Source organism: Pelecanus crispus, chromosome 10 (assembly GCF_030463565.1).
Source record: "Pelecanus crispus isolate bPelCri1 chromosome 10, bPelCri1.pri, whole genome shotgun sequence".
NCBI lineage: Eukaryota > Metazoa > Chordata > Aves > Pelecaniformes > Pelecanidae > Pelecanus > Pelecanus crispus.
In genome coordinates this window covers 21,193,886-21,265,713 of record NC_134652.1, presented here as the reverse complement: position 1 = coordinate 21,265,713, position 71,828 = coordinate 21,193,886, and the positions used below count along the sequence as shown (strand labels likewise).

Below are 71,828 nucleotides of genomic sequence, written 5' to 3'. Positions count from 1 at the left end.
AGGCAGTGACCTGCCTTGCTGCGTCTGTGACCTACAGCATCTTCGTGAGTGGATCCGATGACAGAACCTGCATCATTTGGGACCTGAACAAGCTGACGTACATAAACCAGCTTCCTGCCCACGAGGCAACCCTCTGTTCCGTTGCCATCAACAATTCAACAGTAAGATCTTCATTTATCATCTTTCTTCTGATGTATCCATGAACATTTCATGATAATTTAATGGGTGCTCTTCCTAACATAAAAACATCCTGAGAGTCTGATACATTGATTTTTTTTTTTTTTTTTTCTTTCTACAGAGATTGCTAATAGTGTTCTTAATGATGAGAGGCAAGCACTAAAAGCAACATCTTAGACCAAGTAGCTGAGTAGAAGCATCTTTGGATGGGTAGATAGCAGGACTAAACAACTTTCAGTTTATGGAGGATGAAGTATTACCCTAGTAGCTCCTGGATTTGGCTCACCCATAACCTTATTGCCTCCATTATTTCATTAATTTCTCCTGACATTCAGGCAGCAGAGCCATGTGAGCTGAGACATGTTAGACCTCAGTCTGCCGCCTCGGCTGACAACTTCCTTACACCTTTGTGGTGACAATGTTGGCTTTACTTTCCCTTCTACTCTCAGGTGTGGGGGTGGGGGGCTCTTGATAACAGTGGGTATAAGTCTGTTGTGGTCTGTGCCGGGCCAGAATTGCATGCATGTTGATAGGAAAACATTCTGTATTGGTTTTTACAGTAAACGCTCTGGATAAGATTTTTTCCAACCTTCTACCTCCCAAAAATGTTGCTTGCACATTTGTATTTTCTGTCTCTGTTAATATGCTAGAGCAGGATTCCAGCTGCTCAGACAATGTCAAGATTGGATCCAGTACCAGAGCTTGTACCGAGAGGCAAAACTGAGTTCGTAGCAGTAAGAAACCAGGCAGACATTCTCTACTTAGTCTGTGCAAGAATAGTCATCTCGGAGCTTTACTAACCATGCTGTCTGATGGTTAGTAATTGAGGATGGTAACTAAGTAGCCTGTTCAGTGTCAGCCCAGCTCCCAGCCCCAGGGGTCCTGGTTAGTACAAAACAGACAGTGGCTTCAGCAGGCCAGTTCAGAATACCCTGGTGGTCCTTTATGAAGTCAGCTGAAGCAGTGCCATGCTTTCAGAAATGAGTGGGTCGGCGGGCTGGCACAGACCATGGGCTTGAGACCCCAGGAAGATGGAGTCCTCTCTTTTCTATGTACCAGCCCACCATTGACAGTAGCCTCTTTGGTTGGTAGCTCCTCTTCTGGAGCTGTCCAAAACCAAGATGGTCTATGCCAGGAACAGTCTGGTGACTGATCCAAGAGCAGTTCTCCAGCTCATTGGAGTGCAAATGGTTAAACTGATCAGACAATAGTCTGCAGAAAGGTTCATTTAGAAGAGGAAAAACCTTAGGAAAGTATGACTAAAACTTCAAGGAGAAAAAGATGAAGGTGTCCATATGTTGTGGATGAAAAAACTGGTTTTGACATTAGCAGAACAGGATGTTTAATTCTGATATGTGTTTTTGTTTAAATTTTATATATATATTTATATATTATAACATGAAGATAGAAACAAAATGTTTCCATTGTGCTGAATTAAATATTTTGATTGACACAAAAGTATATGTTTGGTAACAAGTTTCTTCCTGGAAAATTCAGAACTTTCTGAAGCAAAGTTTTGAAGGAAACAAATTTCTGAACAACATACTTTTCTGTGAAATAAGAACGCTATGCAGCTCTTTGTTATGTGATTGCTGGTTTTTCTATTTGCTTGAGCATCTAGAAGCTCCATTTATAGATCCAAACCTCATAGTGTTTGTATCACGTAGACACAAAATAAGAAGGCTGTCCAAAAAAGTCTATAAGCTACGGAGGATTGTAAAAGCTTGCTGTAGCTAATGATTTCACTTAGTTTTAAACCCCTGGTCTAGACCCAAAAAACACTGTAGATCATTACCAAATGCCTGGACATTACATACTCTCATGCAGATAAGGCAGCTGAAATTTAATCTCTTTAATTATTGGCAACTCTGTTTCGAATGCACTATCCTTGTTTTATCTTCAGAATTCTGCCCTGCAGTGTGTAGAGCCCTGGCCCCAAATCAGGCAGGGGTGAAGCACTGTGTTAGTTGATTTAAACCAGATGCATGCTGCTAATTTAAGGGCACACTGGCCTTTGCCAGAATCAGATGACTTTGCTGATGGTGTTCTATTTAGCTGGTTCGTAGTAGGCATCAAGGGTGGAAAGGTTATGTGGAATTTCAATTAGTAACTTGATCAAAATGCGCTTTTGATAAGATCATTTATAATTGCAGCATTGGCTCTTGGTTCTGTGTGTTTCTTGCCCCTAAAGGGATTACTTGTGTGTCTGCTCCTCACATGCAGTCTGTGGTAAGACTACACACCTGCATGGAAGGGAGAGGAGAGGTTCAGTTGCAAAGGGTGTTCTCTGCATCAGAAGTGCAGCTCGCTGAATGCTGAGCTGGTCATTGGTCAAACAGAAAACGCAGTCTAAAAATGCGATGACATTAAGCTCCCTGTGAGGGGCAGAGGAGGATTGTGAAATCACCAAAGGCTTCACAGCTAAGCAGGTGAACGCCATGTCCTTCTTTAAGAGAACGCTTGCTTGTAAAACTTAAAAGAGCCCTAGTCCTGGCCCAGAACCTGTGCTATGCCTTGCCTGTGTACAGTCCCTGTGCCTGACAGTAGCTAGGTCAGTCTGTCAGTCTGATTTTTTACTAAAAGCCTAGATTTTCTGGAAAATAGAAAGGGAACATTTAAAGAAATGTTTTCATTTAAAAAATGCAAAATCCCCTTTGTTTCTGCATTATCTTGTGTCGTGGTTTAACCCCAGCCAGCAACTAAGCACCACACAGCCACTCTCTCAGCCCTCCCCGCCTGCCGCGGTGGAATGAGGGAGAGAATCGGGGGGAAAAAAGTAAAACCCATGGGTTGAGATAAAGACAGTTTAATAGGACAGCAGAGAAAGAGAAAATAATAATAATGACGATAAAAGAATATACAAAACAAGTAATGCACAATGCAATTGCTCACCACCTGCTGATGATACCCAGACAGTTCCCGAGCAGCGATCGCAGCCCCCCAGCCAATCCCCCCCCCCCCCCCCCCCCCCCAGTTTATATACTGAGCATGATGTCACATGGTATGGAATAGCCCTTTGGGCAGTTTGGGTCAGCTGTCCTGGCTGTGCCCCCTCCCAGTTTCTTGTGCACCTGGCAGAGCATGGGAAGCTGAAAAGTCCTTGACTGGTATAAGCAGTACTTAGCAACAACTGAAACATCAGTGTGTTACCAGCATTCTTCTCCTACTAAATCCAAAACACAGCACTATGCCAGCTACTAGGAAGAAAATTAACTCTATCCCAGCTGAAACCAGGACATCTTGCTAAATCTGAGACAGTTGTTTTGGGTTTCTATGATGTAAAAATGTCAGAATTTTTCATGAGAAAAAAATGTCTTTTTGTTTTTTACTCTCTCTGGTTTAAATCATCTGCCCAGAAGCAAAACAAAGGTCAGAATTTAAGTCAAAGCAGCTCTGTAATTTATAATCAGTACTTAAGAGCTGTGAGGAGGATGAGTGTAGGATCTTGAAACATTGCCTCTTGCTTTGTTACAGGGTGCTATTATCTCTTGTGCTGGATCTTACCTATATCTGTGGACAGTCAATGGCCAGCTTCTTGCAAGCATTAACACCACCTGCAGCCCTGAAAGCCGTATTGTTTGCTGCTGCTTTGCTGAAGTAATGGACTGGGACACACGCAGCATCATCATCACAGGAAGCACAGATGGAGTGGTGAGGGTAGGTAGATGGGGGAGAGGAAAGGGAATCCTGATTCATTGTAGACCAGAGGCAAAATTTTACATCCTAAATGGACAGACAGAGCTACTAAAAGCCCATGCCACTTTCTTAACAGGGCAGCACAAGGCAGAAGCTGAAAATCAGAGTAAAATGTTTGCTTCCTATCAACTTTTATCCTGCCAAGTGGAGGAGTCTTTACCATTGAGGAAGAGTTTTGAAAATGTGCTTTTCATTCTGGTGTGGTTTTGAAAGCAAAAATTATATTGCCTATTGGAAATATGTTTGAGTGTCGTTTCTGAGAGTTGGTTCATAGCTCAGTTTAAGTCATAGTTTCTAAGGAGCAGGAATTCACTGCTGGTTCCTCCTCCAGTCTGGTGGGAGAACTTCCTGCATTACTGGGATCCTCATTAGTGTGTCAGACCCACAACCCCATGAGCTCTCTGTATACATTTCTCCAGCGTGACGCCCTGCAGCACAGTGGCAGAGGGAAAGACGACTGCGAAATCCTATTTTGATGTTAGAAGTCCAATTTCCACCCCTTGCTGAGAAGCAGACAGCCACATCTCTCTTGTTGCATTGTTACAATCCATGCTTTTTCCATTTTTACCTCCTTACTGGCACAGCTGTGGAAGACCGAATACTCCAATACCCCAGGCCAAGCTGCTGGACTGAGACTGCAGAGAGGCACAATGGAAGAGCCAGGTGACACAGGTATGACCACAGGGTGGGCTGTGAACCGCAGTGTGACTGTGTGCTGCAGACCTTGTTTGGTTGTGAGGAAGAAGAGGGTGTGTGAGCACCGTGGTGTGAAGGGGAGCTGGTGCAGGTAACTGGTGCAGTGTTACTGTAACCAGTGGCAGAAGTAGTGGGTAGCCACTGCCCTACCTTAGAGACAGAGAGCAGCCCTGAGCCACCAGTCTCAAGGGTACATCCTGCCTGGAGGAAGCCAAAAGCTTCTTCATAGGCTCTGTCAAGCTTGGTAGACTGCCTTTCTGCATAAACCTGTGAAACTAATGAACTATCCTGGCTCCAGAAAGCCCATTCCCTTGGCACCTCTGCTTATGGCCTGTACTAAAGTATCCTGGCATAATGTCAGATCGGGCAGTGCCAGCTCCTGCCCTAGGATGGAACGGGGAAGTTTGTTGCCTTTGCCACCTTAAATGGGGTCAGAGGCCCTTCAAGCTGGGAGGAGGCCAGCAGCAGCCCCTAGTGCATGGAGCTGTTTGTTCAAGGCTGTCTCAGAGCCGAGGTTAATAAGATGATGGGGCTGCGGTGCTGACTGGTATTAAAACCAACTGAAGCTCACTTCTCTGTTCTAACAAATACAGGCTGAAGCCTGCCAGGGAGCTTTAAAGGCACATCCTAAATAGCACAGCTTTGCTTCTCTTTGCAGCACATTTTATAAGAGACAGGAATTGTGGTGTTGGTATGTATAATTTACACCACTTATTTGCTGTGATCCTCATTACAGACATTCTCTATTACTTCAATTTTAGGCACACAATTTGCATAAATCTAGAGCTATAGATGTAACATCTGCATAAAAAGATATTATACAGTAGTAATTGGGCATTACCGCTGAGACTTTCAGAAGTGCTGTTCATGTAACTTGGCATCTACATTACTTAGATTGCTATGTGAAAATATTTATACATACAGAGGTATATTGCAAATGTCAAACCAGATGCCCATCCAACCTTTTGTCATGTCTCTGAGAGTACCTAGAGCCAGATGCTTCTAGGGAAGGTGCAAGAACACCAGAGATGCCAGATGTGAAATAGTCTGGCTGTGGTAGCTGCACATTTTGTTTCATTGTGGTCTCCAGTCAGATTGCTGTAAATCAAAGCAAAAGACTTCACATTCCTTCCAAAATCCTTGTAGTACTATGTAGTCATTTTGCAGATTCTTTTTACATGTACAAACATCCAATTTGTTTTAAGGATTTCTTAAATTCTACCCGTAACTTCCTGTGGCATTCATTTCCATGTCTGATTTACTCGGGTATAATTGCATAGGAATGTCTCTGGGCAAACTGAGATTTTAGCTGGTTTTAAAATGTATATCTTAAGCAGCTCTCCAAACTAGGACTTAAAAGCTGCCCATGGGAGTGCAGCAGAATACTCCTGTTTGTGCCTTTTTCAGAGAGGATCATAAAAGAAGACAAGCATTGACCAGGCATCTGGTGATGTGCATGCACACACCTGTTCACACGTGAACATAAGGATGCATGTTCCTAGATGCATACAGCAACGGTGCTCTTTTTAATAAAGAGTTGAGAGGTGTAATCAAAGCAGCGACGTGCTCCCTTAAACTATTCAGATGACTTTAGAATTATTTTAAATGGCCAAGTATTCCCACATCTCATTCTACGAATTAAAGAAAATAAAATTAATACAAAACACAGTCATTAAAAAGACCAAAGTAACTGTGATTGAGTTACGTTGTTAGGTGAGTGCATATGTATGTGTGTGTATGTGAAATGTTCTCAGCATTTAATTATTGGTTCTGTTATGAGCAGATTTAGATAAGTTGATAATACCAGGGCTTTATGTAATTTCTTTTTACTAGGCAATTATGGGCTGTATTATATCCTGGCAGCAAGGTATTGTGGGGCATCTTATTAAGCATAGAGCCAGTGAAAACTGATGAACAATTTTGCTGAACTAGGCATGCAATTTAGAAAGCAATAATACACAAATCCAATTTAGCACACAATTGATACAGCCGCACGTCAGCACATGTAACTATCATAGCCACAAATTAAATTGGGATGGGCCTATTTTGCAACAGCACAGGCTGAGATTAAATATATTTGTTCTCAACTTAACAACTTGCTGACCGTAAATAATAACAATCCCATCCACGCCGCCCCCCAGACGCTTTCTAAATATTTATGTTTAAACCACGCAACAGGTAACAAGTGTGGAAAGCGTCTTGTTCTCTGTCGGGAACTGAATCCCAGCCTTGCCTCGACTGGAAAACCGAGCAAGCCCAGCCCGGCGGTGACAGCGCTGGCCGTGCCCAGGTACCGCCCCCGCGGCTGCGGGCCGGCCTCCGCCAGGGGGCGCCGCGCCCGTGCCCGCCTCCGCGCTGCCGCGGGCTCTGCGCTTTTCTCTTTCCTTCTTGGTGTTTTTCCCAAAATCTCAGTCGAACCGCTCTGTCTTAGCCAAATGCAGTCACTCTGGGGGCCTGCCTGGCTGCTTCCATTAAGTGAAAGGGTGTGGGGACAGTCAGCGGTCAGGTAGGAGACAACCCAGGAGAAACGGCAGCTTTCGGCCAGAATAGTTGTAGAGATCAGCAGCTGCTACGCTCTCTCTGCAGCACAGAAAAAACCGCTATCCTAGGAGCTGCCGGAGCTGCTATCCCCTTAAAAGGTAACCAGGAAGTTTTTGGCCAAAGGACAACTTTGTTGTTAAACTTGACTTAGTTTGCACAGACAGCAATACTTTAGTTTACTCAATCCCCCGCCTGCAGTTTCATCTGGCTGTAATACTTGTAGTTATCTCCTACCCCAGGATGTTACAACGTACTGTTAAAACAGTTGCTGTCTTTCTCTCCAAAAGTGTTGGCATTTTGATAGTTGCTAAAATGCTTCCTGTATTCTGCATGCTTAGATTTAGAGCACTTTGAGTGTGATGCTTATAGGCATTGAAAGTGGGAAAGTTTGGCAGGGAGGCTTAGTTTCATTAGTGTTGATGGCACTGCATGCAGCAGAGATTTCAGTGGCCGAACCCATGACATTATGTGCTAACAAGTCCAAATTCTGAACCTAGCCAGCAGATTTAATTAATGTTTGTGAATTCTCAGGATCAATAAAGCGTAAGAGCTCCTGATCTGGCTAGATTGTCCACAGATAACCTGCTGAACTCCAGAAAAGTTTGGATCTGATTCTAAGTTCAGTCTTTGAAGTATGAATCTTTGTCTACTCTGTATCATTGTTCTTCAAATTTAACATTAAAGATAACCTGTCCCCTGAATGTTGCATCCTCCTAATTGCTAGACATACAGGAAAATGATCCTTTTTGCATCTTGTTCTTAAATGTTTTTCTCTTCTTTTTCTTTCTTTCTCAAGAAATTCCTCCAAGCTCCTAGTCGGTGATGACTGGGGAAGAGTCTGCTGCTGGTCTGTGGATGGGTAGGAAGAAATAGCCAGCAACTCTTGTTTTTTCAGTCTTTTGGATGGAGAGAAAATTACCCTTCAGAGCATGAAAGAGTCAGAGAAACTGGAAGCCTACGATGGGGGACTGAATCTCAAACAAGTTGTTGGACTGACCCTGCAGTCAACTCTGACTGAATTAGAGAATGGACTCCAAAGTTGAGAGAGACACTGACAGACATGCACATAGGCGATGAGATTTTGCAGTATTTGTCCTGGGAAAACTTTTGTGTTTTAAATGTTATTTTAGATATTGAACTTGGCATAATACATTGCATTTCACAAATAATAGCTAGCAAATAAAACTGCCTTGATTATGCCAAAGAGCAATGTAGCTTAATAAAATTAGCATATTCTAATTTTAATACCATGAGATCAGAAAATACTAAGGCTTCAAACAGATGTTGAGTTTGTTGCAGTATCTTTGTTCTTATTAACATACAAGTATGTTAATATCTCTGTTCCTACTCGTCCTCCTTCCCTGAATCTGCATGAAAATGTATGCATGCCTTCTGCAAAGCTATTTTGTTTGCAAAGTGAAGGTAGGAGTTCCCAGGTTGACAGTGGTGCCTTTATCCAGCCCCACTGTGAACGTGTGTTATGGTGCAATCTTTAGTTTCCTAATTTCTGACTTGTCTTTTTTCATAGCAAGCAAGGCAGGTAAAATGCATGGAATGGGTGAGGATGAAGATCTGACACAGCTGGTCTACATACTTTTTTAAAAATTCTCCTCCTTCACTGCCTTCTTTCCTGGCCTTGTCCCGATGTTCTCTGGATTATCAGTATATGAGACATACTTCAGGATTTACCTTCACAATCATCCTGCAGGGTAGAAGTGGGTATTTGTGGTATAAGAAGGCTGAGGCCATAGTGTAATAAATTTAAGTGCCATTAGTGTCCCTACTGAGATAGAGAAAAGTGTGAAAAACAAGCTCCTTAACATTTTATGAGAATTTGAAAGAGCTAAACTGATAACTTAACTCCCCCTCTCCTCTGCCCCTCCTTGACCTGGTAAAGAAATTGAGTATCTTATCTTACACACAGAAGGGCTGAGTAGCCAGTTAGGCAGAGCAGCTTCCCAAACACCACAGGCAAGAGCCAGGATGAACACAAAGGACGTTGTGGCTGTGAAGGCCCCTGTGTTCATACCACCAAACAAGCCTCTGGACAGAACCAGGAGAGTTCCCTGATTTGTACTGCACTGGGACTGGTTAGCACTGCAGGAGCGAAGCCCTGCGTGTGCTGCACTGGACAGCCAGAGATTGAGGAACATGAAGAACTGCATGCCAAAATCTTGGTGCTAGAGACTTGCCAGCATCATTAGGAAGAATCTAGAGTAGAAGACAGGTTTTTACCAGTCTTCCTCTAACTACACCATCAACTTTCTTCTTCCTGTAGGGCACTGCTTTGTTTGTGACTCTTCTTTTGAATTACATTGCTGAATGAGCAAGGCTTCCTATGGCAAACAGCTTCCTTCCTTACAGAGTGCTGAGACATGTCCCTCCCCCCCGCCACCAACCCACCCTGCAGCTCAGTCTTAACCTCCACAGTGAGTGAGGTAATTGCCTGTGGAAAATGTAGTAATTAGAGGCTAGCTCATGATGCTAGCTCATGATGCAGACATACAAGAAAAGCTGCATTATGTCTACACAGATGACCTGGCTGGTTATCCTTTCTAACCTCCAAGTGTGTGACTTGATGACTCAAATACTATCCTTTCTGTGCTCGGTGAAACATAGACTGAAAACAGGCAAAAATGCACCAGTGTTTTTGCAATGAAAGTAACCCTGTGGAACAAAGGTTGACCATGCCCATCTTTCCTTTTCCTGAGGACTGCAGAAAGGTCATAATAACATTCAAAAAATTAAGTATGCTACTTCTTTTCTCTTCCCTCTCTGCACATTCCTTAAAAATAAGCTGTGATTTGGATAAATGGACAGCAAGACTTGGACTCTGATCAACTGTGAATACAGCTTTACTGAACCATGATAAAGGTGATTAAGAGCCATGAAAGAAGCTCCCTACCTTCTCCTGTAGCCTTTTCATGCATCCTGTCTTTGCCAATAGCAGATACTTGCTTTCCTAGAGCTGGCACTGGCACCTACTTTGCAGCCTGGACAGCAGCACTAATGGTTCCTAGACATGAACCTGACTTTGGTATTAGAAGAGGCCAGCTGTAGGCTAGCCATGCATGGATCTGACAGGCTCATCTCCCTGTGCCTTAACGTCAGTTCTCTTACATCTTCAAGAGAAGGATGAGGTGTGTCAGCTGTTGTTTTGGATCACAGAGAACAAATCCAGAGTGTACATGTGTGAATGGAAGTCAGCAGCTTAAGAAAGAATGTCTTCCTGAGTCAAGCTTATTCTAATGTTCAGGGAGTTGTAATTTGGGGGAATATAAATAGAAATGGGTTGCAATTTACTCCTGGTGAAAATTCTGATTAGGAATGATTTGCTGTACAACAGTGGTTGAGAAAGTTTTGGTTTCTTCTCTAGCTCTAGAGGATTTTTCCCCAGAGTCGTAAGTCATCAGAAGAAATGTATACTGTGAGTACCAAAAGCACCACTCCTTGCTTGCAGAGTTGAGGCACAAATGTAAGCATGTTGCAGTCATCAAATTTCCTAGGTCTGATACAGCCGGTGTGTACGACAGCAGTAGAACGCTACCTGGTCATTTTTCTGCAGGCAAGTCTCTGTGGCATGAAGTTTTTGCTGGAGACTTGTAATATATGGTTAACAATTATCTGAAACAAAACCTCTTACAAGCACCTACTTTTATATCTGTGTTGCTCTCCTGTGTATGTGGTAAACTATGAATGTCCACGAAATTCCGTCAGCTCTAGATGTGGAGGTAGCTTTCACTGACACATAGACAAGGTTGGTGCCAGCTCAGGGCAGTAGTGGTGCCTACTTGTTGGGTATCCTGATGTGATCCTGCATCTCTAATGGCCACATGGGATGTAGAGGTAGCAGATCTAGAATATGCTTGAAAAATTAAGCAAGTAGAGCAATTCCACAGCAAATACTTTCAGCATAACTCCATTGTTACTGTAAGTGGCACAGTGCAAACGTCACCAGAATGTTGTAATTATCTCAGAACCAACCTTTGCAAGGGGTAGGTAGCTCAGGATGAGAATTACCTTTAAAAGAGATCCAATCCCATTAGGGTAAGAAATGCAGAAATAAGGCACAGTCTTAACTCTGCCCTGTAGGGAAACCAAGAAGAGAAATGTGGAACAGCACAACCTTTATGTGACTTTAAAAATCAGTTTAATCTAATCAAGGACCATGAACCCTAAAATGCCTTAATCACGCTTATTTGGTTAGTGTGCAGACCATCTTGCTTGCTTTTTCAGCAATAGAAATCTTACAAATGTTACAGTGATTATTAAATGCTGTCTGACTTCTGTAACTTTCTGTTGGCTAATAAACACTAGCGAAGCAGTATTTGCAGTGCTGCCGGTGCACTGCAGGGCCTTTGCATACTCATAAAAAAGAATTTACTCAAACCTTTTTTGAGAAATCCATGCAAACTGATCTAAAACTCCTACAGGAAAGTTTCCCTGTGATTGTCACCATATGCTACTGTTCCCAAGTCCTTTTCATACAGGGATCTCAAAGCTTGTTACAAGAGGGTGTTGGTAAGATCATCTCATTCAGGATCACCTATGGCTGTCACAATGGAAGCTACCTAAGAGCCATATGAGCTAAAATAATTTGCAAGAATATGTTCACTTCTGCATGAAAATGCAGCCTGTCATGTTTGTGTCTCATCTTTTGTGAGGGACATCCCAAGGAAGTTGAAAAAGAAGCCCAGAAAAGCTCTGGACCTGATTTCAGCTCTTTTCTCTCCTCCTGCTTTGTACTAAGCACCTCTGAGCCAGGTAGCTGGAGTGATTTGTTTGCTTAATGTCACACACATCAGTTAGGGATCAGACTAGTTATTGCATTACTGGTGTCACTCTTCAGACATGTGCATAGCAATTACTGTCATTGAAGTCAGCCAGGCTGATGGGGAGGTGTGAAAGGACTGGTGGAGGAATGCCAACCTTCCCTGTGCTTTTTGCCTTGCAGACAGGTTGTCATCGGAGCTCTTCCCAAGTGTCAGGAGGCACCTGGATATTTGTTGCATGAAGTTTTTAAAAGGGAACCTCCTCGCTCCCTGTGCTGGAGTTAAATGTCTTATGGAAACCTGGTATCCAGAACCAGGCAGCCTTCAGCAGTATGTTGGCATCTTGGTGACCATGAGTAATATTTGCTGTAATGAGTACTGAGTAAATTTTGGCCTTGTGATAGGGACAGCTGTGCCTGTTGTTCAGCGATCACTTGATGTGTTTTGTACTCAAGTATTGCAACCATATGCGTGTGGAGGGTCAGTGGGGTACGGTAGTCACTGAGGGAGCAACGGTGAGTGTGCTGGCTGGGTGGCTGGAGCTGAGGATGTCAGGTAAGTCTCTGTGGTGAAAAGAACATTTTGAGCTCTTACTGATGGTGGAGAAGCTGTTTCTGTGTGGGTGACTGCAACAGCAGCAGGGGAACTTCCCCTGTTTGAGGTCAGAAATTGTCTCCTTGTTCTGTTTGGGCAAGAGGCTCTAAGGATTTTGCTTCTCCCTCATACATCTGTTCCCTGGCCAGGAGGGACAACAAAGAGTCATGCTCCCATGGCTACTCCAGTTTTGGTGGGACGCCTGGCTCCCATGGGGGACTGTCACATGGGACTGTCACACTTGCAGAGCACCAGATCTGGTAAGCAAGCAAAAGACCTATCTTTATTGTGACAGTGGGACCATGCATGTTGTAAACAAGGGATTCCAGCACTGTTATTGAAATAACCAGAGTTACTGCTAGACTATGAGGTAATTTGGTTGGGAAGGTGAGATTCTGATTTGTTGCAAAGCCTTTGTCTGCCTGGCAGGCTGGCTCCTGCCTGTAACCTGGCATTTGTTGACTTTGGTTGTGTAAGGACTCAGCTGCCACCTTGCTGGGTGTAGCAGTGTGTGGTGTTCATGGTGGGTGTCTGCTTGAAGCTCTGGGCAGCTCTTGGCTCTTCAGAGCCCGATTATGAGCTGAATATATACTCCGTATTTGGGCTGTATATTTACAGGCCCTTCCCTGTGGCAGTGCTGGGACTGTGATAAGTGGGAGGAGGCCCACTAGAAATCTACTCAAGCAGGTCTAATTGTACCAAATAGAACGGCTCAGTAGAGTGGAAAATAGTCCTCATATATCTACCCAAAGATAATGACCTTTTAAATAACAGAAGCAATTTTATTTCAATACTCCAATTACTCCGAACTCTCAAATGTCAAAGTGCCGAGCACTTTCAAAATAACTTAATTTAGACATTTTATAGCACTTAGACACTGCTAGTTTCTTATCTAACCTAATTATGTGTTGTACAAGAAATTGCAAAGCATCCCAATTAATGTTATTTTTTATAGTGATACATAGGAATGGCCTTTGCCATTTGCCGTCATCATGTGCACAGTGATTTACTAATTTTGGCTTTTGAGTTAGTTCCCTGGCAGGACAGAGCTCTTCTATCCTCTGGTTGCTCTTTGAGAGCAAGCAAGGAGGAAGTAGAGGTAGAAGTGACCATAGCTGTGTTTGCGTGAGGGATTTGAAGGACACATGTTCCCGTGAGGGCAGAGTGCCATTGCAAGGCAGGAACATTTAAGGCATAGAGGTGCCATATAGAATAATAATGGCTGGCTGTCAATCTTGTTCATCCTCTCTGGTCTGAGTACTTAGGCCAGGATTCTCCACTTGTCTCCCACAGGACTAGTGCAAGGGAATGAGATTTGTAAAGCTGCTTAACTGGGTGCCTGAAAAATCCCTTTGCAGACGGTGCTAAACAGTTTCCCTTCTAGTTCCTACGCACAGCGGGCAGAATTGGAGGTGGAGGAAGTGGGGGTAGCACCACTGAGTAGTATCCAGAGTCTCCTTGTTTGCTTTTATGGTAAGGGGGAGATGCATGCCTAGTTACCATGTTTGAAAGTGATAACTGTTGCCCAACCCCATGTGGGTTTTTGCCCTGTATATTTTACCTGATGTCCTGGTTCTGTGCTGTGCTCCCCCCTGGTGTCAGGAAAGAACTGTTAGCAGTCAGAGAAGTTCCTGGGGGCCTCCTCTTTCCTGAGGATAATCCAAAAGGATCAGCAGCTAATTTCTCAAAGAAAGATGTGGGCCTGTGGGTAGCTACATACTGTAGCTGCTGTCAACTCTGCCCAAGACCATGCCAGCCCAGAACAGGAAGGCAAGAGCCCCCAGAGGTGATCTTGTCTTGTGCAGCTCTATGTACAGAGCCCTAATGCACCATTGTGTTCTTATTTGCTTCCTTATGGTAAAATATTGCTGCAAACAAGATAGATAGGATTTTAACATGGTGTAACAACAAAAGTTAAATCCAAGAGGGAAAGTTTGAATTCGACTCAATAGGCTTGTGTTCAAGAGGGGCACAGGGAACAGGCATGCAGGGAGGTAAGAAGTCCCTTTCCTAAAGTTTTTCCCTACCCAGGACCAGAACCCAAGTGAGCTTGCCAGGGGACTCTGTGCACATAACCCTCATGACCTCATCCTTCCCTGGTGTGAGATGCGGGAGAGTCCCAGGTCCTGCACAGCAGAGAAAAATTCAATTGAAGTGGCTACCTGTGTTATGTACTAAAATGAAAACCGGAGCAGGTCTCAGCTGGAGGATCGAAAAGGGCTGCCAGAAGATTTCTGACTGGGGTGGTCAAAGACCGAAAAGCCTCTTGTGGGGTTTGCAAACAACCCAGCAATGCTGGTGAGGAACAAGAGAGACTTAACACAATATGGTGCCAAGACAGGTAAGATTCTTGCCTTACCTATTGCTATGCAGTCAGTAGAGCACATTGCTTCAGCATTTAGCCTCTGAGTGGAAATGCTGGAATATGAAACTGCTGTGAAGTTTGCTGAAAGAGCTGGGGCAGCCAGGGAGAGGGGTTGTTTGAGATCCACATGTTGAAGCTATGGTGTGTTTTGCGCAAGTGTTTTTCCTCTGTGGGCTGTGCTCAGAATGGGATCTGGGAAGCCAGCTCAGAACCCAACCTAACCATTCCCTGAATTTCCATGGCTGTTTTCTCTGGAATAATTTGTTAATCTTTTCCAGAGAAGCAGTATTGGGAATCACTTGTTCTTTACAAGAGGAAAGCCTAACAAAATTGAGGTTGTTAATTCTCTTTTCAAACTTCCCTTCAATAGTCTTCAAATATGGAGAAGGCTGCTACGAGGAAAGGGGGATGTTCTGTATGTCTGCTGGGGAAAAGGCAAGAAGATATAGCCTGTATGCTAGGAAAAATTTTGAATTATTAGGGCTGTGGAGATGGATGGTGAGGAGAGTATGGAACCTTATCGCTGTAAGTTTCTAAGAAGTTAGACCAACCTCTACCAGGTTAAGTCAGGCTGAGTTGGTCCAACCTTGAGATCAAGCGATAGACTAGCTGACATCGCAAAATCTGTTCCATCTCCATTTTCTCTTTTTTTTCCTAAGAGGAATAATACAAACTTGGAGTCTTCTATTGACATGCAGTCTTCCAATCTACCCTGCCTCCCAAACAAGGTTGGAGTCAAACCAGGTGGTAAAGCAAAGCACACCAAATGAGTATATTTCAGATTAGTGCAGGAAACTCAGAAGAGCAATTGCTATGCAGTGAAATTTAGGTATTTTATGTTTTACCCTGGCAGGTTAGACTGAAGCCAAAAAGGATCTTTGCACCTTGATGTCACTCACCAGAGGTGTTTTTGAGAAGCCATCAAAAAGCAGAATTTGACCTACAAATCAAATATCAAATGAGACCTCATCTGGTCTGAGTCCTGCTATGCCAGCAACACCTGCCCAAACTCTGGCTAAGGACACAAGTTTATTGAACTTCTTAATGAAGAGAACCCCACAATTATGTTACAGTTATTCTAAAACAAATAATTTGCTTGTAATTACAGAGATAATTATATTCTGACCACACCTACCAATTAGAAAGTTGTAATAAAGAGTAATAAAACACCTTTTCCTTGGGCTGCAGAATCAACCCCCACACAGCCCGCGACACTAATATGATTTACTCCTATTTGCTGATGGAGGATTCTAGTAATAAAATTTAATGTGGAGGAACAAGGTGCATTTAACCAAAGCTGTAAACATCTCTAATTCTATTTAAAGCTATAGGGTGCAGTACATTAACATTTAACAATCTGATACTAAATTGGTGTGAAGCTAATAGAGCTGTATTTATTAAAATTTCAGCACTAGGCCATGTTTTACCAATGACAACAGAAGGAGTAACCGGAATAGTATGACTCAGCAGACTCCAACTGCTGCTTAATAAGGTATTAAGAGTCTTCATGGGAGCTCCTGTCATAAAAGAGCAGTGTACCACATTCAGCTCTGCTGCTGTTCTGCTGAAGCCAGAGGGTGTTAGGCCAGAGATTAATTCGGCCTTCTGGTTGCTGTTAGAAAGAGCTAAATCCAACTTATTCTGCATTTCTCCCGCTAAAGCACGTTATACTCAGTGAAATTTTCTTCTCTCTAGTCTTTTGAGTGAGTTGCTTTGATACTTAAAGATGTACAATTAATTGCAAGGTAAAGGATGATGTTTTTCTTTCTCCAATGATATGATCTGACATTATTAAATCTGGAAGGACACTGCATAAGAAAAGGTGTAGGAAACGTTTGCTCAGGAAGATGGGTGTTCTCCTAAGTAGTATTTCTGGCCTCCTTTCACTCAGCTGGTCTGTTGCCTTTCTGGATTCTGCTGTCATCTGAAGTCAGTCACATATGGAAAATATTTTAAAATCGTGGAATTTTCTGCAGAATGAAAAATTCAATTCCCACCTATTGGGATTGTCTAAATGCTAAGTACAAGATAAACATGTATCCTCCAATCATTCTCTAGCAAGCAATAAATCCTACACAGACTGAGAGAACTTATCTCACCAAAAAAGGTAATTTATTTAGCTCAATTAACTACTATTTTGGGGAATTAGATATCAAACATAAACAAGAAGATATAGAATATTAATACAGAAAGAATGGTATTCATTAAAATACTGGGCATAAACATACAGTAGAGGATTTTTCTGAACAATGGGCACAATGGCCAGTTGAATGTAAAAAGAATGTTTACATACCAAACTTTAGAAGGTTTTCACAACTAAGTGGTCAACTCATTAATGTGTTAGGGTTTTATTTTAAATTCCAAAGGAATCACTAATAAGTTCTATACTTTTCTAAGGCCTTCCTTACAGCTGTCTGCATAAGAGACATCCTCTCTGAATAGTCAGTCAAACTCAGGCTGTTCCAAAATTGATCCCTGAATGTTTGATCACTCTTTAGCACCAATTTCTTTTTGGTCAATAAATTGATTGCTGTTGTCATTGAAAGTCCATCACCGAATCAGAGAACAAGGAAAGATACCATGCCATTTTGGTGGGTGATTAAACTCCTGGGATAATGAAAAGGTGAAACAAACATTTTCTTGACAGCTCGCAAATGCAAACATTAAAAATGCAAATAATTACTAGCAAACCTATTGATAAAAGCTGGCCTTAGTTTGGAAAAAGCCATTTTGATAAAGGACTAGATTTGGAATTAGTACTGTACATAATGGCCAGCCTGACAAGCTTTTCTTAAATACTTTTTTTATACAAGAGGTTTTTATCTAACATGGAAGCAGGTGACTGCATTTTACATTTACACATCCCGGCTACACAGTTACAGATTATGTATGCTGCCTAATCTCTATCCCTGTTCAAAAAAGTTAAAAAGAACTTTATACAGACTCCCTGATTCTGGTGAAACCCTCCAAAAGGCAGTGATGTGCTCTCTCTCTCTTTGTCATGTGTCCTCATCCCTGCATTGTCACCCCTGCCCTCCTCTCCTGCGCTCCCATGCAGTGACAGGAATAAGGGCATGAGTATTGCTGCGATGGTTCACAGCTGTTGTCTGAGCCCTGGTGAGAAGTGGCTGTATCACTGAAAAGGCCTGACCGGTAAAGGAGGAAGCAACTTGGATCACCTTGGTTAGGATTTCAAAACCCAAGGTCTGCAAGTGCTACTCCAGAATCAACACTAAATCCTGCTGAATGAGTGGCCTGTCAAGGGGCTTCCTCCCAGTCCTGGAGAGGACCTGGCACATGCCAAGTATCAGATCTCCATGGCCTGATGGTAGGCTGAAGAGCTTATGCTTTTACGTCTCCATTAACTGTGAGGTTACTCAAGGGCTAAAGCTTCCCAAGGGCTGAAAGATGAAGCTCTCCCAGAGCTTTGGTGGAATTTGGGCATTCGAGATTTAGGAGCTTGAAAACATCAGTCCAGCTATCCTTCATGACTGAAATGCCCAGGATGCCACAGAATAGCACATTTTCCATGAATGTGTATCAAAGGAAAAGGAAGAATCCCCTCTCAGGTATCAAGAGTTGAAGAAAGAGGAAGAGTATTTTGTGCTCTCACATTAGGCTCATTTCCCTATCTCCAGAGCCCCGGTCTTTCCAAAGTAAGTGAGCAGGGCGTTAATGGAGTCTGCTCCATACTAAAGGAGAAGCTGTGTGATTTGTCCTCTAGATCAGCAGCTCAGTAAAGCAGGCTACAGGAGGAAACTTTTGCAGGTTTGGGAGCATCAAGCCAGATCAAAGCCAAAAGCAGTGTCCTGGTTCTGTTGAAGTCTTTTACTCACTATCAAGTTTTTCCCATTCCCAATCATAATTAAAAAAAGATCAAATACTGGAAAATGTTCCCAAGCTATAAATATTGTTCTTCAAATCCTTGGGGTTTAACTGTGAATGATTCCTTTGGATTATTTTGAAATGTTTGATTTCAAGCACTTAAGAACTTCACTAAAAGTAACATAAGTTTTTAAAGACAATGTCATTTAGAGAGGGAATTTGAAAATATATAAACCAAACCTCTTTATTTCTGGAGGGGGAAAAAAAGCAGAAAAAAAGGTAATTTTAGCTTTACTTTGCTGTAGAACTCAGCTTTACTGAGTTAATATTTTTCTGATGGGAAAAATTGCATTAAATTGACAAATTTCCTGGTCAGTGGTCTTTGTCTTCAGAAGCAGGCTGATGTGCACAGATCCTGCCACTAGTCCTTCTGAGGCTTGCTAAGATGTTAATGTTTGCAGCTGGACTCATCACACTAGCATCAAAGAAGGAATAATATTTAGTATTGAAAATGCCCCAGGTGGAACTCCAGTCCATTTAAAAAAGAGGGGCCAAACACTACGAAGGATGTCTCTGGGATGTCACTTGTAGACCAGCTGCTTTTTCTATGATTACTTTCAACTACATTTTGTTTAAAAGTCTCATAGAAAAATAGAAGTGCATGAATGGAAATAAAAAAATAAGGACATTTGTATGATTTTTATAAATAAGCAGCACAGCAAGAATTAAATAGAACACAGACAAAGGGCATTTATACAGGCATGAACTATTACAGCTTGTTCTCCTCAAAGAGTATCTGTGCATAGACTGTCGTACTGGGAATGCCTTTGGCTTCCTGAATCGGCTTCATAAGTTCAAGTTCAGCGTATGTTAAATTCTCCTCTGCGATTTTCGGCTAGGAAACAGAACCAACAAATTACAGTTATAATGTCATTACCACTGAATGTAAGATGCCTTAAATATTCTAGAGAACGGGCTATATTTCTTCTCTCACACATGCTAATTTTATTATGCTGTTAATCAGTTTAGTCTGCACTGGTTAGTTCATAGAAGGTAAAATAAAAATAATATTAAAAATAAGAAACAGGAAATAGTAGGATTTTCAGGTTCAATTCCAATTTCTCCTTGTTTCTTAACCACTGAACATTTTAATTTGACAATTCAAATATTGCAAATTTGAAAGATGTGTGTTAGCAAATGTTAGCCTCTTTAATCCTAAACTTCCCAATTTAATTTTAGTTATTGAAGATTTCACATTTTGAAATATATATGCCAGATACGCTTCCCAGCTGTAAACCTTGGACTGGTTACATCTCTAATCACAGCCACTTGCAGTACCTCTCATTATGTTTCTTAACAGAACCAAAAAACATGTTAAAATATGCAGAAGGCAGCAAAAATGGGTAGAATTGAGTTAGTCATTCCAATGGGATTTCACCACTTTTGCCATGCTATAGATGAGTTCAGAGTTTAGAACGAGGGCCATACCACCAAAGCTATCTGAGGTATTGCACTGGTTGAGGTTTATACTTAACATCTCTCTTAGCTAAGTTTTATAGTTTTATCGAGGAAAATTTACTGAACAAATTTCATGTGACAGAAGAGCTGCCTACTGCTATTGGGGACTTTGTCCAGACTCACAGTGGTGGCTTAGAGGAGGAAAGTCTTGTCTTGTGTTCCTTTGTGTGTGTTGGCTTATCAGTTGGGATTGGGTTGTTCATATCAAATTCACCTCAGAAAATGTAGCAACAAACAAAAGAGTTGCTGTGGAATTGTACGTGGGCCCCTAGTACTTGGAATGGATTTCAGTTCATCTCTAGAAGATTATAGTCTGTGCTCCCTGAAGAAGGGTGAAGCGCCAAGGCCCGGTGCAAGTGAAGAACTGGAGAATTTATTCTTTTATCTTCTTGGGTACTGTGTTCTGCCTGAATATAACCAGTGTCCTCAAGTTTAAGCCTAAAAAGGACAACTACAACAAAACAAAAACATTTCAGCCATGCGAATTTTTGCAGTCACAAGACTATACCTTACAGAAAAGGTTGCATCTCGGAGACCAAGAAAGGCTTTGCCAGTTGTAAACTGAAAACTGACTCAAAGTTCATAAACCAACATTTTCCATACAGTACTTTGTTACAATGAAGAAGTTGACAGTATTTTCCAATGCCGAGAGTTTCCTTTATGTTTTATTTAGTGCTATTTATTTCTTTCTGATTTAACATAAATGATTCCTGTTTCCTTGAAATGTATTTGAATAATTATTATATTGTCTTCCGGCTAAAAAGATAAACATCTAATATCCTCTGAAATCAGTCCTTGTGCTCCCCTGCTTCCTGTCTTTTGCACTGCTCTGGAATCCTCTCATTTTGCCTTGACAGTTGCTCACACACTGCATTTCAGATTGTTTCCCTCTGGGTGGATCAGCTTACACTTTTCCATCATTAATTTAATCTTATTTCTTCTCTGCAGATCTGATCCTGAAATACTTTGTGCAGCTGCTGCTACAAGTGGTGTCACTGAAGTCAGTTGATCTGTGCATGTGAGTAAAGGCTCTCTGCAGGGCTAACTGTCTGCAGGACTGTAATCTTTGCATCTGAGCTTTCACATGGTCTTCCCTCCCTCCCCCTCTTGCATGGGTAGTCCTACTGGTTCTCAGCTTCTGGTCCTCGTTCACTATCAAATACTCCACTGTTAACTACACAGAAAATTTCCTGCTTTCGTTGAATTCTCTGGTGTAATGATGTAAATTCCTGTGGATCCCAGCCTGATCTTGTATGTAACAGAAATAAAATCACACATTTCTTTGTTCATGTATCGGGACTGAACTGAACCGCAATGTTTAGAAAGATGTCTGTCCTATCTTGGCTTTGGCTTATAGAGTTAGAAAAAACTCTTGGTCAACCACTCTGATACTTAATTAATTTTTATATTCCCCTCTTCTTTCTAGCCTGAGAGTATTAGCCTCCGTTTCTAGGCATTTAAGTTGTTTTTACCTTTTATGATATGTTAAGGATTCCTTTTGAGATTTCAAAACTCTGTCTGCCCATCTGTTCAGTAGGTAGTACAGAGGCTAAATACAGGAGTTAAGTTGAGGCTGGACATCACAATAACACCAGCAAATGTTGAAGATTTTATTATCGGTGTATGATAGCACATCTAGTCTCTATTTGAAGGTATTGCTCCCAACTTCAGTGGGTGTCACCTCAGACCCTCAATGCAGAATGATACACTGCATGTGAAAAGCCTCCTAAAAATGAATCTGATAAAACTTTATAAAGAAGCTGTTGGTCACTGCCAGAGTAAAACTCTACATTTCCTAAAACTGACCCAGTGCATCTTTTGAAGTAGAAGTATTTTCATTGTTCCGTAGAAACCAGTTGCTCAGGGCAAGCTAAATCTGTATATGCTTTCCCCTTTGCTGTTTAATTGTATTTCATGTTATGTTTCCATTTAGAAAATGCCACGTGTCCTAAAATAGCCACCCCAACGCCCAGCTCATGTAAATTTTAGAACTAAGATTTATGAAATCATATTGTCCAGGTGTTTTATTATATTATCTCAAAATTGCATTGTTTTCCAGTGTAGATTATCTCTTTATTCTTACTTTATTCTATTATGTTTGGATATGAAAAATAACACTAGATTCCCCAAAACAGGTCATTGGGCAGTAGTGGCTGATGTGTTGCTTTCATACATTTTTATGATGTTCCTATAGTAAACATAATTTAATAAAGCCAAAACACACTAAATAAATAATTGCATCTAGAAAAGCAATAAAACCAAATAAAATTAGTACTTTCATAAGTGGAAAAGGTACTTCAATTACTGCTACAAGCAACAGCACACCATAAAATGTGTAGAATAATTTCCCTTATGCATATTTCTAGTATGTAATAATTTGATTGAAAATATGAGGAAACACACAAGAGGTTCAAAATTGTGAAGGGTATACAGTTTTCAGCAAAGGATGCGTAATAACACTGCATGGAAGCCAACACTACTTTAAAGTACCTATGGAAGCCAGGGTTTTATTCCATACACTCTTCTGTACTTCATTTATCAACCACATGTTTAATTTAATTTTGCTGGTTTGTTTGTCCAAAACCAATTTTTTTTTTGAACAGGCAGGGAAAGAAAACTAATTCTACGATTTCATCTCTCATTTGGATTGGATAGCATTTTGGCAGTGTAAACCTGGAATCCTGCCACCACCTCCTTTTTGGAACAATAGCATGACTTTAATAACTGATGTTATGGGTGGGACTGATACTAGGGCAGAAGAGGAAGAGACAGTGAACGAATGGCCATGCAACTCTCTCTTTCCATCCTGGCTCTTCACTTAGGAGGTCATTGGGATTTCTATGGCTACAACATCCTTTCCTGAAAAATTACATCATTGTTCTAAAATAACATTGAAATGATTTCTTCAAATAGATTTCTACTCCAATGTGACATTTCTAGATACAGTCTTTATCTCATATGTCTGTTTTCTCGTCTTGGGATCACACACATTGCAGAAATATAAATTAGGAAGAGTCATCATTTTCCAGTGTATCTTCTGGCAAATGCAAAATTATTTCTCTTCCAGATTTCTTCCAGTTTTAGTTTATTCCAGTCACAGGGCTTCCCATGGGCAACTATTCGAAAGAGTTCACTTATAGGAACATTTTTCTTAATAAACAATCTGCAAAGTCTATTGTGAATATTTAAAAGAAACTGAAGTATGTGTATGCATAGTTTTGTTTTTATTTGGTTTGTCCAGTATATAAATGTGTTAGCAATTACCTAGAAGGGTTGGGTTTTTAATGAAAATTACTCTGATTTTTATGTCATAATTACCAAGAATGTCAATTTTGCTATTCCTAGGCTTAGCTGGTTTGTTTCTTGGCAGCCTCAAGGATGTTTGCTGTGAGCACTGTCAGAGTGAAAGTTCTTGAAGTTTTAACTAAGACCAATTTTATCCAAATTTGAATATGAGGAAAACAAGCAAATAATAACCTCATAAATTTAACTTGTCTGGAAAAACAACTGATGCCAACTTGCACTTAGTTTGCTGCAGTCTCACTGTTCCATGACTGCACCAGTTACCATGAAGATGACAAAATGAATGTGAATTTCTAATAGTAAACTAGAATCAGGGGATTTTTTTTTTTTAATTATCAAAAACAAGCAGAAAAGGGCTTACTTCCCACTTCACTTCAATCTTAAATATTTTAGTGACTATTGTTGCAGACATTTGCCTTGGAATTCAGCATCTATATGATTGTATGTGATGGAGTTTTTGTTTGGGATATGATGCAGAATGACTTTAACATGGGACCAGGGCAAGAAAATTATGTTTATAGACTAAACTGAATTTTCACCTTTGAGTTTTCTGGATTTAACAAGCATATGTCCCAAGTTCCAGTCAGAGTTTCATAATGTTTTTAGTAACTCAGATTTCCTGCAGCAACACTTGAAAATGAAACCCCACCCTCACTGGCATGCCCTGTGCTCGTGGGTGAATGGATTAGGTCAGCAAGGATAAAACCTTGCCAATTATGTATAGGCTTGCTGGTCTGATTGTCAGTACATGGCAAGTGGCCACCTATGGACTGGCTGTGCTGTGCTGTTGGGTGCACACTGCAGAGCCAGGGGGATGCTGTAGGAAGTGCAAATGGGAAAGGTACAGAGTCAAGAGGTGGTGGTGAGGTTTGTTTGATCCAGTCTCTAGGAACTGCACTTCTCTCCAGGTTACTCCACGGCACAAAGCAAGCAGCCCTGCCCCAGTGCCATTAAGTAGCTCGCTCTTAGCAAGCACATGCTGGAACTACCATTTTTTCTTTCCCTTTCTCTTACCAGATCTTTGGCCTTTTCCCTTTCATATTTGAGAAACATCCTGTTTTGTATTCATGCTCGGTAAAGAGCTCCACAGGAAAAATGCAGATACTGTCCAGATGGCACAGCTCAGGAGTACAGTCAGAAAGTGTCTAGACAGGACTCTCCAGGCCAACTGGATGGGCTTTGGCCACAGGGACAGATTGTTGCTTCTCTCTGCATGAATGCCCAGGTGGGAGGAAACTGCATACTGTGTGCAACCTAAGGAAAAGGGGCCTAGCCTATATTTTCCTCTGCATATCTCCTTTTCATAAGCATTCTTTTTTTTTTTTAAAGCTGTGGGAGGGGATGGTGTATGGCTGCCAGCTTGGCCATCACTGGAGGGTCAGCTATGGAGGTGAAGGCAAGAGTGTGCTGAAGTGAAGATTCAGCATGTTTGGTGGCCAGGCTGCAACTCCTTTGTCTGGGCCACCAGGACAGGGGGATACAGCACATGCAGTGGGGTTAGGCAGGATTTTGTAAAGTCAATAGTGAGAAAACTTGCTGTAGCTTCAGAGAGAAAATGATTAGCCTTTGACAGTCCCATTTTTTAATATACACTGGAAAACCACTCTCTCTAGAATGTGTGGTCTTTCTTGCGCTGAAATCAATAGTGCTCCTCAGGGCCATAAATATACTTTATGCTCAAACCCTATGAACTTCAGTGGGATGGCTCCCTCATCAAGGAAGTAATTCAGGAGTCAGAAAGCGATTTTTTTTTTTTTTTTTTTTTTTTGACTCTTTAGAGCTTCGGGTGTTTACCAATGTCAGTGTCTTGATTGCACAGAGAAAGCCAGAGATTTCCTTGGAAGAGAGGAGCTTCAGAAATTACTTCTGCAGACCTTCATGAAAAACTGAAGCTAGATCTGCAAGATGAGTTATCCCCTAGAAATGCAACTGCTGGCCAGTAGGAGCTTTGAAATATCAAGGGAGCCATTGTCTTCTCAGTGCCAAAGCTGAGAAATAAGACATTGGAAAATATTGGGAGTAGGAAGTATGACTTTTAGTGGCACTATCAGTTAAAAAGGACAGGTTCTTTCCACTAAAAATGCCTATCTTTTTACTCCCTAGAGTAAAAAATACTTCCCAGACTCCCTGGGAACAATATCTGCAACAATTAGTGAAGCCTCTTTCAGTATTGCATCTAAATTTTGCTATTAAATCCCACAGAAGTGATGGTAACAAAGTCAGGGAGTAAGATGATTTACTAAGTCCCATTGAATGATTTTATTTTGAAGAAACAGCATCTCACAGATGTAGGGCAGGTAGTGACTCTAAGGGGTGAGCCAGTCCATCCTTCTTCATTAACAGAATTAAATATACCTGGCAGAGGTTTGTCCAGCCTGTTTTGACAACTTCTGGGGAAACCTTTGCTAATGCTTTATTCCTTTTACAGTTGCAGAGTTATTCCTAGATTCTAAACCAACATTGCTGGAAATCAGGCTGATGACTTCTTATCCCTCAAAAAGGCCCCAGGAAGTAATTAAAGGTTTTCAGTTTTCTGGGGACACTTTTATTACTCCAAATGTGTCATCACACAAAAGTCATCTGCTATGGGATTTTGTAAATACACAAGTCTCGGCACAATTCCAGCAAGAAGTTTTATGTATTTATACAAACTGTTCTTGCTTGGTGGTAAAGATAGCAACCTGTGATCTGAATGTGAAAAAAGGCATAACTCAGCAGGTTTGAGTATGTTTTGTTCTGAGTGTCAACCTGAATGTGTAAATGATATTCATGTTCCTATGGACATCTCACATCCTAAGGAGAGACTGCAAAAGAAAAAAAGGATTCTTCATCTTGCAAAGAGAGAAATTATGTGGACTGGATGGAAATATTCAAGAATCATGGGGAGTCAAGGAAAAAAATGTTCACCACTTCTTTGTATATCATATGTACAATGTTACTTGAAGTCTGTGGAGATCAATAATGCTTTAAGAAGTTTGGAACTTAAATCATCACCCATTGTTACATATTGTGGAGGAAACAACTCTTCTAACAGAGGGTGGCATAGCTTTTAATTTAAAATCATCCAGGAGAAGGGAAGACCTGATTGCTCCCAGATCCAGAATCCACAAATTACTGAACAGATGTATTTCACTTCCTTTTTCTTTCTCAAGGAAAGGGCCAATGGTACGTACAGGTTAACACTAATGAGGTTCCTACTAGTTGTGCAAAAAACTGACTAGCCTACCTTTCCTAGCTAGCTTGATGCATATGGTATAAGACTGGTTTGAATGATGTAGTGCTTAATTGTAAGATGAAACAGAAGACAGGGAAAAAAATCAACTCCATCCATCAAATACAATCTTGCAATGTGTAAATTTGCTCCCAGGTTGCTGTGAGGCTGAAGCTGCAGGACAGCAGGCTGGAGCACAGCTTAGAAGGCACATAATTCCCCAGCAATCAAAAACTAAAAGCAGCTCTTTACATTTCACAGCTCTGATGTGGTAATCCGACTGCAGATAATTCACTTGCACATCTAGACCCCTTTCCCAAAAGGACTCCAAGGTCACTGGTTCTGATATACAGTGGATCTGGTTGGTTTGTTGTACAATGGGAAATGCACTCCTGAACCCTAAGAGTCAAAAGGATTTTGCAGGTGAAGGAGTTTAAAGTTTCTGGGCAGCTTTAGGAGCACCTGTCTTCATTGCTTGATTCAGGAGTATACACCGATGTAGAATACTGAGCTAAATGTGTAATGCTGAAAGCTTGATTTTACTGAGTACATGCAGATGATGAGACCAAGTTCCACAGGTATCAAACCTGCTCAAAACAACACCCTTCTGCTTTGTGGACATGGCAGGAGCAGGGAAGCTGTCCTTTGAATGAATACTTGCAAATTCCAGACTTTGAGACGTGTTACTCATTACAGAGTAAGCACTTTCAGTGCAGGGACTGTCCTGACCTGCACTGGCCGCCACTCAGCACATTGTCAGCACTTAGCCTATTATGATAAATAAAGATGGGTTTGTCAATGCTGCAGAAAGAAACCTGAGCTTCCCATTTCTATTGCATCGGTAAAAACCTGGGAATTCAGATCTCTGAACTGGCTTTGCAAATCTCAGCATAAAATATATAAGTGGTGCCTGGAAAAGCCAGGCAGGCAGAATAAGTGCAAAAGATTATGCTTTCACTCAAAGTTAACAAAATTACTTCCAGAAATTTCCCTCAGTCTTAGATAACCATAAGCCCTTTCTGCTTCTCAGGTAGCTTTTACATCATCGTCATCAAAAGAAAATCTCGGCGATCATGTGGCGCTGGGCCACTGGTGATCCAATCCATGCTGAGATAAACAATGCTGTCTACACTGTATGAGCTGAAGGTAAAAGGCTGCTTCTCTTAAATAGCTCAGCTATGGTCACTGAAAGCACTCTGCTTCAGAAGTCACACAGGACCAATATGTATTCCATGGTGGGGAACAAGAGAAGTCAGATACATTCTAGTAAAGAGGATATTCAAGAGGCTAGTCAGTGTAGGAACAGCAGAAGCCAACTCTCATGTACTGTGTGCTTTACATGTTGCAATGTGTTTGAAGAACTAAGTGCAAGGGAGTAATTTGTGAAATCAGGCAAATATGTCCTGTATTAAAGTGGGACGATTATATGACTTAGCAGAGGCCACATAAGTCAGCAGCAGAATCAAGAAGATTCCCTATAGACTGTCTTATCTATGCAGGTATTCCTGCCCTTAAAATTTAGTGCGAAAATGACAAAGTCAACAAAAATTTTGCGTAAGTAAAGATTGCAGGATTTGGTCTAACCTGAAGTCTCACATCCTTTCCATTGGCTCCAGTGAATCACACAGGAGCTCCTAAGCTTGTTGTGCAAACCTTCATGAAAAGACACTGAAACCTTTTCATTTAGACGATGTTCTATAACTGACACTCTTGGGCTATGACAACTAATCTCTAGGAGGCAATGAAAGGCTTACCAGAAAATTTGGTTGAGGAAGTATAAGATTTATCTCTACCAACTCAAAGGGCTAAGTACTTAAGCCTATAACAGAACAGCCCTTAGAGAGCAGAATTTGTGGGCCCCTAGAATTTTCTTCTTCCTAATGACTCTCTGTGCTTCTTGCATGCTATAAAAACCATCCCTTTTTGCATTTCAGCATCTCTATTTCCTTTGATCTGTACACATTTCTCATTGATGCTAATAGAGAATGACACTGATGGGGAATATTTTTGCAACAAGGGGAGCATAGAATTGTTATTCTGGCTAAAGCAAAAGCAATATGACTTAAGCAGAGTTTTTAAAAGGCTTTACTCAGGGCTGTGCAATTGAACATGATACTAGGCTTTATCCTTTTTTTTTTTTAATTTTCATTGAGATTATGTCCATATTTTATCCAGGTTATTGTATTCTTGTAAAATTATACTGCAACCCACTCTAGCACGTTAACAACAAAAGAAATTCTCTAGCTTATTATAAACATCTTTCAAGAAACCAGAAGCACATGTCCTCTGGAAATAATTTTGCTGGTATTTAGGTTATTACAAAAAATTTCCCAAAACACTGGAATTATTTTGTAATGTTCCTTTATACTCTAGCTTGTTTGCTTAGGTTTTCTGGAACATTCTCCTGGTGCCCCAGTGTGGTACCTTCCTTGGGTTGCGCAGGGAAACTGCAGAAGTAGTCCAGAAACTCAGCAATATGAGTCTGTCTTTGCAGCAATGATTACTTAGTAACCATGTGCCATCAATGAAAAAAGACCTAGTGCAGACACCATCTGTGCAATAATTACAGTTGGAAAGAAAAAATTCTTTTATCCTGCAGAGATTTGGCAGGATGATGATAGTATTTTTTTGCCCCAAAGCAGACTGAAAATTTAAAATCTGAGAAATGTTTGAGAACTAAAAAAAATGGGGGGGCAAATCAATAAAATGTTTCAATTAGATGAATTTGATGTCTTTTTCTCTGTAATCATTACCATTTTGTATCTTTGTTGAAACTTCTTTTACTTCAATTACTTTAAGTTCCTCACTGAAAAATCATTTAAAAGGAGAAAAATTTTTTTTTTTTTTGAGAATACTAAAACATAGGAGTTTAACCAACTCTGTTGTAAAGGGAGGCAAGAGGAACAGAAATGGGAAACAGCTCTGGTGTGTGTCCTGCTTGGCTTCCGAATGTGCCTTATAGACTGACTTGGGTTTAGTTTACTTTGCCCTTCAAAGTATTGCTAGGTGAGTTTGGGTCTTGAAAATCCTTTGGATAATATCTGTTGGATTACTTTTTGACTTAAAACTAGCTCTCATCCATAGATCATGTATTTTCTGCAGGCTGCGATGTCTTTCCAGGTACACTCTGAGGTGAAATACGAAAGGGAAAAGAGCAGAGTCAGACTCTAGTCCGACAGCAAGGCATTAAAACAGAGTCTGCTGGCTGCACGCAGCGTGCGGATCCTTAGTCACACTAGGGAAAACAAAGCTGATTTCATTGTTTGAAAAGGCTTTATTCCTGCTCACCTCCAAATAGTTTGAATGTTGACTGGGGTTGCACAGCAGGAAGGGAAGAGCAGTTATTTGTGGCCCACATCCTTGGATTTCTTCCAGAAAGAAAAAGCATCTGGAAACAGATTTACCTCAAGTTCAGCACGTGTTGATGTGCTTTATTGACCTGCAGGAAGAGTCCGAGTGCTTTAACTGATGAGAGCTTTTCCTCAGAGTGCTGAAGACTAACTGATTTCTGATGGAGCCGCGTGCCTAGGCACAGTGATTCCCAGGGTGTACGGCAAAGGGTGGCTGCCATCCCCTGATGCCAAGGGGATCCCTGTCTTTGTCCTCTCAGCATAGCTTTGGCCTGACGCAATTACCTACATGGATATAAGTTTTTTTCATGGACTTCTAAAACTTTACCTCTTTCTCTACTGAAACCTGACCTGTATGACCAGAGCCTGGCCAAGATGCAATCCCTGCAGAACCAGCAGAAGCGAGGTGCGCTCAATATCCAAGCAGCAGTATTGCCTAAGATTTTAGCTGAGTTGTTCTGAAGTTACATGCCATTATGCCCAGGTATCCTGGGTTGTACCCTGACCATGCTTAAAAGGGCAGAGGTTATTTACTGACAATTGGTGGGAAGGTTCCCAATTCTAAGCCTCAGCTGAAAGTGAAGCCATCACAGAGGCTTTCGGGTTATTCACAGGGCCTAACTTCAGGCTCCCACCTTCACCTATTTTAGGGAGTTAGTCACTCTGGGCTCTCTCTATTGCCAGAGAAGGGAGAAAGGATCCCCAAAAGGCAATTAAGAGCATCTAGTCTGAATTAGTAGGAGCATCAGCCTCCACTCTAACTCATCTCTCTTTCTGTTGACTGTATAGGGAGCCTAGGAGACCAGCCTCTTTATATAGGCAGCTGAAAATAGTTGGTATAAAACTCTGTCTTTATTACCCCTGGATGTCTTCTTGTCCAGGTATTGCTTCATTACTAAAGAAGAGGAAACATCTCTCCATCTATTTGACTTGCCTGGTGAATATCTGCAGGGGGTTTTTTGTACAGAAACTCATATTCAATAGAAACTGCCATATGAGTTTTGCTTTTCCTTAACATGAGCTATACACATACAACTCATTCCTGCAACTTCAGTTATCCCTGACTTACATCACAGTAGGGCAGAAACAGGTCCCCCATTTCTGACCTGAAAAGTCTCAAAAGCAGTGTGACAAGTGCAGCTGTGAGGCTGTCAGCAACTGGTATTTTTTCCAAAGCACCAGCTGCCAGAAGCATGTGAGAATCAATAGCAGGTTTCATTTAAGAACAGACTAAATTTGTAGATACGACGACTGCTAGAAAGCTGGAAAACATAATCCACTGTAACCTAATGCTCAGAATAAAAAGAGCCAAGACAATTCATCACTTGAAAAAGTATTACTTAGAAAAAAAGGACTTGTACAATTTTTAAGCCAATTTATAGTTTCTGAACCTAGAGTTCTGGCAACATTACAGCAATTGTATTGAGAGAGAAGAATATGGAGAAAATAATGTCATAGAAAATTACTTACCAGCATCAATTTTCTTTGAGGCTTCAAGAGCTTGGGCTTAGGAAAATTATTGGCTATTGGAGCTATGGAAATAAATATTAAGGGATCATTTCATATTATCATCATTCACTGTCATTTTTAGTATATACATTAGCAATTTATAAATTACAGATTAATAGCAGATTAGGAGCAAATACATGTACTTAAACCAGAGTTTAACTGTATTTCAGGTAACGTATTTTACAATGAAATATAGGGTTTATGAATTAGAAAAATTCATAAGATTAAAGAATCTGATATGCAAAATATGCTGTTTGTGTGCAGAAGGCAGAGCAAATAGACCTTGAGATCTGGTCACTTGTGATCTAATGCACAGTAAACCTTCGGGTCCTTTCCCTCCTCTATCCCAGTGGCTCAGCATTGGCCGTAGTGTTCAGAAAGTATGCCCAAGAGTTTGTGTGATTGACCCTGGAGGCAATTGCAAATCCTCTTTGAAAGTGAGGTTTGGCAAAAGGTTGGTCTTTATTTGCTCAGCTTGCTTGACTTCTCAAGTGCACCTGCAATTTTAAGAGTGCAATGTGCTGGCTTCTCTCAGTCTATCCCCAGCATGACATTTCATCTTGCCTAACTTTAATTTTCTCTTTGAGCAGGGTGAATATTGCTACAGAGGTTCCTCCCTCTTCTCTGATTAGTGGGAGCTGACACCTCTTGCTTGGACTCGGTGACCAGCTTTTCAATATCTAAAGCTGTAGAGAGGTGAGAGCCTGGTCCCAGCAGCAGGCACAGGCCACTTCTCCCCACACCGATGGCAGCGAGCGCAGGTCGCCCCACAGGCACTGTCAGCAGCAGAGCGCAGGAGTCCTGATGTCCCGCGCTCTGCTGTCCCTCCGTGGTTGTGCTCGGGATTTGAAATACCTCTGCATGTCTGTTTTCGTACCTTTTGCTGGGATGGCTGGTGGCAGCTCCACTTTCTCTTTCTTTTTCTTTACCTTCTTGGGCTGTAGAGGGGACATGCTTGTCACACTGGTAACTGTCTCCCCTGAGCTGCAAAGCAGAGACTCATAGGTGAGGGAAAAGTGAAGGCAATGGAGGGAAAGACAGTTTGTCTCAGTGAGTTCATGCAAACACTTCCCCTTCCACTTGTAAGAGTCCCTGCCCAACAACTTGGATTTTGACATGGAGGTATACTGAAAAACCTCTTACAGGGGTTGGAAATGCTCTGGGTATTGCATTTCTTCAACCATACAGCCCAGCTGAGAAACTCAGAAATTTGATCTGTCCTGGCACAGAAAATGCAAAGTGTCAGGTTTAAACAAGGCTCATTTCATAGCACCTATTCCTTAAAAATAGGTATGACCCCACTGCTGCGCCCAGGATGAGCTTGTACCCTTCTGTCCTTGAGGGCCAGAGGCTCAGATGGGTTAAGTGACACACAGAAAGTGTATGGCAAAGCAAAATCTTCGATGTGGTTTCTGGGCTAAGACTGGCTGAGGGGCCAGAAGGCCAGGAAAGTGTGCAGCATGCCTTCAGACAGCTCACAGACCCACATTTGAAAAGAACAGCCTTTTAAAAGAGGCTGGTGTGCTCAGTGCATCTAAAATGGAGGAACTGTGCCCTGACCTCTAAACTCGGGCATTCTCTAGTACATCCATGCTGAAAAAGCACCAGTAGGTATGAGGGAAGAGTACAAGCTGTATTGTAAACAGACTCCTGTCCAAGAAAGCTTCTGTGTTTGGACTATTACAGTTCAAGATCTTCTAAGTCTGAGTTTTTTACCCTCAGCATCTCCCAAAGTCTGAGGCAGTATATCCTGCTTTCAACAATTAGGGCTTGGATACGCAGCCAGGTTGCAGCGATTGTCGCCATGTGTCAGCTGAGCTGTGGTAACCAACTGTGCAGGTGCTCCTAGCTTGCAACTAATGTGAAATAGAGTTGTATGGGCTTAACTGGTAATGAAAGAAATCTTAACTTACAGCTGGGGTGGGAGGAGAGTGTATAGCAGTTAGTTATGATGACTACGGTGGTGGAGGTGACTTGGGAAGCAGTTGCTCAGATGCATCTGACCATGGGCTTGCCCTAGGAAAGATTACCGCAGTATGGTTGTGGGGACCTTTCTGTTCTGTGCCGGTGAGTTACACCACACAACAGGATCCAACCAGGGTCTCCATAGTCATAACACTGACAACACTGAATTCACTGAATTGTAAGTCATTTGTCCCAAGTTGCTGTTCCTCTCCAGGTTCTTTTGCATAATGAAACATTCTCGTTATATTAATAAAATAAAATATCCAAACTGGGCCAAAGTCTTAATGAAAGTTAAGATGTCTCTGCTATTGCCCACACAAGAACAACAAAATAACAGACATTATCATTTTACACAGCTGTAAATCCAAATGAATGTCACTACCATTGGTAAAATCGCTCTGGATTTAGACTAGTGTAGATTACAAAAAGCCTCCAGTTTGCTGATTTTCCTGAGTTCTGTTCCATGTACTCAGTCCAAAACATAGGTTTGCTGCCAAACTTTTTTTGAAGTGTTTAAAAGGTAAAGTATTTTCATGATTTATAAATACATCACATCAATTATGTAAACTGAGGGTTATATTAAAGTAATTTCCAAGTCTGCCTGCACTATTGTGAACCTATCCCACAATAACCATTTGTTTCTATATTAAAATCAAAACATGAAATTGTTTAAAACCAGCAGGAAATGAAACTGTCCAGCCTAGCTCCATTGCCCAAACACAGCAAACTGCAAAGAACAAAGAATACCAGAAAGGGGATGAGAATGATTTTTTTAATGTTTTTTGTTATAATGATCCAAGGTCATTAAGGCAGATGTGTAGCTTAAAGATGCTATCATTCTGATACAGCTACTTTAAGCACAATATATGTGAAGGCTTAGTGTCAATTCATTGCATTAGTTATTATTCCTGCTTTGTCACTGAAAAAGTGAAGCTACAGAGAGATGTATTTGTAGCTTACACTTCTTTTAAATGCCAGGGCCTTACAGGGTTAACTGGGAGATACAATAACTGTACTTGCTGTCTTAGAACTGAGCTCCTCAAACCAAACAAGGAGGCTCAGAAAAGACTCCTTGGCTCCAAAACACTGCCTCTTTGTAAGCTTGTCTTGTTCTATGTCTAAAAGAAAAGTTAGGTTTTTATCTCCAGCTCCTCCTCCAGCCTCCTGGCTTCTATTTCAACAGTGTCACATTATGCATTTCTTGAATGATCTAATGAGTTTTTAGAGAGAAAGAAAAAGACAGGAGTTTTGGGGAAAAAACCTGTGGAAGGTGTCTAACAGTCATGGCACCAGGACAGCAGTTTCCCTGGAGGTCATGTTTGGTATTTGTCGAAAATACTGTCCCAAGAGCTGGCAAGCTACTGTATTTTTGGGCTTTACTATCCTTATTAGAGTCAAGGATGTGGGACTTTTTGTGTGGTTGTATAGGTCAGCTAGTCCCTCTTGTCTGCAGGGGGATGACAAAAAATTCACCCAGGTGACCTGGGAGCTGCTTTGATACTTTCCAAATAGGGGCGCTGTGTGAGAAGGTGCCAGGGGAGGACTGGGTACTTGCTTCTGGTTCAGCCTGGCAGAATTTGCTCCTTGCCATTTGATCGGTACTGTGGAACCAAGGCATGAGACGGACAGCTTTCTGAGGTGAACACTTTTTTCACCTCAAGTTATTTGTCTCCAGAAGAGCAGTCGCTGAAGGACTGGAGAGTTCAGGCCAAAACAAATAAATAAAAGACAGAAGAAAGAATTCCTGTTTTCAAAGCTACACCTCCTGGGGGTTTCTGGGTCTGAAAACTGACAAAATGAGCTAATAACAAGGAAGATAATAAGAAGGAGGATATTTAAAGAAAAGAAAACCCCAGAAAATAGAATTAGGTGGTTTGGAAAACCCAAAATAACTGTACTTTTTATTTGGGTATTTATTTTTCAAATGTGGGAAAGAGATGGGTTTTGGTAAACTCATTTTTTTCCTTAATTTTTTATTGGTCAAGTAGCAAACCAAAACCCAAACATTTGCTTTGTTCTACTCAGGAAATCTGGATTTAATTTTCTTTTCTACCAAGACCATTTTGTGAGACCTGGGGCAAATCACTTAGCCCTTTGTGCTTCAGATTCCAATTAAGTAAAAACACCATTATGATGTCAAGACATGAAACATTTTAAGATGCTTAGGTATTACTGCAGTGGGAGTACAGACACTTCTTAGACACCGGACTATTAATGTAATTTTGAAACTGGATTCTGCTCTGAGTTTGAAATATCACTAAGGGAATTGGAGCTGAGCCTCTCTAATCAAGGCTGAGTTTTGCACAGCGTAGTCATTTTGACTGGCAGGAATCTCACACAAATTAGTTCATCGGTTTGGCCTAATGGCTATTTAGACACTGGGTTTTGGGTCTAAATGTGTTGAATTAAGTTCCAGGACAAGGAATGTGCAGGTGAATTGAGTTCAGGGGGATTAATGGTTTGTGTTTTGAGCAGATGGTGGAAAATAAATGGTACCAAGTGTGAAACATAACAAAAATGATGACACTGGTACCGTTTTCACAGCTATTTAATTTTAAAGCCCTGAAGTCAATGCACTTCAGACATACATTTGTGGGATCAGGGCTTTCATTAACGTAACTTGCCACACTGAAATATATGAAAACTTATTTTTATCCATATAGAGTCATGCATTTCTTTCACTTCTGGAGACTCCATTTTACAGTGAAGAAATCATGTTAGCTTGTTTTCCCCCTGCTATTCAGCCTCCTAAGTTTAGTGTTGGCAGTAGTATTACTACCACATCATGTATTCCCAGAGAGGCAGATTCTGTATTACAAGTCTTTTTATCTGACTGCCATGCTCCATTTTTTCAGTCATCTTTCCAATTGGGTCTCATTTTTCTCCTCTTCCTGTGTCCTCTACCAATCTACTTTGATTTCCTCCCCCTTCTTTTTTTTTGTTTTTGTAATTCCAACTTTGTCCCAGCAACTAAGAAAGAAGGGGAAAGAGAAAACAACCAGGGAAAAAAGAAAACTGCTGAGCTGTCTCTAAGTTTTTGGTGTGGTGCAATGGCTGGTCAGGGTCACAGAACAAAGATCTTTCCATGAATAACATGAAAGTTTCAGTTTGTACTGGCCTCTCCTGAACTCTGTTGCTTTGTTGTGACTTCACTTACATCTGAGTGTCGGTTAGCTTGAATACAGCGATAATCCCATGAGAATGCATTAAAAATTACACTATTTGAGGATCTAGGATATGCTATACTTGGCATTGAATCTCATAGTATCTAAAAAGATCCTATGAGAAATAGTATCTGTGATACCAAGTGGTACTGGATTTAAACTACAAGGCGAGAAACACATGTTTTATGTCACTGAAAACTGGGAAACAGCTGTTCTTCTGTGTTGTTATGAGGCATCCCTCTTTAATCTTTTTTGTTTGTAAAATACTTCTGTCATCTTTTTTTTTACTGCAGTTCCAGCACAATTTATATCTCAAGAAGGTCATACAATGGAAATCACTTTTATCGCACCACACAATCAAAAACTTTTGGCAGCCAGTGGTATTTAAAGGGACAGTGATTAATGACTGCAACAGAAGTAGAGTTTTTCCCATTACTTGGAGTCTTCAGCTGGGAATACACCGTGGGCCTAGAAAATCTGCCTTTGAGCCCCACTCCCTGTTTCTGGGTGCAGGAATCACTGCGTAACATTGTGGTTTGTTTTATGTACATGGATGGTTTAGGTCATTATCATCTGGTGATGTGTTGGGAAACCCTAGAAAGCTACACAGGATGAAAACAGGCTTCTCCAGAGAGCAATTCAGAGCCTCAAGGAGAGGCTTGTCACTGAAGCGCCTGCAGGACCTACAGCTAGATAGCCCAGGTAGATCTCCCTTATCATGCACAGCAGATGTTGGCTTGCAGGCACGTTCATGACTCATGGACCTGGAACTCTTCATCCTCCTGTAGACTTTTGGAAAACATTACTCATCTTCAGCATACATAGCAAAACAAAACCAGAACTGGTGCCTTGGGTTATAGTAAAAAGAAGTGTAATCTCCTACCTGTTCTGGGGGCATTTCACCAGGTAATGCTTCACTGTTAAAGGAAAAAAAAAAAAAGAAAGAAAATGTGGCTTCACACCAACACAGTTTATGAGTTTATGGGCACTGCAGATAGACCTGTGTTGCTAAGACTGTGGAGTTGCCAGGTTCTTACACTGGGAGAGCTGCTAATTGTCACATACATTATATAGTGCATTAAAATGTAGTCTGACTCAAAGACATACCTAGGCTTGAGAAAGGGGGAAGTATCAAACACCACCAAAAATCTTCTGTGGAAGGCCTGCGCAACACACATTCCAGTGGTCAGCCCAGCCAAAAGACCGCTTGCTAAGGAAAAGCACAGCAGGCCAGTAATTTTACTTTGAAGACTTTTATTTCCCTTGTGGTGCCTCTATTTATTTCCAGAAGCCTGAAATAAGCCATTCACCCACAGGAGCCAGTGCTGTTCCTAATGTAAGCTAGACTGTGGCCTCAGGCATAAAGGGATTGCCTCCTGGGATTGGATCAGATGTCCAGTCCAGCCACTAGCCTGTCTCTGACAGCTCTGTGTGTGAGCTGTATAAATCCTCTGGCTTCGTATTCCTTTGAATCAGTAGTCCTGAGCAAGGGCAGCTCCCCCCACCCCTAGCCTTTTAGGAGCCAGGGTTATTAAGATGCTCTTTTGTGGCTTAGTGGGTTCTGTGCCCTGCCTGAGCTGTGCCGCACGCTGAGTGCAGAGACATGCAGGCAGGAGGAGAGGCTCTGGCTCTTCTGGTCAACATACTGCCAACTTACTTCTCCAAAGGAAAAGAGGGTGCATCCCTGGGCCATGACGTGAAGTTGAATACAGCATAGACAGCCACCTCCCTTCATGTTCTCCGTTCTTCACAATGCCATGAAAACCAGACAACAGTGCACTCACATGATTATGCCCCTCTCTACAGGAAAGTTTTCATATTTGGTCTTAGCTAAATTCTCCCATTCTAAGGAAGCTACACATCTCCTACGGGGGGTGCATTTTAGGCCTTAGGAAAGGGGAGCTGAGAGCACTAGGAACTGGGCCTGATACAGGGGCCATGTCTAAGCCAGCCAACGCAGTGCTTCCCTCTATCTGTCTGGCCTTTTCAGATGTACAGGAGAACAGTAGGCTTGACCCTTTGAGAGTAAGGGGATCCTCATGTACATTTTTTACATGCTTCGGAGCATCTCTAGGTATTTATTATTTTATTTTGTCCTACAGTAAATACTCCAAGCCTTTGAACTAGGGATTGGGAAGAGCAACCCATCCTGTAACAAATGGGCATAGGCTTCCACCAAAACCACAGAGGGGTTGCCAGCTGCAACTATTGCTGCTTCCCACAGCATCCCATAGCTGCCCTGTGCTATGGGCCAGCCCCAGCTGCAGTGCCAATACAATCAAACCAAGGGAGCTCCTTTGGTGAGGAACCGGGGTCAGTACTGCCCTTCTCATGTCAGATCCCTGAGGTGAGCCAGGATCTGCTCAGGGTTGGGTTGGGTTGGGTTGTTGTGGGGTGGGGCAGGATGGGATGGAGTGGGGCAGGGCAGGGAAGGGTGGGGTGGGGCGGGGTGGGGCGGGGCAGGGCAGGGCAGGGCAGGGCAGGTGATCCTCCTTGTGGTATTAGGGCTGAGGAACTGGGGGAGGAAGCTGGACTGATGGGAGAGTGGAGGGAGCTGTTGATGTTCCTGTGTTAGGGATGGGGTGACTGGAGAGGTTCAGGGAGAAGCCCTGATGAAAATTTGCAGAGCAAGATGAGGTAAGGAGATAGTTTTGGTTGTCCTGGGCCCCTAACTGGGTCTTAAGGGGAAGAGCAGAGCCACGCTTCTCTTGAAGGACCTCTGAGGAAGATGATGTGGCAACCACCTCACTGAATGTGGAAGAAGGCTGTGCCTGGAGCCTGCCTGGAGGCTTGGGGTGATGCAGAGGGAGGATGGCTTTGCTGTCCCTGTCTTTTCTCCTTTCCTCAAGGAATGATGGACTTCATGATTTCACTGCAGGCTCTTTTCACATGAATACTAGCGTCTGCCTAGTCCAGCCCAGGATGGAGGTACAGAGTGCTGAGGATGGAGAGGAGGTAAGATAACGCTTTTTGAGGAGCAATGCCTTATCCAAACAGTCTGAATGAGAGAGCATTGCTGTTGGCTGGCAGGGTGTGTATCTTGTGGTCAGATCCTAAACCCTGGAAGGTGCCTCTGGAGGGTGTAGAGGAGTGTTGAGGGAGGAGAGGGCTCTTTGTGCCCCATGCCTATATGGCTGCTCCCTGGGGCAGAGATTCAGGGCTGAGCCTGCTGCCATGGCCCAGACGTGGTGGGGAGAAAAAGCAATACGAGGCTGGTGGGGACTGTGTCTGTCACTGATGCTTCCTCTGAGATTTTAATTCCCTGATGCTTGACTGGATGCTGAGCCAATTAATGTAGCTCTGGAAAACACTCTGATCAGGTGGTCCTAGCTGAAAGACTTGCCTGAAAATCTTATCATTGTATATTGAGTGCCTATCTGCTAAGCTTTATTCTGTTTTATTTCCATTGAATCCATAAGTTTAATTCTGCCAGTGCTTACTGGATAATGTTCAAAATCTAAATAAAAACTTGGTGAAGCCTGCAATTATTCAGGCATTAGGGTAGTGAAGAAAGGATTTAGCATCTCAGAAGAAATTACTTTTTCTCTGTTGTATATGCTTATTCTGTATTGTATTCTATATTATTTCTATATTTAACTGCTGCTGGTTCAATGTAAGAGACCCTTTCTCCAAGCTGCTTGTACTCTTACACCGTAAGTGTAAATCACCAAAACCAGAAGCAAAATCTAGCCTGATGTCTGCTTGAGAAAAAACAGGACAGATCAGTGTGTCTAGTACTTGTGGTTTCAGGGTGATTCACCATGACCAACATACTTAAGTGTGGGTACTCCCTTGGCACAAAACCTTTGTCGTCACTTAACAGGGTAGGAAGAATAACATCAATCTTGCTCCTTCTTCTTGGCAAGCAGAGTTGTTAAGCTCAGTTAGAATCAGAGTTACCCTACTGAGCATGCTACCGGGAAGATGGAGCCACAGCCTAAAATGTGTTTGTGGTCAAGCAAGGACTTCTGTGTACATCTGTTTTTGGCTTAAGTGTCTTCTCCCTCATGTATCTGAGTCACTCGTTCCTTCATGGTACATGTGTAGTGCTGAAGAGGCAGCAAAGTCATGATTCTCTCCTGTCATTACAGGACAAATCGCTAACCAAACTCCTTCTGAAAGCTTCTGTTCAGAGATGGTCCTTATGCTCTCCTCTAAGGTGGTGGCTGCTAAGCATGCTGGTATCTCATCCTCACAACTTGTGCGAGGTGTCCAAATAAACAACTCTTAAACTGAAATGAAAGTAGAGCCTGCACTGGCTGCTCTACAGATCTGAAATAGCACTTTTGATTACAATAGGGCTGCTTTCATGCAGGTTTAGCCTCTCTGAGGAAGAGAAAAATGAAACAGTAATCCTTGATCTTGAAAGATTATGCTGAAAATTCACATCTGAATGATGAAATGATGCTTTAGTTTCAAAGAATGCTACAAAGGAGAGAGTGCTAATAACCCCTGTTTTTCCAAGAATATTGACATCTAGTCAGAAAGGGAGAATAAAACAGAAGACAACCACTTTGAAACACCTTTAAACTTGTCTGTAGAAATGTCATTCATACAAAGTGTTAGCTATATCTGGTCAGAACACAATTCAATAATACAGCACTTGGTCATCTTTGAAAGAAGTTCCAACAACCTTCAATTTATGTTTATGCAAAATTTTATGAAAATTTTTGAAAAACCCAAAGCAAACTTAAAGTGAAATATCTATTCAAAGGGAGCAAATGCCTGTGTTCTACTTTTGCTGGCAGAAATAGTCTTTTCTACCAATAATTTTTTTTGTTAAAATCAAGGCAAGGAGATATTTGTCTTCCCTGCATTTTCTACATTGTCCTTCTCTCCCTCTTTGGTAAGGGCCTTGCAGTCAGCAAGAATGAGATTTCACTCACCTGTGGATCTCCTCTTGTTCAGGAGTGACTGACAGAGAATGACAAGTGTAAAAAGGAGAACACTGATGATTCCTATTGAACATACAAAGACTGCGTACACATACAGATCTGAAAGCCAAGCACAGATGATGGTCAGTGTTGCAGCTGTATGCTTCATACTTACAGGATAGAAAAAAGTTATGTCTACAAGATCTAGATAGACCGTGGCCCAAAAGATTTAGGGTAACAGTTCAGTAGTAATTTAATCCTCTTGAAACTTTCATGCAGTATCCTGCTCAGTTTGAAATTTGTTTGAAGTCTCCATAAATGCAAACAGGTGTAGTTACAGGGGCTTGCTTTCAGGAGAGGGGAGAGGGCTGGCTTGGGTTTTTTTCTCTTTTCTTTTTTCCTTTTTTTGGTGGGGCAACCAAAAACCAAAAGGACTTCAGTTGGATTATTTCCCAGTCCAAACAGCTGTACTGTACAGAACAGTACGGGGGCGGGGGGGTGAGGGATAGTGGCAATGGGGGGAGTGCTGAGTAGCTGAGGAAGAAGGAAGAAAGTCTATGATTGCTGCTTCTGGTGGCAGCACTGGCTTGAAATTTTTGTTGGGCTTTTTTATTTATTTTTCAACCTACTGCCTCAGTCTCCCTTTATGGTTTTTATTCAGGTGCTGTAACACATTCCCACTGGAGCTGACAGGAGTTGTACCATGGCAGATCAAGATGGAGTATTTTGTTCAGAAGGAGAAGAAATCTTTAATGACTTATTTCTGCTTTTACTAGAGCTAGAGTACTTTAAGGATACTCTACCCATTAATGTCTTGAAATGTCCTTAGGGAGGTATATTGCCTTCTTTCTTGCTTCACAGAGAGGAAACTAAGCCTCAGAGGGCAAGTGTTCTTGTAGAAAATAGCATTGCTGGAACTAGACCCCTGACCTGCAGTTCTGTGCTTTGTTCCCCTTAGACGGTACAACAATATAGTTTGTAAATTGTGGTTTAAACAGTAAGGCTCCCCACAGAATCAAGGCCAGCCTGCGAGCGAGCACTCCACCTGGCAGGCAGCACAGCAGAGTGTCTGCGAATGCCATGCTGGTGTTCCACTGGCGCTCCAGATTGGGGCAGGAGGGAATCCCAACTGCCTGCAAATTCTGGATTTCAGTCTCCTAGACCAGTTGTTCACTAGTCTATGCAGAAAATACTGCTTGCCTTGAAACTCAAGGGAGCTTTAGGCTGCTCTTGCAGTGCAGAGCATGTCTGGTGAGCAGTTTCTAATGCTAGTGGGAGTGCAGAGTGCTTGGTACCTCTTCAGACACACTCAGCACCTTCTGGGGTAAGGGGGTTATTTGAATTGCGTGATTAGCCAGGCTTAGGTTATTTTCATATTGACCATAACAAACATATGAGAAACCGAAAATGGAGCCTTCCACTCTCTTTTCTCCAGCACATCTTGTACTCTTCGGGATGCTTTCTCAGGCAAGACATGAGTTTGCTCAGGAACTAACAAAATTGGGCCTGATTGGGGCACTTTAGTTGTACTGTAGCACCGAACTAAAGTAACATCTTGTATACAACCAGTAGCAATTAGATGTATCTTTACCTTCAAAAAATTTCCAGGCTTCGTGGTTTTTCTTGAAAGTGGGATCATCAGAAGATTTTGATGAAATCACTGAAAAAAAACCAAAGATGACATGACAAGAACTGAAAATGTGTGGCATAAAATGTTGGGACCTCTTGAAGTAAATGTAGTTTTCCCTTAGACTTCAGTGGACCAGGATCTTGCTTTATATCACAGGATAATTACCTTTCAATGAAACACTTCAGTGATAAAACAGCATTATAAAAATGTTTTCCAGCAAATCTCATCTGGCTTGGCACCCCTAATGAGTGCTGTATGGCTTGTGAGACTGCCTCCCTGTTGTCATCTTATTCTGGGAAGGTGCAATGTGTGGCTCTTCAATCAAAAAGTTAAATGCAGTGAAGTACAGCAAAGAGGATAGAAACATGCTTTAGAAGAGCCTAGACCTTAGAATAGGGTGGCCATGTGCTTGTAAGGTCTGTAATGGCATTGTGGGAGTTGTCTCAGTATTCCGGGGAAAAAGCTGCCGCTATTGCTATACGTAGCTAGTTTTATTCTGATTCTGTGTTCTCAGTTACCCAGAACTCATACCTCTAGGGTTGCAATTTGTGTTTCTGTCTCAAAACAGGCTACTTCTGAGACAGGAGAGGAACAACTTTTGCTCAAGAGAACGGGAATTTATTTTCCCTTGTATTTATATATTAAGAAGGATTTTTTAACACTGTAGTCTATTTCTAAGTCTTAGAGGTTAAGGGGGAAAAAAAAATAACTGGAAGAGCAGCAGGTTTACTGAAGGACACACCTCTGAAGGCTTCCTGGGAATTGACTTGGAGCCAGCCACACTAGGCACAGCTTTTTTAAAAAACAAGAAAGTCGTTCTAGCAGTGCTTGGCACTGAAGTATTTCTGCCAGTACGATTTCCCCACCTTCAGGACCAACTCTGCAGGCCCTTGATTTTGTCCAACCTGCCTTCCTTCCAAAGCTCTTGTGGATGTCCCTTGGCTTGTTGAACTGCCCTGCAATTCCTACAACAGCATCCAAATAACCCATTAAAGAGGGAGCACTGCTCATGAGTTATTTTTCTTCTTCCTTCCTTCAGAAGTTGGCTTCTATGCTGTGCCTTTTAAAGATACATGGTTATGACACCTGCCTATCTGCAAAAAAGCCACCCATGCACGCATGAACTTTCTGAAGCATGTCCAAATGCTTTAGAAAGCGTATATCTGAGCTGGGAAGGAGAACACATCCACTTACCCTTGGTGTTCTTGGCTTGCATGTAGGAACAGATTAGCCTGAACATCTTAATGTAAACTGCTCTGTCACTGCTGTATCAATGGTCACTGACTGAATGCAGAATAGCTTAAATTCTCAGTCGGAGTAATTCCCCTGCCTATAGGTGGGGTTTGTTTCCCTGAGAAGGAAGACTGCATGACCACAAGTTGTACCAGCTCACCTTTATATCCTAGAAAAAGGGCTGACTGACTATGTTCTAATTCAAGTAAGAGGGAAAATAGCTGCAGATTTTGCACAGAATTGCATGCTCTGTTTCAGAAAGAGGAGCAGACTACAGAGCTCTGGGCAAATGGATGAATGTCAATGCAATAACAGCTGTACAACCTCGTACTAGAATCCAAATGCTCTGACTGCTGGATTGCTGTTCAAAACCCTCTCTGCTCTCCTCAGCCAGATTATTTATACATGCTGACATTTTTTGATGACATCAGATTAGCTGATCTCACTTATAATCCATGATTTTTTTCTGCTAGCAATCATTGCAATGGAATAGGAGTCTGGTGATATCCCCAACATTGCCAATGAGGTCTGAACCCCCTTCTTACTGGAAAGGTGATTCATTAAGGAGTGTCCTGTAGGGATATGAGGTGTGGGACTAACTCAGTGGATATGGAGCTGCTTTCAGGGCTAATGAAATCTGTTTAGTTGTGATGGGAAGCTTATCCTGAATATTTTAACAAATCTACTCATTTGTTACATGAAAGCATGATACATGTAGATTTTTGGCAAGTACTTTAGAATACCTTCCCTGAAAAAAAGGGCTTTTGTTCATCTTGGCGGAGAGAGGGGGAAATCTTGCATTCCTGTATCTTGCAACGTTTTTACCATTGGAAAATGCCACATGAAACGAATACTTAATAGAATTCAGACTCAGTTCTGTGGGGAAACTCTGACACATAAGCTTCTTAACAAGACAGATTGTTGTAATCACCTCTACTTGTTTGTGTTGTCCATGCCAGTAGGATTATAGTTGGACTGTCTAATTTTCTATGTTTGGCCTCCTACATATGTAGTCTTTTCTCTTGGATTGTAAACCATGTGGAACATATATTGCTCTTCCTAAGAGATGTGCAGTACCTTGCATAGTGGGCTTGAGGGATTACCCAACTGTAAATGATGGCTTGGAGGTGCTGCATATTGTTCTGAGAAGACTACTCACTATCCTGAGTTTTCTGATAGGAAGGCAGTGGGAGAACCATCTTTCTGATTACTTTTTTTCCTCAAATAAACTGTTTTCTGGGGTGTTCTGTACTATAATGAAGATCACTAACTTGGTTTTAGGCTAGCATTGACCACACAAGCCCAGGAAAAGAACAGATGCCTTTGATAAGAAGATGGGGAAGGGGAAAAGATTCACCTTAGCTTAAAGCGAAGATGTTGCATGGCTGGAGTAGGAGATGCTTCTTGGCAACATCAGGATATGGATTTCTCTTGCGTTTACTACCAACATTTAACAGCAGCCTTTTTATGAATCCTATTTGATGTCTTGTATTCACTACACTTAAAGGGGCAAAATGCAACAGTTCAAATTTCAGCTGGGCCTTCTGAAAACACTACAAAGTTGCTGTAGTTGACATGTGAGTCCATGAACAGAAGACTGTAAGGATTTCATCCCCATTGGATGAGGCTCCTTTTCTGAAGACATGTATTCTGTCCCTAAAGGAGAAGCCAGATATGTAGTTAAACTTTTAACTGCCATCGTTATACATTGAGGAACTGTAGCCTGTAACTCGGTTGTTTTTCCACAACTCCAGTATGTGTATCTGTATAAACTTACATGTTGCAAGAAAATGCATTTGCAACTCCTTAATGACCTACACAAATTCACACCTGCAAACTTGCTTGCAAATAATAAAATTTGAATATGAGTTAATAGCAGTAGATACTACAGAACCAGCCATAATCTGGTAAGGTCTTTTGCTTTGAATAGTGTTGTGCTTGGTGGTTGGCAAAGCCTATGTACTGAACTGCCCCAGGTTTTTTCTGCTTCAAGAGCAAGTCAGATTTTGAAGAAGCAGAATGACCCTTGGAACTCTGTCTTACGCAGTGACCTCCTCTTCCTGTGTGAACAAAAAAAGGGACCTAAATGCTATTTCTGCATCCACTTGATGTGCAAGGTTGTAAGAAATTTGCCTGGTGCTTTAGCATAAAGATACTATTTTGAATTTGGGCATAACTGCAGACACATTAACTGGAACAAAATGTTAGACAAGACAGCAACTGTGATTTGTTTGAATGCTGTTACCTTATTTGATAAAGCACAAGCAGTACAATTTAAGTATCCAAATGCTTCAGGCAATTTGTATTGCTCTTTTTGTTGCATCCTGGATCTAACTGTAATATAAGTAAATCCCTTTGCAATCAAAAGTGTAACCGATCATAATATAAAATACAAAATGTGTTTGTAAGAAAAATTCCTTGAAAAGCCCAACTGTTACCATTGGAGGCTTTACCACTACTCTGAAAAGAGTTGCCTTCCCTCCCATTTGTAGCAAGTCCTGTACACTCACAGTGCATTAACCAAATGCTAGCTAAGGTGGTCTTTTGTTTCCAGTAAAGAGGCTTTTAGCAGTAAAACAGTTGCTATGGCACTTAAAGACATGTCATTTTTCAGAGGTCTTTTAGTATTTTTAATCTGGATTTAGAATTAGAATGAATGCTCTTTTGGGTGGCTGGGGGGGTGGTGGTGTCTGCCTCAGCTCCCCACAGGGTGTATTGTCGATGTGTTTGGTCTCCAGGTGGGCCTTCCTGCCTCCCTTGTCTCAGGTTTCCTGCTCTGCTTTCGGTTACGTTTGAAGCAGAGAGAAGCAATACAGCTGACCAGGCAGTGTGGGAAAGATGAAATCATGAGACTCAAATCCCCTCCCTGATTATATATTCATAAATCATACTAAAAATCAGGGGAAAAAATAGTATTTAAGGACTAGACTGAAAAGTTACAGTTTTCCTTCTTTGCAATAACTAAATTGATCTGAACCCCACACTTTAGCTAGGAAGAGCAATGAGAAGTTTCTGTGCTATAGTCAGCAATAGCCTGAGCAGCTATGAAAGATGCAGAGTGGCTTTTTGTGAGGAGGGGTATGACAGGTGGTCTGACAATATTTTATATTGCTTTTTCTTCTGCTGCCATTTACCTGGAACAGGTCATTCCCTTCCCAAGTGCTCCTGACAAATCCATATGTTTCACTACAGGCATTTAAGAAATTCCATCATTCAGTGAATGAGAAAACACCTTTTAAAATGCTGATCTTCCCTATGAAATGATATTATTACAGGAAAATCCTTAAAGTGATCCTCCATCTGATTTTATCTCTTTTTTTCTTTTTTCTTTTTTCCCTTTTTTCTTTTTCTTTTTTTTTTTTTTTTCTTTTCCCCCTCCTCTGCAAGCCTGCTACTTGTTCTGCACTCCTTGGATACATCTATTGGTCTGTTTTGCAAGTCCTTCATGCAAGAAACATGTTACTTGTTATCCACTCTATCTTTCGGTGTACTACTCTCGGGGACAGCTACCTGTTGTGGCACGGAGGATTTGAGGGAAAGGGTCAGTATAGTGTAAGCCCCCAGCTGAAACAGCACTTTCTTCCCTCACTGCTTTTCTCTGTGTCTTGATACCAGACCTGGCCCTCTCTAGCTCCCATCCCTCAAGTTATCCTCCAAATTTCTTCCCCAAAATACCAGAAAAAGGTGTGGCCTGTCCTCTAGGAGACTTCTGGATTGTATGGTGGCTTCCTAGCCCTGCTTGGTAGGCCTGCAAGCTTCAGCCCCGACCATCCATTCGAGGTGCTGTTGGAAGTAGCAACACCTGGTAGTTACTCTCAGCCTCTCCTCCTCTTCTCCCCCCAGCACAGCAATTGAACTGCTTATTCTTTGCGGGTTGAGATGAGAGCCTTGATTTCCCTTCCCCACACCAGTCACCAGCTTCGCCCCTTCCCAAAGGTGAAAGGCTGGGGCAGTTGGGGTGATCAGTCCTCCTGCTTGCCAGTTCCTTTTCGACAGTGGCTGAATCTCTCCTTTCAGCCAAATCTAGAGGGGTGAAGGAGGAAGAGGTAGGGAGAGGAGGAGAACCAGTTCCTAGCCAAGCGCAGAACAGCGGGGAAGAATGACTGCTGAGCATGAAGTAAGCTAATGCCTGAAGTCTATAGGGCTAAATCATGCATGCAATAAAGTTTCATTTCATATCCCTGTGTGGTTACAAGACTAACCACTGTGTCTTGGCTCCAGCCACCCAACGTGGGGTCAGTGTTTGTAAAACTTAATGCCCTCCAGAGATTAAGATGGCTGAGTTCAGGAGATGTTGGGCTCTAGTGTTTTTACTCCTCCCCATTCCAAAACAAAAGAGTGAAAACAGCAATAAAAATCAAACAAGAAACTGTTCTTTGAGCTGTGAAGCTAATGAGTTCTGTGTCCCATACCCTAATGGCTCCCCTCTCCACCACAACCTTAGTACTGGCCACCTCCTCCTGTGGTACGTCCAGGAGCCCCGATTACTTACTGTGATGTGGAAGGTCACTGGGCACATGGCAGCTCAAGAACAATAATTACCTTTTTTTTCTTACAATTTGCCTTCGGTGAGGAAGTTCATGCAGATCTTCTCTCCCTCCCCCCAGCCAATTTCACGTTACTTGTACAACCTTAATAGCTTTAAGACTGTTATCTCAAAATCAGCCCATGGAATCAAAAGGGTGCAGACTAGTTGATAGCGTGATCATGTAGGCTTTGGTTTCTTTAGGATACTAGGTTATGGATTACAGATGACATTTGGCTGCAGGACTACATTTCTGATCCACGGTACTGATTGCTCTGGTGATCTGTATTTAGGAGTCTAATGACCTTTAGTGAAGTTTTCCTTTAAGTCCTGCTTCCCTGGTCTTCTGTGCAAAAGAAGGTGGCTGATGCACACAGGTGGGGTCTGGGTGCTGGAGGGGTGGGCTTTTCCCTGGTGGAGACAGGTAAGGGGTTGGGGTTCCAGTTTGGACTTGGGTCCTGCTCTGACATTATTTATATTTCTGACTGTCTGCAACCAGGAAACAGAGGAAATCCCATATGAATGTCTTCGAGGCTTTCCAGACAAGTTTTGCATACCCTATAACACCAAATAGTTTAGACTAGGATTTTCTTGCTGTTATTTAAAATTGATCCATGGTGTTTGCTACTAATCTAAACAGAACTTCATCTTTGGATCATTAGTGACTTTCATCATTGCTAGTAATAACCAGCTAATTACATTATGTTAATGCCATGATTTTTCAAGGCAATTTTAAACATTGCTGGTCAATATGAAGCTGCTCTTTCTCTCTTGTTATATTGTGTTGTTATATTGTGTTTTTCACATCTTTGCTCTTGTAATTCAGATAAATCAAAACAAAAGCTTGTGATACCTGAAAGCTATCCACAGGAGATCATACACTCACAAAGATTATTTTTTACTGTCACATTTGTCTCCCTAGTGTGTGTATAACCCAAAAGTGATACAGAAACCTGAATGACACCAGTGAAGCTGGCGTTGACAGAATGTGTTTTGGATTAAGACTATGTAAACGTGTTTGAATCTATCTTAAAAAGGCCTGTAGTCAACAGAGTTCCCTCAGAGCAAAATTGGTTTCAGAGGAGAGCTACAGCCAGTTTCCCCAAAACACGTTAGATAAGTGGGATTAGGGTTTCCCAGCTACAGGAGTAACCTTTGCAGTCTAAACACAACAATAAATTTAGCATCAACAGCAATAGCAGAAACTTCATGAAGTACAGTTTTCTCTCACAAGTTTTTCTGTGATTGCTGGATGAACCTCTTGAATTTCCAGACCCATGGACCAAGCAGCCACACTTGATTTTTTGCCTTATCTTTAGAGTTGGCCCTGTGGAAAATCAACTTTTCTGTTCATAAAACCACAAGCAGGGGGCTAGTTTGCCAGCTAGCACTAATGGCACAACTGCTGAGCTCAACCACTCCTTCAAAGGAGTCTGTTCTCTAAAAGCTAGTTTCACCCATCTCTGAAAGTGTGGGTGTGGTGGCGTTAGATTTGAGCTGACCCATCCTGAAGAGAAGGCTTGTTTTTAACTTGGTTCAAAACCCTTGCTTATTGCTGGTCATTTCTTTATCTGAAGTTCAATACCAGCAGGCTGGTCACTGCTTTTATAGCTCTGCTTTCTGGCTACAAGTGGTATAAACAAAAGCACAGAAGTGATACTAGAAATGTTACTTACCAACTGCTGCTAGACTAGAACTAAAAGCAATGAAAACACCAAGAGAGAGGCAAAACATAGATCTAAAATATAATGCTTTTATTTCTGGCTGACCCACTGCATATTCTTCAGAAAAAAAGTTCATTTCTCTCTGTTTCTGTCTCTTTGTATTTAAGTAATAATGGTGTTCGTTTATTCCCACTAGCAAAGTTGTAGAGACCTGTGGTTAAATGTAAAGGAGTTTTAATCACTGCTATTCTGGTAAAAGGCAAAGGAAATAGACAATCTTCCACAAATCTGTCAATCTTCTCACTTCGTTACATTTTATTAAGGGCTGAATAATGTTTAAATTGTAATGTGTAAGTAAAGAAGCTGAGTATAAAGTTTTCTTCTCATATCCACAGATAACACTTAGAAATAACCTAACTTCAAATGTCTTATGGATGAACTTGTAAGAAAAGAAAAAAAGGGATCATGGGACAAGAAAAATGACAGAATTTAAATCAGTAGTCTCTCACCTCTTACTTCAGTAGCTGCTGTGCCATTTGACCATGCTGTCCACTTATTCCTGTGTTTGCCAATTTCCTGGACTTTGCATATATAATGTCCTTGATCTGTTTGCTGGAGGCTTAGAATAAGAAATTTGTACATAGTTCCATGTTTCTCTTTAAGAAGATGAAGTCTTTGCTTGTGGAAATGATGAGTATAATTTCCATAATACTGGACAGACCCAAACTTTGTCATTTTGATCATCAGATACTCCTGGGTAGGTGATGCAGCGAAGACCCACCGCACAGCCAGCAAATTGTCTGACTTTCTTTTTTGAGAAATGTGGCAGTAAAGGGTAGCATTATCTCCCTCGGAGTATCGCACTGTTGGTCCTGGAGAGACTGTCACATTTAAAGCCTCACAAACATCTGCAAAGGAAAGAAAAGATGGTGAGCATCTTCCATGCTGTCAAAATAGCACCATAGTGTGTCCCCGCGTGCAAGTCCATAGCATGTAAACCGATGGCATCTGTTCAGTGTGCAGCAATTTAATGAGCTTTTAGAACCTGACATCTTCTGTCTCTCTGTGAATGATAAAGATGGTATGAGGCCCTTCTTCAGTAAGTCTGCTTTAGTATTCTTGCTGTCACTAATTAATAAGACAGGGCTGAAGTGGACACCCTGCTGCTGTCACAGGCCCAACATCACATAATCTTTTGTCAGTCTGAACAAGCATTAATCTAAAACTAGCTTGGAGCAAGAGCCAAGAATGTCTTTTGGAAAGCTGTTCCAACACCAGCTCTTCCGATGACTTGCACCCTTCTTAGGATATCCAGGCTAAATTGTTTCAATAGCCAGTTTATTCCCGTTTGTTCCTGTGCCAGCTTTAAGTTTAAATAGTGTTTTCTTCTCTAGAGCTTGCTTCCTGACTCCATATAGAAAGAAATTATCTGGTGTCTCAGCCTTTGCTTTGTTGAGCTAAAGAAGCCAAGCGCTGTTAGTCTCCTTTAGTAAAGTAGTGTCTCCCCTATTCACCTTAGTAACCCTACTCTGCATTGGTTCCGGTTTAAATTCTGGGTTTGATCATAGGTTTTGGTTTGTTTTTTTTTTTTTTTTTTTTAATGTGGGTGACTGGAATTATCGAGTGTCTGGAAAGAAGCTCTCCAAAGTCTTGTGAAATAGTCATGGTACTTCCCAGATTTGACTGGGTTCTACTTTGCCTGGTATATCCCAGAATTATGTTGTCTTTTTCATGATATTTTCATATGTGATTATATGTCAGTTTATAATTAAATACTATACTTGGGCATTTTCCCTTCTTTGTCATTTGTGGTTCAGTTCCTAGTGTATCAAAGAAATTCTTACTAATCCCCAGGTACTTGACTCTGCTTTACTAGGTTCCGCTCCGCTTTTGTTACTTGGTCCTGAGTTTTTCCTACATGCTATCCCAATCTTTTGCTAACTTGATAAGGTCACATAATTTCAATGTGCATGCTTCTGTCTACTCCGTTTAGACATAGTTTGTGCAAACCTTACATGATACGATTCCCTACTAACCTCCCTATGTGCCCGTAACCAGCTTCTCACTTTACAGTTCCCCATGGCCTCTGTTTTAAGTAATATTCTCCTTGTCATAATCAAATAGTCATCTCAAGTCTGGGTTAAAACTGTCAGATTAGCCCTTCTGACTACAAATTCAATTTAATCTGACATTATTTGCATGACAGAATATGACATGAGATTATATTAGGACAAATGATTATTCCATTGTTCCATTAATTTCTGACTCTTGTTTCTGCTCTTCAGCATGAACCTACTAGCTTAGACCAGTTGTCTCTCTGCTTTATTTCTAACCATGGCCATTATAGGTGAAGGTTGAAAGAAGTCCATAGCTGTTCATTAGAAGAAGATTTTTCTTTCCTGAGCTGAATGATTTATGCTGGACTGATTTTCTGAGGCATGGGAATCAACACTCATTTTATTTCCTTTCTAATGTACATTAAGAACGTTCTTATTAGTCATATCAGAGACTGATCTATTTTTGACCAATGGTATATTGTGGCAATGTGTTCCCTAAATGACTTGTAATGTGTAATCTACCGGTCTGATGGCATCCACTAGAGAAAGAACCATATTTCAACAGTGAGCAAGCACTCCCTGAAATGCACTCTGCAAAGCATGAAATGTCCTCTGAAACGTGAATGTTAAGCTTCCTGTTATGTGAATATACTGTACTCAAATACTAATGAGAATTGCAACTCTGGGAGAATGATTTTTTCATTTCTGGACACTTTTCTAGCACATCAGCTAGGAACATTTTAACAAAGGGGATGAGCGTTTTGGCAGAGACTCTTGTCTGACATCAGCTCCTGAAACACAAACATATATTTATCTTCAAAATAAGCAAGTAAAGTATTTCCATTCTATTTCTGAAGGAGTATTGGAGGCTGAGACACTGGTTTTATGGCCCCAGTGAAGCTGTGAAATGGAGTGGTGAATTGTATCACCTTACTTAAAGTAAATCCACCAAATTAAAGAAGTTACATTGCAGCTGTTTGAGAGGAACCCTCTGAAAATTAATAGTATAATTATTATTCTGGGTCATTTCAGTAGAAAGCTCTAGTGAATGGTGTACTTTAGCCAAGTAGACATTATTTTTTCTTTATGAAGGGGAAAATAAGTTGTGTAAAGAAAGGGTTTTTTTAAGAATTCTTTAAGAAACTACAGCTAAGCATGGCCTAGATTTTTGATGTAATTATCTATGCACGACGCTTGTGTGTGCAATGCATGTAAGTGCCAAAGCAAGAGATTATTGTGGACTGTAGAAAGCACACAAGTAGAACAGGACATTGGAAGTTAAAATTAAGGCTGAAAACCACCAAAAGCTTTCCAGGCATGAAATGTCTGTTATTACTTGCTGGAGTTACTGACCTTGGTGCTTTACAGGCAGATGTGAAGATAAGAAGGCTGTCTCTGCCACCGAAATAAGATTAAATTTTTAACGTTGTGCTGCTCAGTAAATAAGGAATAGGTTTAAGAATTTCAGCACTTTTTGGGGTTCTCATAATTACTTAGGGTATAAATGTTTAATACATAATTTATAAAAATGTGGTTTGGGTAAATGAGAAACACAAACTTTTTCTACTGAAATTATGAACACGTCATGAAAACTGTAAAGAAAAACAATTATGTCATTTTCCTGACATGTGAACTTCTCATTTGAAAAAGCTGGCTAGGATTAATTGTGGAATAGATTCCCAAAATAAAAGGCAAAAGAATCATTGCTTAATTCAAAACTAGGCAGAACATAGTGCCAAAAAGTACCCAAGAGAAAATACAGAGGAACTCAGATATGGTGATGATGGAAGCCTCTGCAAGAAGATAAAGCAGCATTGTACATGGAGTCTCTGATCCCTTTCTAGCTGTTTAGACTCATAAAAACATTGGTATTTTATACCTAAGGCTTCTACTTTTCCTCTGGGGACATGCCTTTTTATAAGGAAATATCAAATTTTGCATCCTTCATGTGGGAACCCATCTCCTTATTTTTCTTCTATGGCTCCTGTTGGTGCAGCTGTACAAGTGCAGCAATGAGGAGAGTTTTGGAAATTTCCTGAGGCTTTCACCGTGATCTCATCTCATCTTATGTTGAACAGGTTCAGGTGATGCTTTATATAAAACAGAAAAACATTTGACTCTATCCTCCCAGTGCCATTGAAGCAGGAACAGTGGTGGATTTTGGAGGAAAGCGGTCATTTACCTCTTAGGCGGAAAGGAAAAGGCTCATTCAGGGCTCCCAGACACTAGTGGAAATGTTCCTCCTGTCTTCAGCAGGCACTGGATCAGCCCCAACATGAGGTTTACCCTTGTAATGGGATTCTTGCCAAGACAGGAGACTCCTCCACAACTGGAGAGCAGGCCTGTGTGCCAACAGAGCACTGAATTTCTAGGCTTCAGATTGCTGCTTCGAGAGGAATCACTGTTTTTCTTCTCTCGCCTTCCCAGTACAGCATGATGTAGCTGCTCAGGTGGAGCTCACCACAACAGTTTTAGTCTTGCTTCTGCTTGGAAAGGGAAACTATTTATAGAAAAGGGGAGGAGAGTGAGTCAAAGACTTGAGGATTCCTTTGCGGTGTGCTTAATCATCAAACACATCTCTCCTACTTGCAACCAGCTCAGTTGCCCCCATCCTGGTGTTTTAGCTGTTTGTTGCTTTGGTACCCTCCACCTGCATGTCTTACTAGCCTGTTGGGAGTCAGGGAAGGTTACTGCTGACTAAACCCTGTTTTGAAAAATCCTATTTTGAAAATAGTCCACTTTTGCTTACACCAGTTCAATTGCAAGTATTAGCTAGGTTTGGACTTCGTTGTCTGCAATGTTACATAGCAGAACACTTTCACAGCACTGGCAGGAGTAATGAATTGCACTTTTAGTGGCTAGAAACCTGTCTACGCCAGGGCTGTCCCCTCTGCCTGTGCTGGAACAGTAGCAGAGGACCCACAGTCACTGCTGGGTCCTTGTGTTTGATAAGGCATGGCTGTGTTTTTGTGGAAGAACCCCAGTTACTTTGGTGGAGATACTCAAGAGTAGCATTGCTCCTGTGCACTACTGCTCACAATCCAGGTTTAGTGATAGGCCCTTCTTCCTTCCTCCATGGAGACTGACAGGCAGAATCTACAGCCCAGCCTTCAGGGCCGAGAGGACTTTTTTCCTCAGCCCCTGCTGATAGCTAAGGAACTAGAGAGGCATGCTATCAGGGTAGTTACCTTCTGATCTCGGATTTGCACAACCAGAAGTATATGGGATGGTTTTTATCCCTGTTGTAGCTTGTTCTGTGAAACAACGTTAGTGTCAAAGCCTGCTTTATTTGGACTTCTCTACAATTAAAAAGAAGAGCAGATGAGCCAGAAAGAAGCAAAGCTTTTTGTTTGACTGAAAATAATTAGGAGCTGGCTGGCAAGATCACCAAAAGCAACCAGCTGTTTTCAGCTGAATGGATCTGTCCGCAAGTTTCACAAGTCAGAGGCTTCTTCTCTGAGAAAGGTTCTGCAGTGACTAAAGATGAACTTGAACCAAACCTCTGCCTCCACCATCTCCTGCCCTTTTGAGGCGAAGACCCAAATCCAGCTCTTTTATTAACCTTGAATGAGCAGGGCTTCCCCACCCCCTAACACTCATTGCGCCTTGAAGTTCAGATCCGGACTCCGTGTCCATTTTGCAGCTTTAGGACACAACGCCGGCCAATGCACCTTTGATTTTGGAGGCAGAAAGGTCTTGAGCGGGGAAGGTGTTTTACAAGTGACCTACGGATTCCGTTTCCACTGAATGCCTATAGGCCTAGAGGCACCTGTGGAAAAAGCAATGCCAAATCTCCCTTTGCATCAACTTTGCCGGCCGTTCCTCGATGCAGCTAAACATTGTCCCGCCTGGCACGGAAGGTGGCAGAGGACGCATTTCCATAAACTTCTGCACGGGGAGGGTCTTTTTGAAAGCACAGTTGCGGGTCTGGTCGCTGTGCAGAAGGGCTGCTGCCGGGAGCTCGGAGAGGCAGCGGCAGAGCGGGGTGAGGGAGCACCCCGGGGCGGGGGGCGGCGGGGGAGCCCCCGGCCGGCTGCGGCGCCCCCCCTCCCCCCCAAACCTCTGGCTGAGCCCCCTCTCCCGCTGCCCGAGCCCCGGGCGCTGCCGCGGCTCGGGGCCGCTGCCCCAGCCCCAGCACTGTGCCGGCGGGGCGGGGGGGACGCGGAGCCTGCTCGGCGGCGCGAAGGGGCGGGCGGCAGCCCGAGGCGGAGCCCGGGGTCCCGCAGGCGGCCGAGGGAGGCTGCCCCGTCCCGGCCGGGAAGGGGCTGCCGGGGCTGGGCGCCGGCCGCTGCGCGCCCGCGGTGCCGCTTACCTGGGGCCGGGGCCGTGGCCAGCAGGGCGGCCAGCGCCGTGGCCAGGAGGCGCATGGCCCGCGGGGCGCCGGGTCCCGTCCCGTCCCTCTCTGCCGAGCTGCCGCCCTCCTCTCCTCCCCGGCCTCTCGCCTCCTCCCCGCCCGGTCCTCCCTTCTCCCCTTGCCTTCCATCTCCTCCCCTTTCTCCTCCTTTTTTTCCGCTTTCTTCCTTCCCTCCCGACTTCTCTGCTCTTCCCACCGGCCTGCCCCCTACCCAACTCTCCTCCTCTTTTTCTCGCCTTCTTTCCCTTTCTTTTCTCCCTCCCGAGCTCAGGCGTGTGGGGCGGCACTAGGGCTACATAGCGCTGTCTCTGCGGTCCCCCCTGTGCGCACAGCCCTGCCCACAGGACACGGAGCTGTGCAGATGGCAAGCGGCAAGCTCCGCTCTCTGAGCACAGAAAGCCCCTTTTGGGAGCGGGTGAGACAGAGCCTGGCGGCTAGGGGTCGTGGGCCGGGGTGGGGGGACAGGGAAGGCTGGTTTATACATCCTTTCTGCTTTCCCGGAGGTGTTGGAAATTTTGCAGACCCTCGTGCCCGTTCCCCTCACCCCACTCCTTAACTGGAACAGGACTGCCATTGCCAGGCAGTTCAGTAACAGCTGTCTCCCTTTCGGCAGGCCCTTGCCGGTGGCAGCCTGGGGGCAAGGAGGTCTGGCAGGCAGGAGCGGCCAGCCCTTCAGCGGGCATGGCGATGGATGCTGTAGGCTGTTTGGACACCTGTGCTAGGACATTACACATGGTGCTCTGGGGTTGCGAGGATTTTGCCCTCTGCTGTGGCAACACAACTGCTGACCACTGACATTCACCCTGCCTCTAATAAAGTCCTAAATTAATTGATATAGCAGCTTAAGGTGCATCACCCCAAGGTTACTGTGCTTGTTTTGCCAAATGTTACTGTACTTCTAGGCCAGAGAGGACAAGGGAAGTTGGCACCCAGCAGTCTACCCTGGCCCTTCCCCTTTGCTCCTTTTCAAAGTGTTTATCACTTGAAAGCCCACAAATCTCCAGAGACATGAGCTTAATCCTTCTACCAGCAGGTATGATGGGTTATGGAGGATTTTAGTATTCACATTGCGTGAAGTGTGGATGATACAAACACTTTGGCATTCCTGCTTCCCTGGATAGGGCAATTAGTACCGATTTAGCTGCTCCACCCCTCTCCTAGTAATCACTTAGGCAGGATAATACACGTCTGCTTTTAAGCATTACAGAAAATTTAGTGTATGCTTCGTCTGATCCTCATGAGACTGAACACTGCCCTTAGCATCGTGCAATTCATTTAGTTCAGGGACAGACTTTTGTGTCCATACAGCAAAGACTCCTCGCAAGAGAATGACAGGTCTGGATTATGCACAGAACAATCAGCAGACCTGAGGAAACAGGGGGAGTTGTTAAAAGTTGTACTGCCTGGGGAGCTAATTAAGATTTGTAGATTCGAGTCTACTCCTTTAACATAGCAAAGGGAAATCCTATCAAAGAGATAAGCTAATTCAAAAAGAAACAGACAAATTCACAGAAGAGTGTACCAGTAATTATTTAATTACATGGTCCTGATGGAAGCTCCAGCTCAGGAAGTCCTTGGACTGCTGATTGAGAAGGAAACCTGGGACGACTGATTTTGCATACTCTTTTCCAAAGCATTTGCTGCTTGCAGTTGTTGGAGAAAAGGTATTAGGCTGGATGGACATTTTAGACCTTCTCATATCATTCTGCTACGCTCAATCATGCCTCACAACATGTCTCTTATAAATTCCTTCAGTCTACTGGTCTTTTGTGGTGTGTACAAAATACCCATGTAAAGATATCAGTAAGGACTGCCTAAGCGCTCATGTGAGTGTCTGCACCCTACAGAGCTTAAAGAGCCACTATGAGACTCAGTATCAATGTTTGTCATTGTTTATCAACCATCCCAGTTACCGATGGCACTAACAGTTCCTTTAATTGCATCAAGAACCCTAATGAGCTTTGGGACAGAGCTAGATCGATCAATCGGTGAGAAGGCTTCATAAGATGTATTTGCCTGTGATAGACAGAAGAAGAGTCAGAGACCCATATGGGCTTCTCCAGCCTCATGTACCTGCCAGTTTATTGAAAACATATTCTTTCTGTTTTGCAGCTTGTGATCTCTGTACCTTTAACAGTTCTCTGTGTGTTGTGGTTCTCTCTTTTGTGTAGAATTATTTAGTTCATTTCTCCCCCACTGAAAGATCTTCATTAACATAAGAACATGAAAAGTGCTCCTTATGCTTAAAGGGTTATTTCTTTTAAAATTCAGAATGTACATTTAAAGGTGGTTTAGGCTGAAAGTCTTTTATACTTGCCACTGCATAAATAAGCTCAGGTGATGCTGCCCTTTTAGGTTTTTTACTAAGGGAGAACTTTTCTTTGCACAGCTGGGAAGAGGATCCATAAGCTTCTATGCACTGGTCTCTCTCTTGCCACTAACATGTACTGCCAGCAGCATTCGTTAGGCAACCTAGCGCCTAACGTATTGTCCTGGTTTCAGCTGGGATAGAGTTAATTTTCTTCCTAGCAGCAGGCATAGTGCTGTGTTTTGGATTTAGTAGGAGAAGAATGTTGATAACACACTGATGTTTTAGTTGTTGCTAAGTACTGCTTATGCTAGTCAAGGACTTTTCAGCTTCCCATGCTCTGCCAGGTGCACGGGAAGCTGGGAGGGGGCACAGCCAGAACAGTTGATGCAAACTGCCCAAAGGGCTATTCCATACCATGTGACATCATGCTCAGTATATAAACTGGGGGGGGTTGGCCGGGGGAGCAGTGATCGCTGCTCGGGAACTGTCTGGGTATCGGTCGGCAGGTGGTGAGCAATGGCATTGTGCCTCACTTGCTTTGTATATTATTATTATTATTATTTTATTGTTACTATTATCATTACTATTTTACTTTATTTCAATTATTAAACTGTTCCTATCTCAACCCAGGAGTGTTTCTCACTCTTACTCCTCCGATTCTCTTCCCCATCCCATTGGGGCAGGGGGAGTGAGCGAGCGGCTGTGTGGTGCTTAGTGCTGGCTGGGGCTAAACCACGACACGTATCTAAATAAATTTACATTTTGCCAATCTCTTGGGATATATTCATGGGCCAGACAGCACTAGTCAGGCTAGTGAGCTGTGGAGAAACATAGACTCCTGACGTCCCATCTTCTCAGATTTGCTGCTGACTTGGATGATTTTACGCAAATCAGTTCCAACCTCTGGGCTGCAGCTGGGTGATCTGTAACCTTCCCTTGTGCCTGGATTGAAAGGGTTTGGTAATGGAACTGGGGCAACCTGCATGAAAGGTTGCAATTATGTGGTTTACATTATTTCACTGTTAAAATCTTTCATCCCTTCAACCCATTTGTAACAGCTGAGATGTTTCTGGTTTTGTAAAATGTTTATTCAAGCTTGTTGATACCTCCTACCTGGTACCATCACAGTTTACCCATGCACCAAAAATCCCAGAGGCCAAATGAACATGCAGTACAATTCCCTTTTTGTCTTTCACCCACAGGCCAGGCACACAGCTCTGTAAGCAAGTGCACCTCCCTTAGCTTCTCTGGAAGTGTGCTGACGCACGCGAGCAGAGCCTCTGACCCGCAGGATATGGCTTTCTCGGCTTTGGCAGCACCTACGTGGCCTCGTTTCCTGCCGGAACGGGTCTGCTCTGACATGGAAAGTGCCTACTCAGCACTCCAGTGCCGCTGACACAGCTCAGACTGCCTTTTCATGCAGAGCTGGGAGCCTCTCGCTCCCTGGAGGCAGTGTTATTGAAATCATCAGCCTCAGTCACACTGGGTGAGACCTGCTGTGCAAATCCCCTTTGCCTCCTTGCAAAGTCACATCTATCAGGAGAGGTAACCGCAGCCTCTTGGCTTTCTCTGTCCCATCCTCCCCCCCTGGATGCTATTCTTAACCTGCCTTCTATTGAAAGGTCTTACTAACGTCCCCAAATCTGTCTCCAAAAACTCCTGCAGGATTCCTGTGAGCAGAATTGTGGCTTGCCCTTTGGAGCACTGTTGCAGTGCAGTGGAGGCATACAGTAGCATCCACTGCAACTCACACAGGGCTGCTTTGGCTGTGCTCTAGCACTGGAAGAAATGTCTCCGCGAGGCTGCAACTCTCACCATGTGTAGATGGACTGGCGTGGGCTGTTTGCCTGCTCTCTTACCTGATACATTGTTAAGGAGAGTTATGCTTGTTCTGAGTGGTGTGTGTGAGTTTGCTACCCACCTGCAGCAATAAACTGTCTCTCTGAACTTCTCTTCTTTACTTGGACTGATCAGGGCAGCTACAGCTTATCGTTCTCCCACACCTCATCCAGGCAGCGTGCAAAGATGCTACCTGCCTGCCTGAACCTTATCATGGAGACATGAGTTATGGCCAGGTCTTCTTCAGAATCCAGCAGCTGGTAGCTCCCGTGGCCCAAGGAATCCTAATTCCAAATGAATGTTCAGTGATTAGAGATGGATAAAATCCAAACTGATTCAGTGCTGCCAAGCATGGAGGGAGTTTGGATCTGTATCCAAACTTTCCCATCTGTTTAATGGGCCAAATTAACTTTGAACTCTAACAGTCCAGAGCTTCTGAACAACATGGCTTATGATTAAAAACTCTGCCCTAGTATTTTTCCATGGCTATTTTGTGGACTGGTGTGTGGGAAATACTGTTTTGTGGATCCAGCTCCACGTCAATGGGACAGACACTACCTAAGAGCTTCCAAAATGTAAGCATCATTATTCTTAACTCTCTGGATGTTAAGCAATGTTTACACTGTGCTTGGGACTTTGATGCTGGTTTACTTATGGCCATTTATTTCTGACTCATTGTCAAGTTGCTAGATAGGGTGATGTTGTTACTGAAGTTTTCCTTTCCCCCAGTGTAAAGTGTCCTTCCTCTGTTCTTTTTTTCCTTTTTCTTTCAGGGTTATGAATAATACTGAAGTATCTGGATAGGATCTAATCTTCTGAGTGGTGCAGCCGTACTTTTCTGGATAGGTGGAATCCTTCATATTGATGCCATAAAATGTATTTTTCCATTTTCTCTTTCTTCAAATGAGAGCACATTTTTTTAGTTCAGGAAACTTGCTTTTGTTACTACTTTTATGATTATGTTTGGGACTGCATAAAAGTACAGGGGATTTATTATGTTTCTCTTAGCTCTTGCTTCAAGTTTGATTATTCCAATTTGCAGGGCACTGCTAATTCTGAAAAAAAGAGATGTGTGGATGTTTTGCAAGAGTGTTTAGAGCCTCTGTCATATGTACTTTCTGCATCCTTAAGTGTGTGCAAGAGTTGAAACCTGATTAAGTCTTACTGTGGATCATCATGCACAAAGACATAGTCTCAACTTCATATAGTGGTACATAGCAGTGTAATTTGAGGACCATTAAAAAGCCCATTGCAGTTTCAGTTCTGTTCTCCGAAGATATTAAAATTTCAATTTTAGCTGTCCTTATTTCTGGCAGTAGGTGAGCAAATGTCATGCTAAGGTGGATTTCAAAGACTTTTCAGTTCATTAATATGTTCTGGCTATGCATTCTCATTAGGTGCCTGTCGCAGTTAAAACATTCCTGACAGTACTTTGCCCTGAGCTACCCACTGTGAGCCTGCTGATCCCATTCTGCCCAGCTCAGTGAGAGCATTGACTCCAGAACCACACGGTTGGTGAGAGTTGCCCTGACAATCCACCGTGCTATCCCCTGTTTTGGCTTGTCTGCCTCCCCAAATAAGTCTTGCAGCCAAGTTTGGGGAAGCACAAGCCTCTCCTGAAGACTGCGGGGACATGGGTTATCTGTGAAGTATCCTCTCTCATGGAATTTGGTCTGTGCTTTCCACACAAACTGTGTGGAAAAACCATATTTTGGATTTAAATATGGTTTTAAACCATATTTAAAACTTTGTGTCCATAATTTGTCTCTGGATCTTCAGTCTAAGAGACATCCCACTGCCTCTTTGTCAACTGGAGGTATAAGAATGATGCTCGTAGGAAAGAGCAATGATCCATCCAGCTCAGTGCCCTCTTTCTGACTGTGGCTGGTAGCAAATACTTAAAGAAGTGTAGTATGGGGAAGGCAAACACACAATACTGTGTTCCCAGGAGACTTTTCCGGCTTTGTATGGTTTGCAGCACTCACTGTCTCAGCAAGATGTTGTGTCTCAGACCCTCACTGATTGGACCCAACCACACTATGTGCTCCTTTGTCAGTTTGTTCTGCACCAAGGAGACAAAATTTTGCCAGCATATCCTTCCTCTGTGGTCATGGTGGCTCTGTGGCTCCCACGGTACTGGATGTGGCCCTGATAGGAATAAAGCCTGGTGGTTACAGAGGGAAAACTTTCTGAGGTGAAGCAGCTCGTGAAAGAATCACTGACCCTGCACAGGGACACTCAAACAGCCACTGCTGTCAGCTTGCGCTACATGGCTCATGAAAAGTCACATTACAAAAACAGTGAACTAATACATCAGAAGGTATAATGCACTTGTCTAGCATTTGTCTGGCTATGTTGGGATTTATTGTCTTAAGCTTTCAAACATTTCTTCAACAAATTTCCCAAATTAGCAAATTTAGCCTGGATGTATCCTAAGAATAAAGGCTTCCACATAAATTCCTTAGGCCTACCTGCTTCTGCTCAGGCCAGAAATATTAGAAGAAATGTGTCCCTTGCCTGCACCTGGTATTTCTGACCTGACCTTACCCAGCCACACAGACTGAGGAGAAAGATGGAAGTAGTGTCCAAGCAGAGAAATAAATGGTTGTGGAATGCAGGGTTTGGATGAAGGTGAATTAAGGTGAAGAGGTGTATGAGATATGAACCAAAACTGCTTCTAATTGATGTTACATGCTTTTTTCCTATGCATTAGTTATTATTCCTACCTGCAGAGCTATGATACATGTAGAACCTGCCTTTTCCAGGCAGTCTGTTTGGAAAATTGACTGTGAAGCTCATACTAATTCTGTTATCTAACAAGTGGAACCAAATTACTATCTGCACTTCAGAAATTCTTAACTCATCTTTGTAAAGAGCTGAAGTTCACAACTGGAAAGCAACTGCAAACTTGAAAAAAACATACGCACCAACCGGAGAGACCCTAGAGGAGAGTCCAGCAAGGAAGATCACAGATCTAGAAAACATGGCCTGTGAGGAAACACTGAAAAGCCAGGATTGCTCAGTGAGGCCTGGGAAGCATAATAAATCTCCAGGTATTGTAAGGCTCTTGCAAAGAGAGGAAATAAACAACCATCCATGTCCACTGACAGTAGAATGAGAAACTGCAGATGTAAATTGCAGGAAACAAGATTAGATATTAGAAAATTATTTCTAACCATGAGGTTAGTTAAGCACTGGAATAGGGAGGTGAGGGGCCCTCATTATGAGAGGTTTTTAAATATAGATTAGACAAATATTTGTCAGAAATGGTCTAAGTATACCTGGTCAGCTTTTCAGAAGGGTGTTAGATTAAGTGAGATCTGAAGAGGTCTTCTAGCCTTATTTTCTCTGATACTAGTTTATGCTCTCTGTATGTTGTCTCCATTAGTAGAAATACTAAGTCCTTGAACACACCGCAGAAAAGACATTTAAGCTCTTCGCATCCCAAGGAATAACAAGATTTTGTCTCTGACCTACTTTGTCCTACTCAGACATAGATAGCATCTTGCCCTCTTATCTCCATTTTCTACCATGTCCCCCAAGACTTTCTTCTGTTTCTGCTTTTCTTAAATTCAGATAATAAATCCTGCATCTCTGTGTTTTACATTTTTTTAAAACATTCCAGGCTGGAAACAAAATACCCACACACGTACCCACAGCACAGAGTTTGTTGTCAGAAAAGCAGGGAATCCTTCCCTAACCTCAGGAATGTCCCTGGAAGAAGTGCTTGCCTTTTGCTCTGTTGTCAGGAATGGTATTGCTACACTTTGGCAGCTGCTAACTTTGAAACAGATTCTTTAAACTTAAAAACAGAAGTAAAAACCTACTGTTTCTTAAGGAATTCTCTCATTAAAGATCTTTACCAGAGACAGTTTAATCAGTAAGCTCCAGCAAGTTTTGTATGCTATATAGGGTTGAGTAGTGGTTGAACTTGGACCTCTAAGCTTCAGGAGGAGTTATGGATGAGACAAGCGGTTACATTCCCTGCTGAGCAGTGAAATAATGAACACATATCCATCCAAATATCCAGCAGGTCCATGAACTGCTTAAAAAGTTACCTCACTTGTGTTTCTAAGATGATCTCTCTGAAGAATTTTTGGCACATCTTTGAATAAACAAAATATTTTACTTTCATGTCCTTCCAATATTGAATATTTTAGGATATATTGTCTTTCATGTTGTGAATGAGGATGTATAGCATCTGTCTTTAAGTGAAAATTAGGCTGATACTGTAGCAAGTTAAAGGCATCTCCTTCGCATAGCTGTCAGGTGCTGAATATTGTGTGTTCTTCATCTTCTTTCCTTTAAAGGTAAAAATAAGGAGCAAAAGAAATGCTTTATCTGTTCTTTTTTAAAGTACAGAGGTTCAGGTGCCATTTGTTAAATGATTCTTTGCAGAGAATATGAGACAAACCACATCTTACATACCGTACATACCATATGCTTGGATGCATCCTTTAACCAAACATAGACATTTTTCTTAGCAGTGTTGTGGCCACGTGGATAAGAGGTAAGGTTGCCATATCACAAAACTAGTATTTCTTCTCTCTGAAAAGTAACCTTGTATAAACTCTCAAATCTGTGCTACTTATTAAAAAAAAGAATCTGATCTTTTTTTCCTGCATGCCTCTCTTTACATGAGAAGGCAAAGTTCCTTGTGTATCTCCTAAAGCAGGGAGATGACTGCTTTAACAGTGGGCCTTAGAAAGGCACCAAATTATTTGCACTGTTTGATGGAAGAGGGAAGGTCCTGACCCATTAAAATTAGTGATTCTGATGTGGTGAAGTAGCAGCCAGATCCCTTTTGGCTGTGTCCCATCTGATTTGCTGGCTCCATGGCTACGTGGAACAATAGTCTGTGCAGGGCAGCAGGGACGTGGGCAGAATTACAAGTGAGCATCCATGAAATTCCTCTGTACAAGTACAAAAAGGGTTTTTCCTCTGCACTTTCTAAATGAAGAAAACCTGTATGAATGATTCTCTATGACTCGGGCAAGACAGCTTTGAACTCAGGTTTGTCCCCTGGAAACATGACAAATTATTTTTCTCACCTATGAAGGTATTAAAAGTTTATTGTGTTGATTTTAAGTCAGCTGTTGGCAAAGCCTCCTGTTTTTGGGTTTTTTTTTGTTTTGTTTTGGTCTTTTTTTTTTCAAATGGATGACTAATATTTGCTCAGTTTGGAAAAAAAACCCCAACTCCTGGTGGAGAACCTATGCATAGATCATTTCTACTCTGATAAAGTCTGACAAAAGTTATTAATAATAAGAGTGGAAGGTTCTGATGGGGACTGGTGATGGAGAGTGCCAATAAGCAGTGGCTGAGTGCAATGGCAGAGGTGCTATGGTGATGTGAACATTAAAATGTGAAATTTTAAAAAGGTCAGATATGAAAAACTTTGGGGAAATTGCCAGCAAAGGTTACAACAGCAACACTGAGAGTAGCAGCAGAGCTGACACAAGTCGGTTTATACCAACAGGCCAATTATCCATGGCTTCATGTCTCTGCTGAATCTCAGTAGCTGCAGCCAGGATGGGGGCTTTCCATGCCACTTTGGGATTTGTTGGACAGCAGCTAGGAAAGAAGGGTGTCATTTACTGGTTTGCCACCATGGTGATTTACTACATCCTTGAGAAAACTCCATGAAAATGCTTCATCCACTTTTTATTTTGGGGATCTGGCAGGAGAAAATGGAAGTGGGTGGTGTCAGAGGGTAAAATTTGTAATACCAAGATCAGTGCATCACTTTTAGGTGAAGCACTTCAGGCTCTCCACTATAATCCTCCCTTGGTCAGGGGAAAGATGACTCCATAGGCATAGTCAATACCTCTCTGTTGCATTTTATGGGTCTGTGGGATTGTATTTAGAAAAGCCATGTTGTTACTTGGAGAAGCAATTTTGTCAACATGTATGTTGTCCACAGCAGACATTGAGCAAAGGCCTTCCAGTTGGGAGCGTTATTGCTGAAGGGTGTAAATGGGGTGTCCCAGACTTGGGGTTGACTTCACGAGGCTGAAGGAGGGGCTCAAAGGTTTGTGTGTGCCTGAGTGGCTATGCAGAGACACAAATAGAAAATGGGAGGACTCAGCTCCTTCACTGGGACTCACAACAGACATCATGCTGATCTTTTAGGGAAGTCTGTATCTGAACTTTGGTAACCTCTGAAATTGAATAGGATAGGTAGGTGAAAGCATCTAAATTCTGCCTGAATGGTAAATGAGGTGTATTAGTACCTTGTTGAATGTCTGCTGGTGATTCTGCTCTTGAAGTCTGATTTTTTTTTTTTTTTTTTAATACAGACTCCTCTCTGACTGTCAGTGCAAAGGCAGTCAACAATTTGACTGAAAAGAAAAGCTAGCCATGCAGTAAATGACCACAGCGCTAAGTGACCATAATACAAGCCATGGCATATGCAAGTAATTTTCAGAAAGGAGTGTATTTGGACATTGCTCTAAAGAAAAAAGATTGTAAGGAAAAAAGGAAAGCAGGATACTATCTTTTAAAAGTAATAGCACACAATGCAGGCTCCAAAATGTTCCATAATTGTTTGTGGTATAGCCTCAGGGTAGGGAAATATTATCATTAAAAAGAAGTAATTTGAGTGAAGCTGGAGATCATAACATTCCACTTACCAGTTGCAAATGCATACTGTCAAAACACAGGTTTCCGATAATACACAGAGACTTTGTCTGCTGTTTTGATCTGTTAGCATATAACAAATATACTTTCCTTCTCTGACACTGAACTTAGGAAAGTAAATAAAATCAAAACCATACTTAAAGCACTGACCTACACAAAATATTATGCTTATATATATGTCTAAGGCATATGTTATATTAGTCATTACAATTAAAATAACACACACATCTGGTTTACGATGAAATATGAGTAATGTGCCACTAATTACTAACATCTGTAGTTCTTTCTAGCTATATTTCCATTTTTAAATGCTGCACATTCTGTGGATTAATAAAATGTGTAAAAGCACACTTCAAATTTAAATTTAAAAATTATAATACCCTGAGCCGTACTTTGATTTCACTTATATCAGCACATGTTGTCAGGGTCTTCCTGGCTTTCCATGAGTTGTCTGTTTTGCCCCCTACAGCAACCAGAACAGATGTTCAACAACTGGACTGGTACTTCTTCCCTGTATTCCCAGAGAAACGGGTCTAAGCTTGCCTCCTCTCTAGGGCAAAGGTAGCTTTTCTGGGGGGCTGTGTCTTGGAATAATTGTGTCCTTTCAGCTCTGTTCAGCAGTCTTTGAGAGCTTTCTTATTTCATGAAAGGTGTCTCTAAAGCTTTCTTTAGTTGTTTTGGTCACTCCTTCTCTGATGGGTGCTCTGTTTTGATCAGACTTATCATGTTAAAATCAGCAATAAGATTTTCCTTCTTCACCAAGTCTTAGAAAATTGTCTTGTTTCCAGTTTGTTAACTGTCCATACATCTAATTCTTATAGTTCTTTAATGGGCTTTGCCTTTGACCTCTTTTATCCTCAGTGTAGTGCTAATACTGTTCCTGGCATTACATTGACTTGCGCATCAGAGACAAAATTAATAAGCATCACACAGCTGGCAACCAAATCATGTTTTGTAGCCATGTTGTCCAGACTGCCCCAGAAGTAGCAGTGCTGGTGTTACCATGGTTGAACTTGCCAGGCCGTGCTTGCCATCTCCTCAAGAATTATGGCTCTTGCATTGTTTTGCACTCTGGGCATGGTTTTGGCTTGTGTGCTGAGTCACGAACTGATGTTTTGGCCTCTGAGCTCCATAGGCAGGCCCTGTCTTCATTTCTTTACTTACAGTGTTTTTTATATACTATCATGGCCACAGTATCCAAGCAGTCTGCACTCTGTAAACTTCAGTCGAGTCTGGGTGACTTCCTTTGCTTGGCAGATTCCAGATGTTTTGCCAGAATTTATTTCTGGGTCTTTCATGAGCCCATCTCTGACTTCATGTGCGTGTGTGTCTTTAACACCAGTGAAGAACTGTAGTCTTATCAGGGACCTGGTTAGTCAACTTCCATCCTCCCCAACTACCTTTCCGCCCCACCACCAGAATAAAATGTTCATCTTGCATGTCCTAGATCTGTTACAAACTCTTTTGCATTTTATACTTTCCATTCCCCCTGCATTAACAAATCTTGTTCCATTTTTGCATGGAATGCAGTCCTCCTTAAATTTCTGCAATCCATTTTCAGTGTCAGCCTCTTGGCTGTCTTAATTGAAAACTATTAAAAACCTCAAGTGTTTGAAATCCAACTTTTATCAGAAATAAATTGACTTTCTGCCCAGTATCCTTCTGATAGCATTCATTGCTTGTAGCTGTAGAAACTGTGCAGGTCTTCTCAGAGGGTTTTTTCACTAGTAGGGAGTTTACCCACTCCATTATTCATTCCTGTGGAATAGTTTGATTCTCCCCCGATACTGTACTTTGTCTTGAGATAACGCCAAGTCTGGGAGCCTGACAGACTGTAAATGTGATATCTGAACGTGTCAGCATTGCTCTGCATGAACCTCCATTGAACTGAACATTTCCAACTACATACCAGCACTTTTTAAAGGCATAGCTCCACACATGCTGTGAACACTCTGTTTTCCCCAGGACATTTACCTTTCCACCCCTCCTTTCTATGCCCTGCAATGGCATTGAGGAGGAGGAAAATTAAAAGAGCTTAATGCACCCTGCAGCCCAGGGCTGTGAATTCATAGAATCATAGAATCGTTTAGGTTGGAAAAGACCTTTAAGATCATCCAGTCCTCCCAGCTGCTTGCAGAGTGTTAATGGACACTGTACAGACCAAAAAGGGACAGAGGGAATCTGTCCCAATAGTTTTTAAAGCTTCACCTCTGTTGCTAATGACACCTTTGAGAGCTAATGAAATAGTTTTCAGATATGGGTCTGGGCTCTGCTAATGCTCATGAATGTGAGCATATGAGTAGTATTGCGTACTCCAATGGGAAGTTTACTTGGGCAAAATTCCCACTGAGGTCAGCTGGGCTTTCTCCAGAGCAATCCTTGCCTAATAAATCCCTCAATGGTAATAATTATTGAGTTTGGGGTTGTAGTTAAATATAGGAATATTTTAAATTAAAAAACACATGGGCTGTGCTCTCCTCCTGTCTGTGCTGCTCTTTCCTGCAGTAATTCCATCAAGCTACTCTCATTATATAGCTGTGTGCAGAATCATGCCTCTTATTACCACTTGAAATAACTCATGAAAAAGCCTCAGCTTTATACAATTTATTTCAAATACGAATTTATGGCTTTAAACCAGTGAACAGTGTGGCATCTAATGAGTCCTCAAGTATCTCAACCATAAAATAAAATTAAGGAAAGTTCTTATTTTCCCTAAATGAGGGAGTGATGGCAGAGTGGTTACAACATCTGGCCTTTTGCCAGAAGTATAAGTTCCCTTGTGCTAGTGATGAGGGTTTTCAAGACAGGTAGAGAACCAGACCTTGCTGCTTTGAGGCTTTTCTTGGTCAACTGAGCTGTAAATGGGTACCAGTCATTCCAGCTGGGGAATCGGAAAGGCAGCTGCCTGTGATAAAAACCTTTCTATTCTCTTAAATGTGGTTTACCATAGAGTTGGCATGTATATTGGCTGTGCCAGTCTGATGGGCTGAACTGGCTTGTCTTAAATTGTGGCCATTTTCCTACTACTTCTGCTGGGAGATGTATATTTCAAGTGTAAGCAGATATGTCTTGTGAACAGCAGAACTAATGAAGTCTGCTTCCCAACAGATTTGTGTTATGCGCTTGGTTGACTTATTAGCTAAATAAGGCTATAGCTATTATTAGGTGTCAGGTAATCTATGAATAGTGATCTAGACAATGCCCCAGCCTTTGGAAAAGCTTTAAATGGGGCTCTGTGTCTTAGGCACTAGGATCCACACTGTAGAGAGGACTAATAAGGTCTTTTTCTAACTGCTTGTCTTCATGGAAAGTACTGGAATGTAACTGTCTTGGAGGCTTCTGCCTTTCTGTCAAGTTCTGATAGAAACTGGCCAATCTATTCAAATGTTGGTGGGAGGAGGCTCCTTGGCCTGAGCTCCAAAATTCTCTGAAAGAAAAAATTCCCCAACTCCTAGTACTTTATGTTGGATCCCTGCTGTCAAACATGAGCTCTGAAAGGATCTGCCATGGGCAGATTACTGCTGGGTGTACCATGAAATACCCCAAGTTCAGTTGTTCCAGAGACCAGTTATGATGTTCTGAATCCACGCTACAGCTGGGCTGCAGGCAGCAATGTGTAGGGATTAGTCTGCTTAAGCTGACTCTTCACTTTCAGTTTAGTCAAAGTCTGTGTGACCCTGCTATGGTAATTAGCATTGCTTTAGCACTGGATCTCTCCTCTTATGCCTTTTAACTCAATTGCTTTGATTTTCCCTTGATTTCCCCCAGCATGAAAGAGGCTGATTTTACCCTCACCATGAAGTTGCATCGACTTCTTTAATGCCATTGCATTAGTATCAATTGGCAGTGTCCAAAAGGACTAAAAGGCATAATCCCTTCTTAGGTTTTCCTCCAGAATGAAACAGAGAAGAAATTCCCAGCTGACAGGCCACAATCAGATACTACTGTTAGATGCTAGGATTTTCCCAGGAAATTGCAGTATGGAAAATAGGAACTTTAGGAACTGTAAGGAGAGT

The 71,828-nt window shown here is 42.2% G+C and overlaps 2 protein-coding genes across 2 annotated transcripts in view; one reads left to right on the top strand and one right to left on the bottom strand.

Moving 5' to 3' along the window:
• Positions 1-7,984, top strand: part of WDFY4 (WDFY family member 4) — a 143,520-nt gene extending 135,536 nt beyond the window's left edge. The window contains exons 57-61 of the mRNA XM_075717401.1: positions 1-161; positions 3,652-3,834; positions 4,458-4,545; positions 6,748-6,859; positions 7,907-7,984. The exon at positions 1-161 is cut by the window's left edge and continues 19 nt beyond it. Coding sequence (XP_075573516.1) covers positions 1-161; positions 3,652-3,834; positions 4,458-4,545; positions 6,748-6,859; positions 7,907-7,973 — 611 coding nt within the window. The 3' untranslated portion in view covers positions 7,974-7,984. The remainder of the gene's footprint in view (positions 162-3,651; positions 3,835-4,457; positions 4,546-6,747; positions 6,860-7,906) is intronic.
• An 11,451-nt stretch (positions 7,985-19,435) lies between these two features.
• VSTM4 (V-set and transmembrane domain containing 4) lies at positions 19,436-57,036 on the bottom strand. The gene is made up of 8 exons (XM_075717934.1): positions 56,982-57,036; positions 51,122-51,520; positions 43,152-43,220; positions 41,573-41,680; positions 37,570-37,603; positions 32,435-32,541; positions 31,519-31,580; positions 19,436-19,561 (listed from the first exon to the last, which is right to left on the bottom strand). Exons 1-8 carry the CDS (start codon positions 57,034-57,036, stop codon positions 19,436-19,438), a joined length of 960 nt encoding a protein of 319 aa, XP_075574049.1.
• Between the last annotated feature and the right edge of the window lie 14,792 nt (positions 57,037-71,828).

Coding starts and splice junctions, on each gene's coding strand:
- VSTM4 (XM_075717934.1), bottom strand. CDS start 57,036: ATGCGCCTCCTGGCCACGGCGCTGGCCGCCCTGCTGGCCACGGCCCCG. Junction 32,542..37,569: donor GTGAAATGCCCCCAGAACAG/GTAGGAGATTAC, acceptor TCTGCTTTGCAG/CTCAGGGGAGACAGTTACCA. Junction 31,581..32,434: donor ACCAGCCATCCCAGCAAAAG/GTACGAAAACAG, acceptor TTATTTCCATAG/CTCCAATAGCCAATAATTTT.